Below are 70,402 nucleotides of genomic sequence, written 5' to 3' on the forward strand. Positions count from 1 at the left end.
CGGCCGCGCCGCCTGTGTCCTCCGCGGGCCCCGGCAGGAGCTGGGGCCGGGGCCGGGCTCGGGGCTGGAGCCTGCCTCGGGGCCGGGGCCGGGCTCGGGCCAGGCGGAGGCAAAGGGCGGCGATGCCGCCCCCGCACACGGCACTGATGCCCGCCCAGCAGCGCCACCGCCAGTAGGGCCAGAGCCGGGCGGAGGCGAGACCGCGGCGGGACGGGCGGGGCCGGGCACGGGGCAGCCCCGCCCGGGGCCGGGGGCGGGCCGGGGGCATGGCCCGGCCCGGCAGGGGGAGAGGGAGGCGGGGACACGAGAGGGAGGCGGGGAGAGGAGAGGGACGCCGGGCAAGGGACCCCGGGAGAAGGGTGCCCGACGGCGGGAAAGGGAGACTCAGAGACAGAAAGAGAGAAAGACCAAGAAAGAGAGACAGAAAAAGAAAGATAGAAAGAGAAAGATCGTTATAGATTATCTGGTTTTCTGCTTTTGCCGCTGTTGCCGCCGCTGCTGCTGCCGCCGCTGCCGCCGCTGCAACTGAAGCACCGGGGCCGTTCGTCCCCGTGTCCGTTCCCCGCTCGCCCCACGAGCCCCACGTTCGAGCCCCGCGCGCCCCGGGCACAGCCCCTGAGTCCGTCCAAACACGGGAACTTTGCAGCCTTGAGCCCAGGTGCAGAGCCCTGACTCCTGCACACTGGCACAGCAATCCCCTCGCTTGCTGCTCTGCATTGGCCTGGCTGAGGGGCAAACACTGGCGGGACACCTTCCCTTGGGCTAGGATTCCTACCTGAGCCCAACACTGCACTTACATCTCCAGTGTTGCCTTCCAGTAAAAACAGGGGAAGGAAAACTCAGTGTGCCTCATGGTATTTTAGAGTGTCTAAAAATCACTAAGCCACTGATCTTAGAGGTGCAGTGCATCTGGAATTACTGGGATGGAGAAGTAGTGCAACATGGAAAAGGGGAGTATAGAAATAAATAAAGGAAAACATCTTGGATTCTTTCTTTCATTTACATTTCCCTTCTGGAAAGCTGTTTCAGTTTTCCAGGAATCTTCTCCTGTTTGCTCTTCCCAAGAATCTCTCCTGGAGAACAAGGTCAAGCTTCTGTCCCAAGATTTGCCACCAGCTGCAGCTTCTCTTGGCTTTCCACACTGCACAGTGTCTGCAGCAGGACTTTTGCAGCAAAGCAGGACAACTGTTTGGAGCACTTTACATGTCCTTTCTTTTCCTGGTGGGCTGGGGTGTTGTGCCACTGGTGAAGTTTCCATTGTGACTGTTTGTGCTGGTTTAGGGCAAATTTACGGAGGAAGCCTCCAAAAGGGGTCCGTCTAGAAATCAAGTTCCAGTGGCCTCTCCCCCTACTAGTTCAGAAAAAGACTTCCCTTGGGAAAAGTAATAAAACCCCAGTTTATTTATCAAGTAAAATATTCCCAAGCATGAAAAATGAATAATATTAAATAAAACCTCTGACAGTGCTGAAGGGATGGCAAATTCAGAAAATCCTTTTTGTGGTTGTATTTGGCTCACTCGGTCTCTTCTAAATCCCTCTGGTGCTGGAATGCAGCGTCCCAGACCTTGGTGGGCCACAGGTGTGAGCTGCAGGTGTTTTTCTGGGTTTTCAGTCCAGAGCAGGTTTAAACAGTTCCAAGAAAAAGGAAAGTCCCAGTCCCAGGAACTTCTCTGCCTAAGCTAGCTAAAACCAAATTGCTGGACCTGGGCTGTGAAGGCACTGGGAAATTTCCAAATCTGGGCACTGTCAGTCCCAGCAAACACCAGATCTGGATGGTGCTGGAGCCAGAACCTGGAAATTTCCAACTTTTGGCTTTCTGTGTTAGCAAATCACTGCACTTGGGCTGTGCTGGCACCAGGAAGTTTTCAGATCTGGGTGCTGGCGCTGCCAGCAAACACCAGATCTGGGTGGTGTCGTTGGCAGTGACAGAAATCTGCCAGATTTGGGCTCTGCTGGCACCGGGAAATTTCCAAATCTGGGTACTGGCGCAGCAAACACAAGATGTGGGCAGTGCCAGAGCCAGTAGCAGAAAGTGGCCGGGTTTTGGAATTCTGTGCCAGCAAATTGCTGCTCCTGGGCTGTGTCAGAATAGGGAAATTTCCAGCTCTGGGCACTGGCGGTGCCAGCAAACACCAGTGAAACCTTCTGGTCCTCGTCCGGACCATTGGCCAGTGGTTTCCCTGAGAACCAGCTCTGGCCACTTTACAGACAGAGACTGCTTTCATCTGCTTGTCTGGAAACAGAACTTTAATGCAGGCAAACACAACAAACAGGACGGTGTGCACAGTACGCAGAGCAAAGCAGAAAAAAGCCTGGGCCCAGGGTCCAGCAGGGATATTTATCCATTTATATATGGGGAGGGGTTAAGGTGGGATCTGAGGGAAGGATCCAAGAGGAAGGAAGGATTATGAATATTACAATTTTTGCAGTAAAATGTAACCAATGGTAGCAAAGAGAACTCAGAACTTTCTAGTAACAATCTGCATAACTGAACAAGAGGATTATGGGCAGGAGCTCCTGCTGACCCCAACTAAAGAGGGTTTTCCCACAGCCTTAAGCCAAGGTCTCCCTCTTCTTTTAAACCAACCCCAACACACCAGATCTGGGAGGTGCCGGGTTTTGGCTTTCTTTGCCAGACAATTGCTGCATTTGGGCTGTGCTGGCACAGGGAAATTGCCAGATCTGGGCACTGGCAGTGCCAGCTCACTGCAGATCTGGGTGGTGCCAGTGCTGACACCAGAAAATTGCCGGGTTTTGTCTTTCTGTGCCAGCAAACTGCTGGACTTGGGCTGTGCTGCCACTGGGAAACTGCTGGATCTGAGCACTGGCAGTGCCAGCAAACACCAGATCTGGGTGGGGCCTGCACCAGGTGTTTGCAAGGTTTTGGCTTTCTTTACCAGAAAATTCCTCGACTCGGGCTGTGCCGGCACCGGGAAATTCCCGCATCTGGGCACTGGTGGTGCCAGCAAACACCGGATCTTGGCATTGCCAATGACGGTAGCAGGGAATTGCCAGATTTTGGCTTTCTTTGCCAGAAAATTGCTGGACTTGGCTCTGCCAGAACGGGGAAATATCCAGATGTGAGCACTGGCAGTGGCAGCAAACACCAGGTCTGGGCGCCTGTATTGGCATCAGGAAATTGCTGGATTTTGGTTTTCGGTGCCAGCAAATTGCTGGACTTGGGCTGTGCCAGCACTGGGAAATTTCCGGATCTGGGCACTTGTGCAGCAGGCACCAGATCTGGGTGGTGTGTTGTAGTGTGTTTTCATACATTGTAATACTTTGTGATAGTTTAGGTTTTGAATCCCCATATTTTTCCCAAATGGTTCATCCCAGATGGTACCCCCCTCCCTTTCCCTGTGTAATCCTTTGCCCTTGCTGAGATCATCCCCAAATCCCCACCCTGGCTCTCTGTCAATCACTCAGCATCCCATCCCCTCCCTCTAGAAGCTTCGGTCCAGGATGTCGAGTGATCAGCCAGAGGCCAGGGCTCAGCCCCCCAAGCCTTGCCCCATACGCTGTCCTAAATGTCCATCCCCCAGTACCCATCCCTTAGGGTCACTTCTTGGTTAGTCAAATGTTCTCTACTTTGGCTTTCCACCTCCCTTTAAATGTAACCTTGGCACATCTCCCGGGCTCTCGGCAGGAGGCCCCTGAGGTGTAGGGGCTCCTTTGGGACACCTGGAATGAAACCTTGGATTAACCCCTGCTAAGAGTCGGCCCTTTCTCTTCTACCGCTGTCTCTGGTGTCTCTTGTGCTGCAAAGGCGGCCAGCCCAGGTGCCCTCAGTACCCTCGGGGCACAGAGAGTGTCTCCCCGCTGTCGGCCGTGTCGGGGCTGCCCCCGGTGTCTGCCGACTCGGGACTGGCCCAGGGTTCCTGAGAGGCTCCCAGAGAGACAGAGACAGTGGTGCTGGTGGCAGCACCAGGAAGCTGCTGGGTTTTGGCTTTCTTTGCCAGAAAATGGCTGCATTTGGGTTGTGCCAGCACTGGGAAATTGCCAGATGTGACCTTTCTGTGCCAGCAAACTGCTGGAATTATGCTGTGCAGGCATCTGAAAAATTCCGGATCTGGGCACTGGCGGTGTCAGCACACACGAGATCGGAGTAGTGTAGGCACCAGGTATTTGCCTGGTTTTGGTTTTCTTTGCCAGCCAATTGCTGGACTTGGGATGTGGTGGCACAGGGAAATGTTCAGATCTGGGCATGGGTGGTGCCATCAAACACCAGGTCTGGGTGGTGACAGTCTTGGCACCAGGAAATTGCTGCGTTTTGTCTTCTTTTTCCAAAAAACTGCTGCACTTGGGCTGTGTTGGAACCGAGTATGTCCAGACTGGGGTACGGGCGGTGGCAGCAAACACCAGATCTTGGCATTGCCAGTGTCAGCAGTGGGAAATTGCCAGATTTTGGCTTTCTTTACCAGAAAATTGCTGGACTTGGCTCTGCCAGAACAAGGGAATTTCCAGATCTGGGCACTGGAGGTGGCAGCAAACACCAGATCTGGGCAGTGCCAGACCCAGTAATGTTGGAAATGAATTTGTAGAGAATTTTTAAGGTTTGATAGAAGGTTTCTATAGTATGTATGCAAGTGTCACAATCCATCCTTACGAAAGGGTTTTTTGATGGTTTGTGGGTTGATCTCAGAGTGCAAAAAACACCGGCACGGTACAGGGGGCTGCAGTGATAATCAAAAGAAATGTACCTTTATTGAATAACCACAAGAAAATGCATTGGGGAGGAATTGGGGAAAAGGGAAAAAGAGGGAGGAAGAGAAAGGAAGGTATAGAGCTACCAAACGTAGAAAAGGCACAGTCCTTTGATGTCCAGCCAATGGAGTTCACCAGGTCACGTCTGGGGAGATCTCAGGGTTGCAGTTCATCCAAACTCTGATTATACTCTTTTTGTTGATGGGGGAAGGGGTAAAACATGAAACTGAATCAAAGGTAATCTATTGTATTTTTGGGGGAAAAAATGGTATTTAGAGAAGGGTACACACAGTCCATGTTCTCTGCAGTGGGTGAGAGCCATTGTCTTCTTGGTCCACTGCTCGCACCTGCAACATCCATCTTGCTTTGGTTAGCTTGCCTCCCCCACACACCTCCCCCAGGTTAGGGGTCTCAGTGCCAGTCCTTGGAAAGAGTGTGGGGGGGCCTTTTCACATAGGGATTTCATGTCTCGGTCTTTGATGGAGAGGCCTTGTACATCTCAGTCTGTCTGTCACGGCCGTTGTAAGACAAGTGAGGGGTCTTCTGTGGGGGACCACCCAAAACTCAGGAGAAGTCCAGCCAGGCCGAGAGGTGGGACAACTTCCAAGGCTATTGTTGCAAAAAGGCAAGGGGCCCCCTTCTTCCTTTCATTGGGTTCAGTGTAGCATACAGCAAACACACCTGTGAACAATAGCTTAGCAATGCCAGCAGCTGTGCTCAGGTCTCGGGGCCCATGGCATGTAACTTTCTCCACCAGGGCCAGTAACTTCAGACAAGGGGCTTTTCTTCAGTGGTCCCCAATGACGATCGTGAGGCAGATGAGAGAAACTTTGGACAGAGTCTCACACATACATTACATGGATGACGTACTAATCTGTGCTTCCACCAAGTCTTACTCAGACGCAGAACTTTCCAAAACTGTCGCAGCTGTCAAAAGTGCGGGGTTTCAGATAGCTCAGGAAAAAATCCAGCTATGGAGCCCATGGAAGTACCTCGGGTTTTTAATCACAGGAAGGACCATCGTGCCTCAAACTCTGTCCATCAACGAGCACCCCCAGACATTAAGAGACACGCAACAGCTGTGCGGAGTCATCACGTGGATCCGACCTCTCCTGGGCCTCACCACAGAAGAACTGGCACCGCTCTTCGACCTTCTACGAGGAGACGGCGACCTGGCTTCCCCACGCTCGCTAACGCCAGAAGCCTGGGAGGCTTTGGAGAGAGTCGCCAGCGCCATCAAACACCGCCAGGCGCATCGGACAGAGCGGTCCCTTCCCCTCAGCCTCGGTATTTTTGGTAAGTGCCCAAACTTCCATGTGCTGCTCTTTCAGTGGGATGATACTTCAAAAACCCCACTCATCATCATCATCGAGTGGCTTTTTCTGCTGCACCAACCACATCAAACATTTACCACCCCACCAGAACTTGTAGCCAAACTTATTATTAAAGGCCGGCATTGCCTCAGGACTCTCGCAGCTTGTGATCCGGTGTGCATTTACCTCCCTTATACTTTGGAACCATTGGATTCTCTACTACAAACAAATGAACATCTGCAAATTTCATTCAACAGCTATCCCAGAAAAATTTCAAGTCATTATCCTGAACACAGACTTTTTAAAGATTCACTGCATTTGGCCCCAAAATCAGATAAAAGTAAAACTCCACTCAAAAACTCTATCACGGTGTTCACTGACGGTTCAGGCAAATCTCACCAGTCAGTGTTCACCTGGAGGGACCCGGACACCCAGAAGTGGGAGTCTGATATCCAGGTTGTTGAAGGTTCCCCCCAGACTGCAGAACTTGCTGCAGCTGTGAGGGCGTTTCGAACATTCCAACAACCCTTCAATTCAGTCACAGATTCTGCATATGTCACCGGGATAGCAGAGCGGGCAGAGCGTGCCCTGATCAAGGAAGTCCAAAATAAAAAATTCTACAGCTTGCTCTCTGAATTAATTTGGTTCATCTCCCACAGAGAGCAACCTTATCACGTTCTGCACGTCCGGTTGCACACAGAGCTGCCAAGATACATCACTGAGGGCAAGCGGAGAGCAGACTTGTTAGTAATGGCAGCAAGTGCCACCCACGTTTCCCCCGCTGCACCACATGTCTTTCAACAGGCTCGTCTAAGCCATGCATTCTTCCCTCAGAATGCTCCAGCTTTAGTAGGTCAATTTAAGATTTCCAGAGACCAAGCCAAGGCAATTATCTCCACCTGCCCCAATTGCCAATCCCTCGCCCTCGCTACCATAGGGACAAAACGAAGAAAATTACAGTGACAACTAACTTGACAACTAACTAACTTGACTAAAAACGAAGAAAATTACAGTGACAACTAACTTGACAACTAACTAACTTCATGTTTCCATCAGTGCTCAAACAGTCGATACCTGACTCACTGGAGGACCAGATGGCCACTCCCAGGACACCCCGAAATACCTTAACAGCTGCTGCCACCGTCACTGTGCTCCTGTGCATCCAAACAGCGGTTGGATGGGTCATGCCACAACCAACAGAAAACCTATGGGTCACACTGGGGAAATCTCTCAAGCAGGATAACTTTTGCATGGCCATGGCAGGTGCAAAAGACCCGCTGTCTACATGTCTGGTGGGAATCCCCCTGTCACCAAATGAATGTGCCTGTGCAGGTAAGAAGCCCACCCTGGTAGACACCTGGGACGAGTGGATGAAGATCTTACCCCATGCACCACAGGACCTCCAAGAACTAGACCTACCGGGCTCCTCAAAGCGACTTCTTGTGTCAACTTTTTCTAGGAGCCACCCCAACAAAATTGGCATGAGAAATCTGAACCACAGATGATAGTGAGAAAAGATATATCACCAAATGATAAGAGATACAATGATGTTGACTGGTGCAATTATACTGCCAAAACATTATCTAAGTCCTCTCCGTTTCCCAGAGTGCTTCCCAAGGGAGTGTTTCTCATCTGTGGTGACAGGGTGTGGGCAGGGATCCCCTCAAAGATCAAAGGGGGCCCCTGCAGCCTTGGCCAGCTTACTACCCTCACCCCAAACACTACCCAAATTAAAAATTGGAAACAAGAAACTCAATTGGCGCCCCAGAAAAGATCGTACTCCCAATTCAATCAAAATTGCGATGGCCAAATTTATAATTCGGGCAAGATGAAGAGGGTTGCTGTTTCCATCTTTCTACCCTGGGTTGCAGCTGGGCCCTTGGATTTTCCCTTAATAAACCCGGCTGGATCTGCTCTGCGAGGAGTCCTCTCATCCCTCTGGTGAGGCTTTGATTGCACCATCCGGGCTCAGGCGTCTGCTGGGCTGGGGCAGTTGTCAAGGCAGCTCCAAGTGGAGACGCTTTCGGTGCTGCAGGCGCCTGACAGCGCCTGCCTGGGGAAGCTGCTCTGGCCACCCGCAGCAACCAATTCCTTTTCCCAGGCAGCAGCTCCCAGCGTCCTCCTGTGAAGCCCAGAGAGAGAGGGAGCAGCTGCCCTCAGCCCTGTCCTTTACCGCATCCCAATTCTCATGTAATGTCCCCCCTGGGAGAGAAACTGCCAGAGAAGAGAAGTGCGACCAGATCCCCCCCTCCCCTGAGCTTGAACACTTCTTTTGTTTCTTAAGGACCCAGTCTTATCAGAGCAGTGGTTTTGCACTGACAGCTGGGACACCAGCAGGAGATCACCCCACAGTGCCCAGTGTGCACCAGGCTCAACAAGGTCTCCTTCCCCCCTGATTCCACCAGGCCGCTTCCCTTCGCTGTGGTTTTGCTGGATAGTGGGTCAGGACAGTGAGGATCTCCTTCATCCATTCATTCACTGTTTAGGGTCTTGCAGACACTTCCTCAATTTCTCTCCAAGGTGACCTCAGAAAACCAATGACATCACAGCTCTTGTCCATCTGGTGAAGAATCTCCCACAGGGACACTCAGGTGTCTCCTCCAAGGCCCAAAGCATCAAAACCCCCAAGGGAAATCATCCCCCTTGGGCACTGCGCCTCCTTGGGTGAGTTCCAGAGCAAACAATCAAGGCAGTGGCGTGAAATGTTTTCCCAGCTGGGCCATAACACTTCTCTGATGGATGCACATTGTCCCTGGGGAAAGAGATGTGCAGAACCCTTCACTTATGCCCTGGAATGTCAAACAGGAATCACAGCCTTGGACAGCTCTCAGGAACCACTTCAGTGTGGATTTTCCTTCCTGGAAGCCCAAGATGTCTGAATGTGCTCCTGGTGCCTCAGGGCCTGGGTAAACAGGGCTTGTCAGAGAGGCTGGCAGGGCACCAACACCCCTCCTCCTCCTCACAGGGCACCTCTGTTACCCCAATTAGCTCCGAGTGGCTGCCTGGGGACAGGTGCCCACTTCCCCCTGTGCCTGGGATGGGCACATCCTGCTCAGGGCCAGTGCTGGCCTGGGCCCAGAGCCAGGGCCATGACCCAGGTGCTCTGGGAGGGCTCGGTGGCTGCAGGTGTGACAGGATGAGGGGCAGGGCAGGGCATATTCCCCTTGGACAGGGCTGTGGGCATGGAGCTTGGTGGGGTTTGGCATCTGCAGGGAAAGGGCTATCGGGTTGGGTGGATGTGGGAATTGTCACTCCTGAGGCATTCCCCAGGCCTCAGCCTTGTCTGCAGGTGCTCAGCATTGCCCAGTGCTCCCCAGTGTCTGCAGTGACTGAGATGCCAATCAGCCACCTGATCCCATGTCCCTTGTTCCCCTTGTTCTCCCACATGTTGGGTTTGGGGCTGGGCTCAGCTCTGGGGTGTCCCCCAGGGAAAGCTCTGGGAGGGGAGGGGCAGCAGGAGATGGGGGATCTGGCACTGGGGGCTGTTGGAGGATGGATTGTGTTGGACTGGGGGCTCTCCCCACAGGGTCCCCAGGTGCCTTTGGCTCCCTGCCTGCCCCCCTTGGCCCCCCAGGTGCCTGGGCCCTTCCAGGGGCAGCTGCCCCGTGCAGGAAGCTGGAGGGATGCCGGGCAAGGGGGCTGGATCCGTGCCACAGGTGGGGTGGGGTGGACTCTGTGCCAGGGCTGGGCTTGTGGCCAGGGCTGGGGGCTGTGCCAAGCCGGGCTTTGGCCTGGGGGCTGGCAGGGAGGGTGCAGGGAGGAGTCCCGGCAGGGATAAAGGTGCTCCTCACCTGCTGCAGCCTCAGGCAGCGCTGCCCAGAGCCAGAGGAAGATGAAGGTGGCTGTGCTCAGCGTGGCCCTGCTCTTCTCCATCCTGCTGTGCCCCCCGGCACAGGCCAAGGTGAGGCACCAGCCAAACGCTGTCCCCACATCCTGCCCTTTCTGGCCTCCCTTCCCACCCTTTTGGTCCCTCCTCTGTGTCCCATTCAGGGTCCCCAAACGCCCTCCCACTGACCATTCCTGAGGCCTTTCCTTCCATGACCCCCTCAATCCTTTGCCTTTCTTCCTGGCCATTGTAGCAGGGTCCTCCTATAGAATTCCCTGACTCACTCCCCATACTCCAATAATCTCCCAGTCCCGTTGGGTTTTGTCCCCACCTGTCCTCATTCTCCTATCCCCACCAAGCCCCTCCCCTGCACTCCCATGTCCCTACACCTCGATTCTTTCTCCTCCCCTGTACCTCACACCCTGCTCCTTCCACACCCCCAGCCCTGTCCCCTGGGCCCTCAAGTGACCCCAGATCAGTGTCTTTGGGTCTCCCCCCACCTCAAACAGATCTCCTTGGAGGCCCTGAATTCCCATCCCTCTGCCTGCGCCCTGCTCCCTGCACCCGTGTCCCCCCCAGCCCCACAAGGTCCAGTCCAGACCCAGCCTTTGTTCTCCTTTCCAGGCACTCCTGGAGGGAACCCAAGATGATCTGCGGGAGGTGAGTGGGCTGCTGGCATGGGAGGGCATCCCCTCAGGGCATTGGGGGGCAGTGGTGTCCCCCCATCCCTTGCTGGCACCGGGGGCATCCCAGTGACCAGCGAGGTCTCCTGGTCTCTCTGCAGTTGATTTTAGAGAATTTCGATCTCCTGGAGACGCCTCTGGTGGGTACCACGAGTTCTGCCACTGTCAGAGCCTCCCCTTGCCTGGCCAGCACAGCCCAGGCCATCCCAGTCTGTCCCAGCAGAGCCCAGTGCACCCCTCCTGACAGCCCAGACAATGCCCTGCCCCAGGGCTGCTCCCCAGGGAAGCCTTTGCCCAGGGCCCTGCTGCATTCCCATCCCTGTCAGCCCAGGAGCCCCTGGATGAGCCAGGACGCAGCCCCTGCCCCAGCTGTGCCTCTTGGCCAGGAGCCCAGTGCTTCTGGGCAGCAGCACAGCAGCTCCTGCACCCCATTGCTCCCACAGCCCCTTCCCCAAGGCGCCCCTGCTCTCCCCTGCCTCCCAGTGCAGCCCAGTGCCCCCAGTGTGTCTCTAACGCTGCCTTTGTCCCCAGCCCCCTGTGGCTGAAGAGCTGCGGGCTCTCCTGCGGCAGAAGCGCCTGGCTGCCTCTCTGGATGCCTAGGTGAGCCGTGCCTGCAGGGACAGGGCTGGGGACAAAGCCCAGCCATGGCCCAGTGGGCTCCAGGGGTCACCTTCTGGGCTTTGTCTTTTAGGCTGGCAAGGACCAGTGTCCTTTTTCCTCTCCAGTGGCATGAGGAGATGATCATCCCTGCAGGAACCCCCTGAACCCTTTGAGCCCTGGGCCATTTCCCCTGAAGAATAATCAATCAATAGTCAATAAACCCTTTGAGCAAAGCTTTGCTCTGTGTCTGTGTGTGTGTCCGTGGGTCTGGATTTCCTCCTTTCCAGTGACCCGGGGAAGTCAGGCCAGGTCTGGGCTCTGCTGCCTTGACACAGTCTGTGCTTCCCCCAGACAAATGGTGTGTTGGGAGTTGTGCAGAGTCCAGGGGGAGAGGGTTGAGTGGGGGGTGGCTGTGCAGGTGGTGAGAAAAGCTGTGGTTCACTATGAGAGAAGTCGGAATGGCCTGGGTTTAAAAGAAAAAAAATAATTAAAAAAAACCCCTTTCTTTTAAAACTTTTTCTCCCTGTGAGAAATGACCACTCACTGCTCAAGAGTTTGAAATGTTTATTAAAACCTTAACAAAACTTACAACAAAAGGACTAAATAAGGACAAAGTGACAGTGCTGGGAGCCTCCCCCACTTTGTGGCTGGTAACCACGTGGCTGGCTCATCCACACAATGGCTGCTCTCCCTTTTATATCCTTGCTGTTGCAACAGGCAGCCCTAGCTCCTCCCAAAGGCTGTCTCTTGACTCTTGGTCGCTGTCCATTGGCGTAGACTGCTTTCCTGGAACTGGATTGGAGCTCAGCTGTTGCTAAGCCGTGCCTCTTAGGAACAATCTGCCCCTCCCCAAATGCCCGCACTACCAAGATCATCCTGGGATAACAATGCTGGGCGGGGGGGACACATTGCAGTAACATTACTCTACATCTGTACAACTTCTTTTAACATACTGATCATGTTCACCCTTTAATTGGGAGAGCCAACCATCTCATTACTCATCTCTAACACTGGGGCATTCACATTCTCTGAAAAAATCCCTCCGCCCAGGATTTTTCTCCTGGAAAGCTGAGAAGCCTCAGAGAAAAAGGAAAACAATGCTTATCTCATTTGCTTCTCCTGTCTTGTGCTCATGTGCAGAATGTTTTTGGAGATTGTTTACCCACAGGTGATTGATTGGTCACTCAATCCCCTGGTGTGTAAGTGCAGGAAAAGTTGTTTGTGAGAGATAGTTTTCATTTTTCTATCTAAGAGTGAAAAAACAGTTTATGCGGGTGGCTAGTGTTTATCACAGTCTTAGAGCTCTTTTTCAGGGAAAGTCGGTTGTTTTGCACAGTCCGAGAGCTCTTTCTCAGGAAAAACAAGTTGTTTTTCACTGCTCCACAACTCTGTTCTCACAAAGAGTTGTCAGCTTTCTCATGGCTTCTGTCGGCTCAGGTCAGGATTCAGTTTGCAGCCTTTGGCTGCTGTTTCACCACCACAGAAAACACCATTCCTGTCCCAAAAAATAAAAGCAGCTGAGACGCAGATTACTGCCTTCTAGAAGGTGAAAAGGGATGCAGGTGCCCGGAGGCCCAGGAGAGAAATGGCAGTATTGAAAATGTGAGAAGCAAAGTTTTATCCATAGAGGCAGTGCTTGACCTCAAGGAAGACCTTTCCTACCAATCAAGACTTCCTTAGGGAACACCCTGCTTCAATATCAATTAAAAAGTAATGTTATATTGCTTCTTATGAAAAGAAAACTAATGAGAGAAAATCTTGAAAATGGGAAAAAAATCATTTGAGGTTCATTGAAATCTTTTTCATTAATTCCACTCCTGACAAAATTAATTCTTGAAGCTAATTCTGGTCGAGGTGCAGCTCCTTTGGGCATTGTGCACTCTGAGGAGCCCCATGAGAGATTTGGTGCCAACTCCATGAGCCTCAGTTCCTCAAAGGAGATGTCACAAATGTCCAAGGATAGGAAGTGCAAAGCAAAGGCAGAACACACCTTCCAAGGCCCAAGATAATGTTCTCCTCTCCACTGGATTTTTGCCCTGGTCAGATGGGACTGTGCGAGGGTGAGGGAGACTTCCTGAGCAATCCTTTGCTCTCCAGGCACTGATCAGCTTGATGCCTGGAGAGGCTCCCTGGAACAGAGGCTGGGCAGAGTTAAAGGAATAAAGTAGGGATTTATTAAAAGGCCTTCAAAGGATTCCCCTTGAGCAGGACAAGAGCCCAGCCAAGGCTACACTCAAAACGGATGACTGGTCAGGGGTTTTCCCACTTTTATAAGGTTTGGTCCATTTAAATATTGGGGTTAAATGTCCAATTACAGCCTCAGGTGATGCAGTCCCATCCTCCCAGTTTGCTCTCCTCAATTTGCTGTTGTTTGCCCTTTTGGGGCCTGAAGCTGCAACAGCATCTGGTTCTGGGGCTGGAAAAGGATTGTTTTGTCTGACTACACTGTGAAGAGAACTTGCTAACACTCTGTATGAAGTCCAGAGTTACAGACTAATGCAGTACAGAATCTGGAGATATGACAGCTAAAACTGAAGGCATCAGCCTGTTCCATGTTCCCTTGGTTCCATGGGGATCCACAGCGTCACAATGGCCACTTGTTCCCATGAGGTTCCCCAGTGTCACCGTGGTGTCCTTGGACCCACCTGGTCACAACCGACCCATGGTTCCATGAGGTTCCGCGGTGTCACCATGGTCACTGTCAGAGGCTGGATGAGATCAATGTCCTGAGACACGGTGGGATGAGCTGTCAATCAGTCACACAGTGGGGACAGTGCTAACCCAGCCCCGATTGCCTGAGCGATCAGAAATCCCACCTGGGGGCAGACCCACAAAGGCCCAGGGGCTTAAAAACACGGAGCACAAGGTCAGCCCCTGGTATGGACTCTGCCTTCTCCTGGGGTTTGTGTCTCACCCACACTGGAACCCTAGGAACTGATAGTCATATGAGTGTCTTTCTATAGAGCTTCTGTCTTTCTGTCTCTCTCTCTTTCTTCTCCTTCTAATGCTCTTTATATTTTTAGGTACCTCAGCAGCTTACGTGTTCAATGATTTCTAGGTTAAATGAGCTAAGTTAATGAAGTTACTGCTCTGATAAGTGTTTTCTGTGTAATTGGATGTTGCATGAAATCCTTTTCCAAAGTTTCTTGTGTTTTTGTACTTTGCCAGTAAAATTTTGTGTCCTTTTGACCTCTTGAGAATATCTGGCTGGTGTTCCTGCTGTGCACCAAACTCGAGTAAAGGAGCCTTTGGTTACCTGCAGCATTTCAGTGTTCTGGGCTGTTACACCCCACAGGCTCACAATGGCCTCTTGTTTGCACACTGGCCCCTTGGTTCCATGGGCCCCAACAGTGCCACAATGATCCCCTTGGTTCCACAACTTCCCAGAGTGTTGTAGAGAATACATTGTTAAAGGAGTTAATAGAAAGTTCCAATGATAGGTATAGATTGTTTGTTTAATGTTTTATAGGTATGTAAAGTGCCGGTGTTAGTTTTAATTGTTTGTTAAAGGTTTTATAATTATGTAAATCCCCATACTGTTGGGTATTCCCCCCACTGCTCCCACTCTCATCTAAAATGGCAAACCACCCGAGACCATAAAGAGGATGATTACGTCACCTAATCAGCAAATATGAAACTCCCATAACACTTAGCAGAAAAGGATTACATAAGAAAAAACCCCTCGAACAACGAACCACCATGAAAATAAAGAATCAAAATACCACCTCTAAACAAAGAGAACATAAGACAATATCAAAGACCCTGGTCAGAACTTTTCACCTTCATCACCCTAACCAGAGTGGGCCAAGAGCAGTATAAAGATTATGAACCTGAAACCAACAGGCGTCTACTCAGAGACTGTCGTGAGGAAAGAAGACCCAGCTCTGCTGGAGGACGGAGCTGACCTCCTCCTCCTCCACGCCGTCTCAGGAGGAGCGGTGGTGTGCGCACACCCCATGGGTCCCCTGCCTAGACTGTTTCCAGTAAAGCTGAAATCATTAAGAGCTGCTCACGGGCCATTCATAACAGTCTGGGCGACTGGTCCGGGACAGGCCACACCCGAAGAGGACTGAGGGCCTGCGGGATATCTGGCCCTATCTGGAGCGGTCAGCAGCAGCCTAGGAGCAAAGAGTGCGGAGGAGCATGGGTAAGTAAAGGCGGTGTCAGGAGTAGGAGGCAAGCGAAAGAAGTGTGTGTGAGACGGGGCCCGGCAGCTCGGAGCCCTGAAGCAGCTGTGGGCCTCTGAGTACCGCGGTTCCGGACTCCTGCGAGGGGACCGGCCAGAAACGGAGGGAAGCAGGAGAAGCCTGAGTGAGTGAGACGCCTCCCAGGGGGATAAGGTGGGCCCCCCTCCGGGCGTGGGAGGAATAGAAATGTGAGTGGCACGCAAGGGGTCGGCCTTCCCCCTTCAGGCTTGGTAGGCGCCCTCAGGGCGTGCTGAGGGTGCCAGACGAATTGGTGAGTTGGCACGCAAACCCCGAACGGAGCTCCGGCTGCGGGGAGGATCGGGGCAGTGTGAGTCGCACACAATCCCTGGAGTGGGGGGACACGGGTCCCTACCGGGGTTTGGGGTGCCCCGAGTACAGCAGCAGCACTGAGTAGAGCCAAGAGGGCCCCAGTGCCCAGGCTCGGACGGCCGTGCTGGGGGTTCAGTGTGCTGCGGTTCAGGTAGAAACCGTAAACCCACTGGAGGCCCCTGGGGGCATTGGGGTCACAGGGCAGGGCAGGGCTGGGCTTACAGGGCAAGGCCCGACCTGCCCCTTCCTCCCCCACACACAAAATGTTTGGAGCCAACAATCTCCTCCAGTCTGTCACAACAGGCAATATTGGAGGTGAAATCCCAATTGTGGCCATGGGCATCTAGCTGAGAAGGACAGTTCTTTTCCATAGCAAGGAAAGCACAGAATTCCAAGGTTTGGAAGGCAGGTGAGAGCCTCAGAAGGCCAAGGCCAGCCAGACTTGTCAATAATAGCAGATTTTGGATTTAGGGAATTTTGGAGGTGGAAACCCAATCTCGGCCATGGGCACCTGGAGAAGCAGGACAGTGTGTTCCCATGGGAAGGAGAGCATGGAGCCTCCCTCAGTGTTTTGGGGATAGATGAGAGGTGACCCTTGTGAAACCACTGCCAGCCAGACTTGTCCTGGCAATATTCCTATGGGAAGAATCCCTGGGCTGAAGGAAATTTGGAGGTGAAATCCCAATTCTGGCCATGGCTGCCTGGAGTAGAAGGACAGTTCTTTTCCATTGGGAAGGAAAGGACAGACCCCCAGTGTTTCAGCAGCAGATGAGAAGTGACCCTCTACATGCAAAGGTCCCTTGGACCAGTCAGGCAGCCCATGGGAGGCCAAACCAGCCAGAGCTGTTCTGTGTTCCCTTGGTTTTATGGGGCTCCAGAGTGTCACAATGGTGCCTTGGATCCACAGGGCCCCGCAGTGTCATAATGGTGACTTGATTCCATGGGTTCCAGCAGTGTCACCGTGGCCCCTTGATTACAAGAAGACCTGCAGTGTCACAATGGCCCCCAGGTTCGATGGGGTCCCACAATGTCACAGTGGCCTCCAGGTGTCATAAGGCCCCGCAGTGTCACAATGGTCCCAAGGATTCCATGAGGCCTTGCAGTGTCACAATGGTCTCTGTGGTTCCCCAGGCCCCACAATGTCGCGTGACTCCTCTGTTCCATGAGCCCTGCAATGTCACAATGGACCTTTGTACCCTGGGGCTTTGCTGTGTCACAATGGTCTCCTCTGGCTCCACAGTGTCACAATGGACCATTGATGACAGGAGGCCACTCTGTGTCGCCCTGGAGCTTTGGTTCCATGCAGCCCTGCAGTGTCACAATGGTCTTCTTTGGTTGCCCAGTGTCACAATGAACCACTGATGTCATGAGGCCCTGCAGTGTCACAATGGACCTTTGGTTGCATGCAGCCCTGCAGTGTCACAAAGGCCTCTTGGTTTCACGAGGCCCCACAATATCACAATGGTCCTCTTGGTTCTGTGGGGACCCCCAGGGGCACAATGGTCTCACTGGTTCCCGGGAACCCTCCTTGGATCCATGAGGCTGTAAAATGTCTTAATTGTCTTTGCATGGTTCTATGAGGCCCAGCAATGTCACAATGAACCTTTGCTTCCATGGAGTCTTGCAGTGTCACAATGGCCCCTTGGTTCCATGACACCCCAAAGTGTCATAATGGTCTCCATGGTGCCATGAGGCCCCCTGGTGTCACAGTGGACCCTTGGTTTGATGAGGCCTCTGTATGTCACAATGATCCCTACATTCCATGGAGCCACACAGCGTCAGTACGGTCCCCTTGGTTCCATGAGGCCCAGCAATGTCACAATGGTCCCTTGGTGTCAGGAGGCCCTCACAGTGTCACAGTGGTCCATTGGTCTCACAGGGCCCCACAGTGTCACAATGGTCCCTTGGTGTCACAGGGCTCCACAGTGTCACAATAGTCCCTTGGTTCCATGGCCCTGTGCTGGTGCATTCCCCCCTGCCCTTCTCAGGCCGCCCTGCCAGCTGAGAAATGCTCCTTGGGCCTTGGCCTTGGCCAACAGCCCCTGGGCTCAGCTCCTCTGCAGCTCATCACAAACACTGTCTGCTCCAGGCACTGCTGCTGCCCAAGCAGCTCCTGGTTCCTTTAGCAGCAGCCCTGGGAACTGGTTTTGTTCCCTCAGTGGCACAAGATCCCTGTTCTCACCCTGCCAAAGAAAGCTGTTGGTGCCCAGTGCAGCCAGGATGAGCCATTGCTGGGACTGAAGCCCCTCTCTTGGGGCCCTGCAAACAGCGCTCCAAAAGGAGCCCTTGGAGCTCTCCTGGGCCAGCGACTCCCTCTGAGCGGGGCCTCTCCCAGCTGGGAACTCTCCCGTTTGCTGCACTCGGGGATCCTGAACAAGCACAGAGCCTGGGCCGATCCCCCCACTCCTCCAGGCTCAACCCTTTGCCCGCTGGGGAGATGCCAAAGCATCAGCAGTGAGCATTCCCTGCCCTCAGGGGAATTGCTCCCAGGTGCCTTGCACTGACTCTTTGTGTCTGTGTGCACACAGGAGTGCCTGTGCTGGGGAAGTGTGGCAGAAATGCTGGATTCTGTTTGGTTTTGTTGTTGCTTTGTTTCCCTGGTGTGCCTGAAGTGTCCAGTCAGAAGCAGAGTGACTCTTGCCAAGGAATTCTGTGCTGCTGTCCCTTAAGATTAAATCTGGTTTTTGCTGCTCCTCTGCTGGGGATTTTTTCAGGGCTCTCAAGGCCTCGTTGGTACCAGGGTGAAGGAGCCCTGGCCCAGGCTCTGGCCCTGGGGGACACGGGGACGCTGCCGGGGGGGTCCCTGTCCCCCTGTGCCACCCCCAGGGCCCCGGCCCCCCGTCCCCGTGTCAGGCTCTGGGGTCGATCTCGTGGAACATCCTCTGGGGGAGGCTGCGGGGCCGGGGGCGGGGGGACCCGGGGGGACAGGGGACCCCACTGTGCACGAGCAGGGTTGGACTGCTCTGGGGGGAACTGTGAGGGGGCCAGGGCAGAGTGACCTCCCCAGGGACCTCACACAGCCCCTGTGATGTCACACTGCCCCTGTGATGTCACACTGCGCCTGTGATGTCACAGAGCCGACTCTTTGTCACCTTGTGATGTCATACAGCAGTGCTGTGACATCACAGAAGACTGATGTCACAAAGTCACCCTGTGATGTCACAGTCTGTTCTGTGATGTCACAGCCTGCTGTATGATGTCACACAGCCACCAGGTGATGTCACAGCCCACTCTCTGATGCCATTGAGCCACCCTCTGTGATGGCAGACTCTGCTCTATGGCCTCATATTGTGCTCTGTGATGTCACAGCCAGCTCTGTGATGTCACGGCCCGTTCTGTGATGTCCCCCCCCCTCAGTGATGTCACAGAACTCTCAAGAACTCAATTCTATTGAAACACTGAAGTTCCTTGTACTTTGAAGAATGGTTGGAAAGATTAAGGAAGAGTTTTCAGTAATACTCAGGGGTGGACCCAGAGACGCCAATGGGGCAAGCGCTCCTTAAAACACAGTTTGTAGCCAAATCATGGAAGGATGTTTGAAAGAAATTAGAAAAGTTGGAGGATTGGCAGGACAGAGGACTTGATGAATTGCTCAGGGAGGCTCAGAAGGTATATGTTAGACGGGAGGATGAGGCACACAAAAGACAAGTTGGGATGATGGTGGCGGCAGTCAGGGAGGGACAGCGAAACAACCCTCCACCACGAGAAAGAAGTGGCATGAGGAGAGTCCCTGGGATTTAGGAGGACCTGCAACTGGAGGGAGAGAAGGAGTAGTGTGCTACTGTTGTGGTGGAAAAGGACACATGAAGAGGGAATGCCGAAAGAGGCTTAGGGATGAGAAAATGTTCAAAGAGGATTAGGGGGGTCAAGGGCTCTATCTATTGGGGACCCAAATGTCCTTGGAGCCCTTGGTAAAACTTAAGGTGGGTCCCCAGCAAACCCCCATAACCTTCCTTGTAGATACAGGGGCCGAGAGATCAACAGTTCAATCTTTGTCCCCAGGATGTAAGATTTCACCTTCCACAGTACAGGTTATTGGGGCAAAAGGAGAACCCTTCAAGGTTCCTGTAATTAAAGATGTCTTAATAGAATCAGAGAAGAAAATAGGGGTAGGATCACTGCTACTGGTTCCCGAAGCTGATTACAATTTATTAGGAAGAGATTTAATGGTGGAATTCGGGATAAATATAAATATTGAAGAAAAACAGCTGAAAGTCAGGTTGTGCCCCTTACGGGTCACTGACAAAGAGAAAATCAACCCAGAAGTCTGGTATACCCCTGATACAGCAGGAAGATTGAATATAGAGCCCTTCACAGTCAACATTCAAAACCCAGAAATCCCAGGAAGGATAGAACAATATCCCATGTCAGATGAGGGGCGAAGGGGACTAAAACCAGAGGGAGAACGGTTAATACAACAAGGGCTCTTGGAACCTTGCATGTCTCCCTTCAACACCCCCATCTTACCTGTAAAGAAACCAGACGGAAAATACTGATTAGTACATGATCTAAGGGAAATAAATAAGAGAACCATTGCCTGGTTCCCTGTAGTAGCAAACCTTCATACATTGCTCAGTCAATTGAAACCAGATGGTCACTGGTATAGTGTTATAGATTTGAAAGACACCTTTTGGGCGTGCCCCTTGAAAGAAGAATGTAGAGATTATTTTGCATTTGAATGGGAAGATCCCGATACCACCGAAAGCAACAACTAAGGTGGGCAGTGCTCCCACAGGGATTCACAGAATCCCCGAATTTGTTTGGGCAGGCATAGAGCAAATAATGAAATCCTATACCCCGAACCAAGGAATAACCATTGTTCAATATGTAGATGACCTTTTAATTGCTTGAAAAAGCATGGAATCAGTTAGAGAAGAAAGCATTAAGCTTCTGAACTATTTAAGCATCCAGGGGCTGAAAGTGTCCAAAAGTAAATTGCAATTTGTAGAAGAAGAAGTGAAGTACCTAGGACACCGACTTAGTAAAGGAACTAAAACACTAGACCCAGGGAGGGTTAAGGGAATCCTCTCCTTTCCTCCCCCAAGGAATAAGAGACAAATCAGGCAGCTATTGGGTCTTGTAGGATACTGCAGACAATGGATTGAAAACTTTAGTGGTAAAGTAAAATTTTTGTATGAAAAACTAAGTGCTGAAGGTTTGATGAAACGGACTGAGAAGGATGATGAATCAACAGAACAATTAAAAGAGGAATTGGCTAATGCCCCGGTGCTAAGCCTCCCGGATGTTAGGAGACCCTTTTATTTGTTCCTTAACACTGAGGCAGGAGTAGCATTTGGGGTACTGGCTCAGGACTGGGCCGGCAGTCGAAAACCAGTAGCATTTATTTCTAAAATCCTAGACCCCGTAAGTAGAGGATGGCCAACATGTTTGCAGATTATAGTGGCAACAGCCCTCTTAGTGGAAGAAGCTCTCAAAAGTACCTATGGAGGAGAACTGAAAGTCTTTACCCCCCCATAACATACAGGACAGTTCTGCTTATGTTGCAGTATTGCAACAAAAGGCAGAAAAATGGATAACAGACTCAAGACTTTTGAAATACGAGGACATTTTACTGTCATCCCCTTGGTTGATACTTGAAACCACCTCTCTGCAAAACCCCGCTGAATTCTTGTTTGGAGATCCACAGGAGAATTGAACTCATGACTGCTTACATAGCATAGAAAAACAAACAAAAATTCGGCCGGACCTCGGAGAGGAAGAACTGGAAGGGGGAGAAAGGTTATTTGTGGATGGGTCCTCTAGAGTTGTTGAGGGAAAGCGAATCTCTGGATATGCGATTGTGGGAGGTGAAAATTTGGAAATAATAGAATCTGGACCTTTGAGTCCCAGTTGGTCAGCCCAGGCCTGTGAACTGTATGCAATATTGCGGGCTCTAAAATTCTTGGAAGCTAAGGTTGGGACCATCTACACGGACTCCAAATATGCCTTTGGAGTGGTACATACTTTTGGGAAAATTTGGGAAGAAAGAGGGTTAATAAACTCCCGAGGAAGAGAATTAATACATCAGGAACTAATTACTCAGGTACTACAAGCTTTAAGAGGCCCAAAGAAAATAGCAATAGTACATGTTAAAGGACATCAAAAGGGTCTCTCCCATTTGATCAGAGGAATCAACACAGCAGACAGAGAAGCAAAGGAAGCTGCTCTCAGAAAATTCCAGGATCAGGGGATAAGGAGAACGTGAGATGATGAGAAAGTTTGAGTCCTGAGCTTCAGAGCCCAGGAAAAGAAGAAATTAGACAAAATGGGAATAAAAGAGAATGGGGGTATTCGAAAATTGCCAGATGATAGGGGAGGTACTGCCAAAATCTATGGCCCAAGAATAGTGCAGAAGCTGCATGACCAGACTCATTGGGGAACCCAAGCCTTAGTAGATCAGTTTACTATTAAGTATATGTGTATAGGAATTTACGATATAGCAAAACAAGTAGTTAGGGGATGTATAACATGCCAAAGAGTTAACAGACATCAAGCTCGAGAAAGGATTTCAGGAGGAAGGGAATTAGCACACTGACCTTTTTCCCATGTACAAATAGATTTCACCCAGCTACCGAAAGTAGGGAGATACAAGCACTTCTTGGTACTGGTAGATCATCTAACCCACTTTGTAGAAGCATATCCTACATCGCAGGCTACTGCAAATGTGGTGATTAAAACCCTGCTGGAAGAAATAATCCCTAGGTATGGACTAGTAGAAATATTAGACTCTGATAGAGGTGCCCATTTTGCAAACAAAGTACTGAGAGAGGTAACCATGGCCTTAGGCACTAAATGGCAACATCACACCCCTTGGCACCCTCAAAGCTCAGGGAGGGTGGAAAGGGCAAATGGAGAAATCAAGAAGCAACTCACCAAGCTCATGGTAGAAACTAAAATGCCTTGGGTCAGATGTTTACCCATGGCATTGCTAAACATTAGAACCCAACCTAGGACGGATGTGGGAATCTCTCCCTTTGAAATGCTTTATGGAATGCCTTACGACTTAGAACTCCCGGGGAACCATCCTTGCATCCAAGATAGTCAAATTCAGGGTTAAATACAACAGTTAATGAAAGGGAGGGAGGAATTAAAACGAAAAGGGCTATTGGTACAAAGACCCCCTTTGGATATAATAATGCATAAGCTTAAACCCGGAGATAGGGTCCTAATTAAGACTTGGAAAGAGACATCCCTAACACCCCACTGGGAAGGTCCCTATGTTGTCCTGTTTACCACAGAAACAGCCATCCCAACTGCTGAAAAAGGCTGGACACATGCCAGTCGAGCGAAAGGACCCATCCCTGCAGACACCCCTTGGGAGGTGACCAGTCGCCCTGGAGATCTACGGCCAACCCTTCGGAAGGCACAGGAACCTGCGCCAGCTGGGAACGGGAATGACTGAATTAGGGGACAGAGAACTACACCGATTGAGACTCTTGGTAAGAAAACCCCTACAGGAACTGGAACAGGAGTTCAAGTGCCCTCTGCTGTGGAAAACCTGGAATGAACTGACACTTGCTCTTTCAGTAGTGGCTGAAGTGAGGCGAGAATTACTCAATTAGACCGAGTGTCTTAAATGTCGGGAATCTTCTTGTCAGGCGTGGGTAAAAATCTTTTGCGGGGGCTGTAAAGACAAATGGTGGATTCTCCAGTCACATTTGGTGGGGAGAGCATGGTGTCTTACTCGTGATTGGGATTGGAGAAGAGCAAATCCATTAAGAGCCTTAAGAGAATTTAGAAGGATCCCTGGAGAGTGGGAGATCCCTGACAGAGAAGCAGCGTCACTAGTTGAAAATCTAGAACAGAGAAGAGATTGGGCCCTGGCATGGGAATTCCAACACCAATTGCATAGGATCACACGCCAAAACCAGACAGTCATATTAACTACCTTGTGTAAGAAGGGAATCCACGTTCCTCTGGGGTGGCAAGTGAGGCCTGGCGAGTGGAATAGCACGATTCGCCACTATTCCCAAGTCTATAAACAACAAAAACATAGAGAACGTAGGGAAGAATGACGTAATTCTAGGAAGACAGGAGAAAGGGAATAAAAGCCAGAGGGTGGACCCTAAGTAGATGTGGGACTCAGGCTCTGTAAAGCTCACTTGGGACGGCAGAGAGTCCATCATAAAATCAAAGAAATCCTTTGCCAGAGACCCTTTGCCTGGAGGCCTGACAGCCTGCCCTTAGGAGTGGGGGCAGGAGTTAAGGAGATAGCCCAAATAATGCACCCCCCGAAGACTACCCCTGCTGCTGAGAAGATAATGATCCCTGCAGAGCGACGCACCCGGGCTGGCAGGCGAGGCAGAGAGGTGAGGAGTAGTGGGGGAGAGCAACGGAGCACAGGAACAGGAACGGAGCACAGGAAAGCCCCAGGTAAGAGAGATATGATTACAAAAGGAGAAAGAAATTTGTTGCTAGGACCCTGCCCTGCTTGGCAAGCTACCTTAATTATTATAACCCTGAGCCTCCCGGCTGCCTGGGGAAACCCTCATCAGCCTTACAAAGAGAACAGGATCCCCCTAAATAAATGGACCCTGATCCCTGACTGGTCTCAGGCCTTTTTGCAAACTACCGGATCCATGGGGAATGCCACAGGTTTAAGTTTACTAACATTAGTACTGCATGACAGTCTGCCGTACGCTAGACACGAATGGAAGAAGCGGAAAACCTGGCAGCTTCAAGGAGTAGTGGGAGAACAAATTAATATTGGATGTCGAATGGTTAATGGGTCTGACTATACTAACGCAATTGCAATCAGTGTTTCCATGGGTCAGGAGGATAAACAAATAGCAGATTGTGCATACCCAATCACACGAGACTGCTGGCAAAACTTCACATTAACTCACACTGCAGAGGTAGTCTGTCTCTGGTCGAAAGATACACAGGGCCTTTCTTTTAAATTTATAATAGATACTAAAACACACTCTACCACTGCTGAACCTCACAATATCACCACTCCACCCGCACCACCAGTCATACTCACCCCAAAAATTTTCAAAATTGGACCTTATATAATCAGGAAAACTGGTCAACAACAAATATTCAATCCAGCATGGTCTCTCAAACAGGTCGAACTGCTGATGCAGACCAATGTTTCAGACATCCAGCCAGCTTGTTCTCCGTTCTTGCAAACATCCTTTGAAGGCTGGACCATTTGGCTCCGGAAACGCAGCTCTTTTAAAACAAGGAAACCTAGAGATGTGACCGGTGTTCTAGGTACAGGATTGGGAATTCTGAATAGCATTGATTCGCAAGTACTAATGAACAAATTGGCTGCTACGACTAGAGATCTGTCCAAATTACAGCAAGCACTGAAGTCATCTCTGTTAGCCTTGGGGACACACCAGTGGATGCTGTCAAACATTTTGCCAAATTGGGAAAGAGTAAATGTGAACGATCACAAATTGGTGATTGATGCTCTTAGTGCTGCACAAAATAATGTTTCCTTAGCCCTCAGCTGTATCCAGACACAATTGTGGATGCAGTCAGTTTCTGCCTCGATTATAAGAGAGGGCGAGGAAGGCACTTTCCCCACAGAAATTCGGAAAATAATCTGGGACAATGCCACTGATTTTGAAAGAGAATTCCAATCCTGGTGGAAACTGGTGAATTTTACCTATAATGCTATTTCAAATACAGCTACTGCTTTTGTCTTGACCATACACAATGCCTCTGTACATCTAGTTTTTCCTGTTATTGCATTAGGAATAAACCATGACGGAGCTGTTCTCTATCCTATAGAACATAGGGGATGGCCCCATCAGTTTGATGACAAATGGCAAACTGTTGATTTGGAATCTTGTATTATCCGAGAACAACTGGGGTTCATCTGTGAAGGCAATGTAATTATAGCTCAAGATATCTGTTTAGACACGGAGCAAAACATCTGTCATTTTGAGATTCGTCCTAACGAGACTTCTAAAACAGTTCTTATATACATAGGCAATGGATGTGCGTGTCTTAGAACTATTTGTGATTCTGTGCTTGTAGATAATATTGTGGTGGATACAAAGAATCACTCAAACTTCTGTGCTTGTAACTTCACTAAGATTACAGGGTGTGATATTACTCATGAAAGCTAAAGTCACCTCTCACCACCTATTCCAATCCAACTACACACTGCTTCACAAGCTAATGCCCACCCCGATTGGGATGAACTTCACTCTAGTGAGACAACTGATGGTCCATCAAGACCTGATCCAAATCCTCAAGAAAATCAAGGAAAGTGGACAGAAAACCCTAGTGCCTGTTCATCATGATGCAGGAAAAATACACCGGGTTATAGAGAGGGTAAAGCAAGATGGCGAGCACAGGTGGTGGGATACCCTGTTCAGGTGGTCTCCTACTACCACAGGTGTCCTAAACAGTATATGACATCCCATTGTTGTTCTTTTGATTCTGACTGTGCTTGGTTTTATTTTGTCAGCAGTTCTATTCGTTATGAATTGGAATATGATGAACAAGTTAAGGAAATTAGCATCTATAATTAGTGCACATAGCTTAACTGATGAGGCAACTCATTTAACGCTTGCTAGGAAGGAACTAAAAAGATTTAATGAACAAAATTGGTAAAAAAAAAATCCGGGGGATTGTAATAAGTAGCAATACGTTTGTTCATTAATTAAATCAATAACTAAATAATTATACAATAAAAGCAATAACTAAATAGCTAAGGGTGTCAGAGTGTTACAGGAGAAGGTTCTGTGGGAAAAGGCTTTGATTTTACTGGAGGAAGTTTCTCCTAACCTGTCACTGCCTTTCTCCATGAACAGCTCCCAATGGCCAGAGGCAGCAAATGTCCAACAGCAGCTCCATCAGCCTCTTCCTCCTGCTGGCATTGGCAGAGCCGGGGCAGCTGCAGCTCCAGCACTTCTGCCTCTTGCTGGGCATCTCCCTGGCTGCCCTCCTGGGCAACGGCCTCATCATCAGCGCCGTAGCCTGCGGCCACCACCTGCACACGCCCATGTTCTTCTTCCTGCTCAGCCTGGCCCTCACTGACCTGGGCTCCATCTGCACCACTGTGCCCAGAGCCATGCACAATTCCCTCTGGGACACCAGCACCATCTCCTACACTGGATGTGCTGCACAGGTCTTTTTCTTTTTGTTCTTTATCACAGCAGAGCTTTCATTCCTGACCCTCACGTGCTCCAACTGCTACGTGTCCATCTGCAAAGCCCTGCACCATGGGACCCTGCTGGGCAGCAGAGCTTGTGCCCACATGGCAGCAGCTGCCTGGGCCAGGGGCTTTCTCACTGCTCTGCTGCACATGGCCAATACATTTTCCCTGCCCCTGTGCCATGGCAATGCCCTGGGCCAGTTCTTCTGTGAAATCCCCCAGATCCTCAAGCTCTCCTGCTCACACTCTTACCTCAGGGAGCTTGGGCTTCTTGCTGTAAGTGTCTGTGTAGTCTCTAGCTGCTTTGTGTTCATGGTTTTCTCCTATGTGCAGATCTTCAGGGCTGTGCTGAGGATCCCCTCTGAGCAGGGACAGCACAAAGCCTTTGCCACCTGCCTCCCTCACCTGGCCGTGCTCTGCCTGTTTGTCAGCACTGCCACATTTGCCTACCTGAAGCCCCGCTCCATCTCTTCCTCATCCCTGGATCTGGCCCTGTCAGTTCTGTACTCAGTGGTGCCTCCAGACCTGAACGCCCTCATCTACAGCCTGAGGAACCAGGAGCTCAAGGCTTCCATGTGGGCACTGATGACTGGATGCTTTCAGAAACATTAAACTGCTGGCCGGTTTCTGCCAATCACTTGTAATAAAAGTAATCTTCAATACTTCTTGTTAGTTTCATTTTGGAGGTTCTTTATCTTTGTTTTAATTTTTAAATATTGTCTACAAAGTGATGTCATTGTTTGTGCCATTTCTCATTTTGTTTCCCTTCGCCTTTACTGTGACCCACAGCCTGTGTCTATGAGAAGCTGTGCTCTCAGTGGCTTTAAATGAACTAAAGGATCTTCCAGCAGAGTTTTCCCTGGATATCCCCCTTTTGTTGCCTTCTCTGGAGCTGCAGCAGCAATGTCTGTGTGCAGAGCTGGGGCAGATCAGTGCTGGCCCAGCAGCTGTGCCCAGCAGCAGCAGCAGCAGCACTTGGTGTTGCCAGTGCTGCTGCCATGGCCCTGCCCCGCTGCCCTGGTGGCCCTGGTGTTGCTGCAGGGCCTGAGTGCTCTCGGGGCCGGGCACAGCCCTGGGGGTGGCAGTGCCGGGGCTGCAGCAGGGACAGGCCATGGGCACTGCTGGGGCAGCGCTGACGCCTCAGGCCAGGCCCTGGGGGCTCCAGGCTCCTTGCCCAGGCTCTCTCAAGAACACGGCCAGGCCAATGCTCAGCACAGAAACCCCCGTGAGCAGCCCCAGGCTGGCCGTGGCCAGGCTGGGGGCAAACAGCATGGCTGGTGCTCTGCAAGGGCCCTGGGGCAGATGGGAAGGAGCAGCAGAGCAGGGGCTGATCCATCCCCAGTGCGCTGCACAGCCCAGGGCAGCGTCCCAGAGCGTCCTCATGCAGCTGCCAACAACATCCCCCCTCTGCAGCCCTGGCCTCTCCCCCAGCTCACACAGCTGCCCCATCCTTGCAGGCACAGACACGGCAGCACTGCCTCAGCAGCCCCTGCTTGCATTGCACACAGCAGGGCCAGCACCCCCATGCTGTTGCTGTGGGGACATGAACCTGAGGGAGCACAAATGCCATCAGCCCCTGGGGCCAGCAAGGGCTGAGGAATGGCAGGGAAACCACCCAGGTTTGTCCTGGCCTCTGCAGGCAGCCAGAAGGTTTGTTCCCATCAGCTGGGAGTTTCCTGTGCCACTGCAGACGCTGTTGCTCAGAGCCAGGGCTGCCTGGCAGCCACCCCCAAACTGCCCTGAGCATTTCCTTGACTTCACCTTTGCTTTCTTTCGTCTTCCTGATACAAATTTCTTCCTCTTGCCCACCCCTGCTCCCTCCCCTGCAAACAGCCCATCCCTGGTTGCCTTTCCTTCTCTGGCCCCACTCCCCATTGCAGTTCCTGGCTTGGCACCATGGGAACATCCCTTGGGCAGCAGGATCATCCTACAAGTGCTGCAGGAATTGTCTGCAGGCTCCTGCAGTGCCTGCTGCTGCTCCCTTGCCAGAGGCACCCCAGGCCAGGGGGGCACATCTGGGCTGCTGTGTCTGCCTCTGGGGCTCCCTGTTCTGGGCAATGAGGAGGAGCTGCAGAGGCTCTGCAGGACTGACAGGATGGGCTTTGGGGCTGGCAGGAGAAGCTGAGGGACCTGGGCTGCTGGAGCTCCTCAAGAGGAGGCCCAGGGCTCATCCTGCAACTGCTCCAAGGGTGCTTTCAGAGAATCACAGAATCAGCAAGGGTGCAACAGGCCATGGAGATCATCAAGTCCAACCTGTGCCCTGACACCACCTTGTCTCCCCTGGGCCTCCTCTTCTCCAGGATAAACAACCCCAGCTCCCTCAGCTGCTCCTCACAGCTCTTGTGCTCCAGACCCCTCCCCAGCCTTGTTGCCCTTCTCTGGACACACTCCAGCCCCTCCATGGCCTTCCTAAACTGGGGGCCAGGAACTGGACACAGCACTCGAGGTGCTGCCCAAGCAGTGCTGAGCACAGGGGAAGAATCCCTGCCCTGCTCCTGCTGGCCACACCATTCCTGATCCAGGCCAGGAGCCATTGGCCTTCTTGGCCACCTGGGCACACTGCTGGCTCATGTCCAGCCTGCTGTCCACCAGTCCCTGCAGGTCCCTTTCTGCCTGGCTGCTGTCCAGCCCCTCTGGCACCTTGTTGAGGGAGAAAAGGGAAGGGAGGGGAACGGGTCCAGATCCAATCCTTCCGGAAATGTGGTGTTTGCTGGCATTGCCAGTTCCCAGATCTTGATATTTCCCTATTCTAGCACAGCCCAAGTCCAGCAATTTGCTGGCACAGAAAGCCAAAACCAGGCAAATACCTGGTACCTACAGCAACCCAATCTCGTGTTTGCTGACACTGCCAGTGCCCATATCCAGAATTTTTCAGATGCCTGCACAGCACAATTCCAGCAATATACTGGCACAGAAAGATCACATTTGGCAATTTCCTGGTGCCTGCACATTCCCCACCCAGATCTGGTGTGTGCTGGCACCGCCAGTGCCCACATCTGGCAATGTCCTGGTGCCAGCACAACCCAAATGCAGCAATTGTCTGGCAAAGAAAGCCAAAACCAGGCTCCACCCAGATTGGTGTGTTGGGGTTGGTTAAAAGAAGAAGGAGACCTTGGCTTAAGGCCATGGGAAAACCCTCTTTAGTTGGGGTCAGCAGGAGCTCCCGCCCATAATCCTCTTGTTCAGTTATGCAGATTGTTACTAGAAAGTTCTGAGTTCTCTTTGCTACCGTTGGTTACATTTTACTGCAAAAATTGTAATATTCATAATCCTTCCTTCCTCTTGGATCCTTCCCTCAGATCCCACCTTAACCCCTCCCCATATATAAATGTATAAATATCCCTGCTGGACCCTGGACCCAGGCTTTTTTCTGCTTTGCTCTGTGTACTGTGCACACCATCCTGTTTCTTGTGTTTGCCTTCATTAAAGTTCTGTTTCCAGACAAGCAGATGAAAGCAGTCTCTGTCTGTAAAGTGGCCAGAGCTGGTTCTCAGGGAAACCACTGGCCAATGGTCCGGACGAGGACCAGAAGGTTTCACTGGTGTTTGCTGGCACCGCCAGTGCCCAGAGCTGGAAATTTCCCTATTCTGACACAGCCCAAGGGCAGCAATTTGCTGGCACAGAAATCCAAAACCCGGCCACTTTCTGCTACAGGCTCTGGCACTGCCCACATCTTGTGCTTGCAGTGCCCGTACCCAGATTTGGAAATTTCCCGGTGCCAGCAGAGCCCAAATCCGGCAGATTTCTGTCGCTGCCAATGACACCACCCAGATCTGGTGTTTGCTGGCAGCGCCAGCGCCCAGATCTGAAAACTTCCTGGTGCCGGCACAGCCCAAGTCCAGTGATTTGCTGGCACAGAAAGCCAAAAGTGTGAAATTTCCAGGTTCTGGCTCCAGCACCATCCAGATCTGGTGTTTGCTGGGACCACCAGTGCCCAGATTTGGAAATTTCCCGGTGCCTTCACAGCCCAGGTCCAGCAATTTGGTTTTAGCTAGCTTAGGCAGAGAAGTTCCTGGGACTGGGACTTTCCTTTTTCTTGGAACTGTTGAAACCTGCTCTGGACTGAAAACCCAGAAAAACACCTGCAGCTCACACCTGTGGCCCACCGAGGTCTGGGACGCTGCATTCCAGCACCAGAGGGACTTAGAAGAGACCGAGTGAGCCAACTACAACCCACAAAAAGGACTTTCTGAATTTGCCATCTCTTCAGCACTGTCAGAGGTTTCATTTAATATTATTCATTTTTCATGCTTGTGAATACTTTACTTGATAAATAAACAGGGTTTCTTTTCACTTTTCTCCAGAGAAGACTTTTTCTGAACTAGTAGGGGGAGAGGCCACTGGAACTTGATTTCTAGACGTACCCCTTTTGGAGGCTTCCTCCCAAAATTTGCCCTAAAGCAGCACAAACAGTCACAATGGAAACTTCACCAGTGGCACAACACCCCAGCCCACCAGGAAAAGAAAGGACATGTAAAGTTCTCCAAACATTTGTCCTGCGTCGCTGCAAAAGTCCTGCTGCAGACACTGTGCAGTGTGGAAAGCCAAGAGAAGCTGCAGCTGGTGGCAAATCTTGGGACAGAAGCTTGACCTTGTTCTCCAGGAGAGATTCTTGGGAAGAGCAGACAGGAGAAGATTCCTGGAAAACTGAAACACCTTTCCAGAAGAGAAATGAAAATGAAAGAAACAATCCAAGATGTTTTCCTCTATTTATTTCTATGCTCCCCTTTTCCATGTTGCACTACTTCTCCATCCCAGTAATTCCAGATGCACTGTACTGCTAAGATCAGTGGCTTAGTGATTTTTAGACACTCTAAAATACCATGAGCCACACGCAGTTTTCCTTCCCCTGTTTTTACTGGAAGGCAACACTGGAGATGTAAGTGCAGTGCTGGGCTCAGGTAGGAATCCTAGCCCAAGGGAAGGTGTCCCGCCAGTGTTTGCCCCTCAGCCAGGCCAATGCAGAGCAGGAAGCGAGGGGATTGCTGTGCCAGTGTGCAGGAGTCAGGGCTCTGCACCTGGGCTCAAGGCTGCAAAGTTGCCGTGTTTGGACAGACTCAGGGGCTGTGCCCGGGGCGCGCGGGGCTCGAACGTGGGGCTCGTGGGGCGAGCGGGGAACGGACACGGGGACGAACGGCCCCGGTGCTTCAGTTGCAGCGGCGGCAGCGGCGGCAGCAGCAGCGGCGGACACAGCGGCAGAAGCAGCAAAGAAAATAATCTATAAGGATCTTTCTCTTTCTCTCTTTCTTTCTCTGTCTCTCTTTCTTGGTCTTTCTCTCTTTCTGTCTCTGAGTCTCCCGCCGTCGGGCACCCTTCTCCCGGGGTCCCTTGCCCGGCGTCCCTCTCCTCTCCCCGCCTCCCTCTCGTGTCCCCGCCTCCCTCTCCCCCTGCCGGGCCGGGCCATGCCCCCGGCCCGCCCCCGGCCCCGGGCGGGGCTGCCCCGTGCCCGGCCCCGCCCGTCCCGCCGCGGTCTCGCCTCCGCCCGGCTCTGGCCCTACTGGCGGTGGCGCTGCTGGGCGGGCATCAGTGCCGTGTGCGGGGGCGGCATCGCCGCCCTTCGCCTCCGCCTGGCCCGAGCCCGGCCCCGGCCCCGAGGCAGGCTCCAGCCCCGAGCCCGGCCCCGGCCCCGGCCCCTCCCGGGGCCCGCGGAGGACACAGGCGGCGCGGCCGCTGCCGCCGCCTCCGCTGCGGCTTTCCCGGCCCGAGCTCCGCCGCTCGGCAGCGCGGCCGCCGGCCCCGAGCCTCCCGTGCCGCGTTGCGAGGAGCGAAGGCCTGGGCATGGCCGGCCCGGGGCGGCTGAGGGGCGCTCGGGGGCCGTTGCTGGCCCCGGGCCGAGCGCTGACAGCCGCGTCCCGCCCGCAGGGACGGCGCACGAGGCCCTGCAGGAGCGCTACCGCCTGGGTTCGCTGCTGGGGCGCGGAGGATTCGGCAGCGTCTTCGCGGCCACGCGGCTCTCGGACGGCGCCCCGGTGAGCGGCGGGGCCGGCGGCGGGCGCAGGAGGAGGGGGCGGAGGAGGAGGAGGAGGAGGATGGGGCTGGGCAGGGCGGGCGGCGAGCTGAGGCCACTGCTGTCCTTGGCTTGCAGGTGGCCATCAAGAGGGTGCCACGGAACCGCGTCCGGCACTGGGGCGAGCTGGTGAGTGAGCGGGGCCAGCGGCAGCAGCCGGGGCTGCCGGGCGGGGATGAGCCGAGGCTCGGCACGGTGGAAGCCGCCAGGACGCCTCGAGGGGGAGCGGGCGTGGGCGCAGCGCAGGGCGCAGAGCATCCCGGGCTGGCTCAGGGCTTCCCCAGGCCTGGCACGGCATCGGCCCCACTGAGGGCATCGTGCTCCTCCCGCAGCCCGACGGCAGCAGGGCCCCGCTGGAGATCGTGCTGCTTGCCAAGGTGTCCACTGGCTTCCCCGGCGTGGTGCAGCTCCTGGAGTGGTTCGAGCTGCCCAAGCACATTGTGATGGTGATGGAGCGGCCAGAGCGGTGTCAGGACCTGCATCGTGTCATTCGGGCACGGCGGTTCGTGCCCGAGGAGGTGGCGCGGGAGCTGTTCCGCCAGGTGCTGGAGGCCGTGTGGCACTGCACCAGCTGCGGGGTCCTGCACAGGGACATAAAGCCAGAGAACATCGTGCTTGACCTGGCCACCGGGCAGGCCAAACTGATTGACTTTGGCTGTGGCACCTACCTGCAAGAGACAGCCTACACCCACTTTGCAGGTGAGCCCACGTAAGGGTGTACTCCTGGTGCCGGGATCTCATGGCCCAACATCTCCCAGCCCAAGCTAGCTGTGGCAGCGGGGATTCTCCCTTTTGCTGCCAGTCAGGGGACTGAGTCTTCAGCTGAGTTGCTTTAGAGCGGGACTGGGTGTGGAGCCATCTTCCAGCCCTGCTGGCAGCCTTTGCCAGCCACTCTGCCCAGGACTGGGGCTGGGCTGGGGCAGCCAGCCCGACCAAAATCCTCGTGGGTGGGGGTAGCAGAGAGGGGGATGGAATCTGTTCCCCAGCCAGTTTGGTGTGCAGGCGAGAGGAAGGGCTTGCACTGCTCCACTCGCCCTGTTTGCCTTGGCTTCCTAATATTTTTGGGGCAATGCAGACAGGGAGGATAAGAGCATGTTTTCCCCAGCCCAGAGAGGGTTTTTCCTTTGCATGTCATGGTCAGGCTTAGCCGGGGCTTCCCCTGCCCTCTTCTGACACCAGTGGCTTCTTTTCCAAGCCTTAGTTTGTGCACAAGTCCCAGGTGCTGGCGAGAGGGCAGTGGTCACCCTGTGTGCCACTGATGCAGCCCCCGCAGGCCCAGGGATGCTGGGGCCAGGCTCTGGGAGCAGCAGCATCCCCCTGCTGAACTCCATCTGTATTCCATAGGAACACCATCCTACAGCCCCCCGGAATGGAACGACTTTGGCTGGTACCATGGCGAGGCAGCAACGATCTGGTCCCTGGGCATCCTGCTGCACCAGATGGTCTGCGGGGAGCACCCTTTCAGGAGGGGCCGGAACCTCAGCTGGGGCCAGCTCCCGCTGCCACAAGGGCTCTCTCAAGGTGGATCCTCTTCTCTGGGCACGGGGGGAATCCCAGTGCTGGGAGCCAGCAGCGGGCTCGTGAGCATCCCGCTCTGGCAGCTGCTGAGGAGGTGGCACATGTCCTGCTCTCCTCCAAAACAGGGAATTGATGGGAAAGTTTAGGCCCAGCCCTGAGCGCATCCAGCAAGGCCTGGGCATGGCAATAGTGGGTCAAAACAGACAGGAGCCTTCTCTGGCTGACCGGCAGGTTCTGCTTTCTCTGCCCAGAGTGCAAAGATCTGATCAGGTGGTGTTTATCCGTGAACTCCTTGGAAAGACCCACATTAGAAGACCTGTTCTGTGATCCTTGGGTGCAGGATATTCCTCGGCCCTAGAAGAAGGGAGAGAGCCACAGGCACACTTTGATCCAGGGCCCTGGTAAGTTGCAGCTCCACACATGCCTTGGCAATCAGAAGCAAAGGAACCCAGACCTTTTTGTGCTGCCTGTGTCACTGCATGGGGATCATGGGATGGGCACACGCAGCCCTTGTGCTGCAGCTGAGCTGCTCTGCCCAGCACTGGTGGCTGCCATCCAAGCTGGTTTTGCTTGTGCTGGTTTCCTGACAGCTGGGGCCCTGGGCAGAGCCCTGAGAGCCTGGTCTCCCCCCAGGGAAGGAGCAGGAGCCCCTGGAGAAGCTGTACCGGGTGGGGATGCTGCTGCTGCTGCTGCTGCTGCTGCTGCTGCTGCTGCTGCTGCTGGAAACAGCCAGGATGACATCAAGGATGAGAAGCTCTTCCTCAGCCTGGCCACTGGAGGCTGAAGGTGATGGACTTTGATTCTGGCACTTTCTTCAAAGCCAAACTCCACAGGGAATTTGCAGATGAGTCCCCACCCGGGGAAATGCTGCCAGATTTGGGCATGGCCCAGCCTGGTTGGGAAGCAAAGGTTCCCCCTCTGCTGGGGCAGATGCAACTCATCCTTCAGTCGCTGCCCAGCTGCTTTTGGCAGGGCTGGGGCATGGGCTGGGCTGGGTACAAATGGGAGTGGGCTCCTGGCCCTGCCAACAGCCCCCAGCAGCCACCGTGGCCTGGGCTGGGGCTGGGGCTGGGGCAGCCAGCCCGACACAAGCAAAGCCCCATGCTGGGAGCAGAGGTGGGACTCCAGAAGCTGTGCAGGGGCTGCTTTGCTCTGCAGGCAAGGAAGGGCTGGGCTGCTGCACTGCCCTTGTTTGCTTTGGGATCACCGTGATTTTGGGGGGCAGTGCTGGGTGGAAGTGAGAAAGTGTGGGCTTCCCTCAGCCATGGCTGGGTTTTTCCCTACCATGTAGGAGTTGGGCCTTCCTCAAGGCCCTGACAGAGATAAGATTTTTTCCCGTTTTTCTTGTTTTCCCTTTTTGTCTGTAATCTCTTTTCAAGAATGTGTTGTTTGTTTTTCCAGAGGAAGCGTTCCAGGTGGTCCAGTGCAGATGGGGAAGTGCTTGGGAGCAGCTGTGGCGTGGATGGGCGGTGGCCTTGGAGAAGGCTGAGGACGTGGTTTGGGAGCAGCTTTTCTTGCAGCCGTGGCTGGCGTGAGGTGGGTCCCTGTGTGCTTGGCAGGGTGGGATCAGAGCTTTTGGGAGATGGCAGCGAGCACAGGAGCATCCTGCTTTGGGCAGCTGCTGAGGGCTGGATGTGCCTTGGCTGGCTGCAGGCTGGGCACATGTCCTGCCCTCCTGCTCTGCTGCCAAAGGCAGCAGGGATGGGCAGCTCTGGGCACAGCTCTGGGCACAGCCAGCATGGCCTGGGCACCGCAGGCCTTGGCACAAGGGCACAGGAGCCCTCAGCTGAGGGGCACTTTCTGCTTTCTCTCCTTGCAGCCGGGCTCTGCGGCTGCTGAGGCTGCTCTGGGCTCTGCCAGGGCTCTGCTGGGCTCAGCCCTGGGCCCAGCTGGGCTGGCTCTGCCCTCACATTGCTCTGACAGCTTTGCATCAGACGAGCCCATTGCGAGCACAGCGCCTGAGCTTTCTGCTTTGGTAGCTGAGTGAGACTCTGCTGCAGGCCCAGAGATTGCAGCTGGGGACACACATCCAATTGGCAAGAACCCAAACTCTCCACAGTCCCAGCTGAACGCCTGGATCTGCACAGGGTGTTTGTCTGTCCCATTCTTCCTTCTTGATTGGCTGGAATTGTGCAATTGCACTTTCTTCCTCCTCTAGAAGTGCCTGAGTGGGCCAAAGCTGGCGAGTGGGCCGTGTTCCTGAGGCAGTGCAGTCTGGAGCTGATGGATGGAGAATTGCCCTTCTGCACTGCCAAACCAGAGCAAAAAGCCCTAAGTGGCACTTTGTGTCTCTAAGAAATCCCTGAGAGTTTCAAAGGGAATGTGCAGCTCATTCCCAGGCTGAGAAGGAAGGGCATCTTCTAAAGGATTTGGGCTTTGACAGAGTTTCCATTCCCAGTCCTGCTTGGAGCGGGAAGGGCACAAAGCAATTTCCTCTTGCTTTGAGCACAATTTCAAATGGCAGTGTTGGAAACAAAGCCCAAAATCTTTTCAAAGGCTGCTGAGGTCAGTAAGATCCACGCCATCAGCACATTTACAATGTAAATAACTGAGTTCCCCTTTAAAAAAGATCATTTACCTCTTATTGCAAAGTTTCAGAAGTTTTTCACTAACACTTGGGTTTTGTTTTCATCTTTCACATTTTATATAGTTTTTTTTCTTTTTCCTTTTTTTCCTTTAAATAGAAAACATGTCCTACAAAAGGAGTGTCCTTTGCTCCTGGTTCCTGTGTGGAGCAGCTCCCTTGCTGCTGGCTGAGCTGCTCAGGCAGAGCCCGGCAGCTCCTGGCCCTGCAGGGCTGAGGCTTTTCCCCGTTGCTGGGCACAGACTGATGGAGCAGCACTGCTGAACACGGGCACACACAGAGGGCCCAGCAGCAGCTGCCTTTGGCCACCTGAGGCTCCAAGGCCCAACCTCTGAGCAGCCAGGGCTGGAAGAGACTGGCAGCATCTGATCCCTGACTCTGGGCCAGGGCTGCACAAATGACCCCACAGCAGCAGCAGCAGCAGCAGCAGCAGCAGCAGATGGAGCTGACTTTCAGCACAGCCCCTGCCCCTGTTCCCTCCCGTGTGCAGCGGTGTCACAGCAGCCTGAGGCACCTGGGAGCCCCCAGTGCCAGCAGGGACTTGAGATGGCAGCCCTGGGCTCCTGGAGGCTGTGCAAGGAACGGAGCTGGGCACTCCCTGTCCATGGGGAGCTTGCAGATGGAAAAGGCTGCTGTGCCCAGGCAGCTCCAGGGGCACAGAAAGGAGGCTCTGGAGCACTGGATCTGTGCCAGTGCCACAGTCCTGGGCAGCAGCCAGCCAGCCCTGGGGGAACAGAGGGCACAGCAAGAGGGACAGAAGCAGGCAAGGGCAGAGACTGGGAAGAGCCAGGCCCGCGAGCAGGAACAGCTGCTCCATTGCACTCCTGGAGAAAGCTCTTGGCTGCTTCAAAGCGCTGAAAGGCGTGAAGGGCAGAGAGGAGGCCACAGCAAACAATGCTCCTGTTTGCACAGCCTCCCCTCTGCGTGTCCCAGAAGGAATTGGATGGACTGGATTCGTCTCTCCGAGTGGTCTTGTTCAGCATGAGCAGCTCAGCACCAGGAGCTGAAGGAGCTGAAGCCTCAGGCCACAGGAGCTGGGCAAGAGGGAACTTCTGGAGCAAAGTAATGCTGCTGAAATAGCCCCAGCTGAATGCAGCGGATATCATCATGGAATCACAGAATCCTTTCTGTTGGAAAAGCCCTCTGAGCTCACCCAGTGCAGCCGCTCAGCCAGCAGTGCCAAGCCCAGCACTAAAGCACGTCCCTGAAGTGCCAAGGCCTGGACAGCAGCCCTGAGTGAGGCCTGGACAGCAGGCCCTGAGCCCAAGGTGGCCTCTGGAGGAACCTTCCAAGCAAAGGTTATCTTTGTATCTGCTCCCTGCTGAGATATGCATGGTCATTAGCACTGTGATAGATGTAGCCATTCCTTAGTGAAACATGGATGGACCTTTGTGTATTTAGAAGCCAGAGAAGGCCATGAAATCTGACATCTGGCCTTGTGTGGGGCTGAAGGATCAAAGTCAGCTGCCTTGGCTCCTCCTTGAGGCCTGGCCAGGCTTTGGGAGGGAGCCAAGGGGAGGATGAAAGCAGATGTTGGCACACTAGCAGTGCTGTCAGTTTGTTCATGCAGCACTGTCAGTGCTGGGCCCTCTCCCAGCGGGCCTGGAGCCTCAGCTGGGGCTGGAGGCACCTGCAGGAATTGCCAGTGCCCAGGAGTGGCTCTGCAGCCCTTGGCTGTGACAGCTTCCCCAGCTGCTGTGTGCATCTGGGGGATGGCAAAGGCTGAGGGGAAATGCTGCTGCATCTTTCCTAATCACTGCAGGCAATCTTTGGTGGGGATGATTGGGTGCATTGCTGAGCTGCTCCTTTTGTGATTCTTTGCTGCTCTGAACTGCAGGAAATGACACTGATTCCTTCAGCTGGAGTCTGTGTCTTTGGTGCTGACTTTGGCCACTGGTCAAACCAAACTGGCCCAGTCTGGCCAGATCCCAACCAAATGTCACTTGTTCAATGTCAATGTGAGGCATCAGTGCCATCAGAAATTCCCAGATGGGAAGCCCTTCCCTGGAGTTCCCTGGCTCTGGAGGGGGCTGAGGTGGGAGCCCCGTGGGAGCAGTGGGGCAGTCGGGGAAAAGAAGCTGCAGCCCTGGATGTCTTCAAATGCATCCAAAAACTGCACATGGAAAAGGAAAAGGACTTGTGGGTTTGGGCAGACAAAGATGAATTTGTTAAGAGTCCAATGGAAACAGCACCTTCAGAAGGAACAATTATTGTTGGAATGCTCCCACATGGAGCAAGAGAAGAAGGTTTTAATCTTGAGCTCAGCTGCATTTGTGCCAGTGAAATATCAATATACTAAATAACTATATGTATTTATTGTATAATAAGACCTCAATATATATATATTTGTACATTTATATATATATACATTGTATATATATGTCTGTATCTATCTGTCTATATGTATATTAATATGTATATCTACGTATGAAATAATAATAATGTGAAATAGTGCTGACAATACTAATTTGGTAGCTTTGGCTGCTCAAGAATGTAACTCTAAATACCCTACAGAACAGGATTGGCCAGGACCCTCATGTCAGTGGTCAACTTTGTGAGATTGTAGACAATGTAAAAAGGAGGAAGGGAGGAAATTGGCTATTTCCCCAGGGTTTGGTGATACTGTGATGCAGAGGGCTTTGTCTGTTGCTGTGAAAAATACAGGGATGAAGCCTGCAGGGTTTTTCATGTCCCAGACTATGCACAAGCTGCAGGATTGGTTGAACGGGTGAAGGGGTTGTTAAAAGAGCAGTTGAAAAAATGAGGAGATGGGAACCTTTGCCCATGGAGAACCCATCTCCCAGATGTGCTCCATGCCCTGAACAATGGCCCACGGGGGAAATGGAAACCCCCTGGCTGTGCACGGCTGCCCCCAATTTGCAAATCCAACCATGGGCAGTGAGACTTGGACTGCCTGGGAAATTGTTCTGGCTGTGATGGCCCCTGGCAGGGCCAGCCCAGAGGCTGCAGGGCTGGGCCTTCATGCATTGGAATTCATGAGGAGAAATTCAAAGCAAATGAGAGCCATCAGTACTGAAACAGGAATTCAGATTCCTCCAGGACACTTTGCTTTGGTAACTGCTCCCTTGGAGCTTGGCCTTGCAAAGTGTTCATGTCATGGCAAGAGGAATTGATGCAGAATACCCAGGAGAAATTATAGTAGTTCTGTGAAACAATAGTGACCAGGATTGGATTATTCAACACCATGACAGGGTAGCACAATTATTGATATTGCAATTTTAGGAACGATTGTGAAAAAAGGAGCTCCAGCTCCAATCACCACCGTTTGTGGAGATAAAGGGTTTGGATGCAGCAGTCCTAATAATGGAGCCAGAGTGTGGGTCCGGAGGCCAAATGGCCCTCCCGCGGCAGCTGAAGGAGCAGCTCCTGGGAAAGACAACTCTGAGTCCTGAAAGCTGGGCAGGAACAATGGGAATGTGTCCCTGCAGCCAAGGATTGTGTGTGAGAACAAGTAGATGTGACAGGATATTGTTTTACACATGCTGCCAGACCAAATCTCCCTGTTTGCCCCAAGGGCCCCTTTGGCAAATGCTCTGATCCACGGGGCTCCATGGGAAGGCTGCTGTGACACTGAGGGACTTGCACAGGAATTGCATCCAGGAGCCTGGGAGCCCCTCAGGGACTGGGACCCGGCCCCTTCCAGCCAGAGGGGAAAGGGCCCCCCAAGCCTTGTTAGCCCCAGACAACATGGTAAAGCTGAACAGCAAAGGGCCTGGGGCATTATTCTGGAATTAAAAAGGCGCCAGCTCCATGGACAACAGAATTCTTGTTCCTAACTCCAAGGAGATTGAGAAAAAAGAAGGAAGAACAGTGTCACTGAAGTACTACTGATGTCTGTAAGGTGTACCTTGATAGTCAGCCAGAATCTTTGTCTGCCACAAACACCTCTAGTGTTTGACCAAGGGGTTAGTCATCAAAATGTAATGATGAGTTCTGATGGATTGCTGAGCTTATCCTTTTGTAATTCTTTGCTAATGATGATGTGCTTTGCTGAGCTTATCCTTTTGTAATTCTTTGCAGCTGTGCATGATATAAATGCCACAATTCCTTCAGTTGGTGTCTGTGTCTTTGGTAGTGACCCTGCCCACTGGTGAAACAGGGCCCCCTCTTGCCTAAGTGTTCCCTGGGAAGGCAAAAAGCCTCCCTCCAAAATTGCCCCCTTGCTCCTTGTTCCCCCCCTTCATAGCCTGAGCATGATGTGCTCTGGTCTGGGCTGTGCCCGGGGTCAGCTGGGGTCACCTGTCCTGGCTGTGTCCCCTGCCAAGCTCCCCCGCAGCCCCAGCCCCTCCCCAGCGTGGCTGGACGAGGGGCAGGACAGGCCTTGGCTGTGCTGCAGCTCAGCAAGAACAAAACCATCTCTGCGTGCTCAGCGCTGTGCTCAGCACCCGGCCCAGCAGTGTCTCAGTGCCAGGGGCTGTGCCCTCAGTGCCTGCCAGGGCTTTCCATGGCAACTGCCAGGCCAGGTGCCCCAGGTGTCCCCCCCAGTGCCGGTTGCCATGGAAACAGTGCCCAGCCCTGCCCCTTTCTGTCTGGCTGACCTGGCCTTTGGCCCTGGCAGTGCCCTTGGCTGCTGGTTCCTGGTGCCTGAGCGGCCAGCGCGGCACAGGGCAGGTGGCCATGGCACAGCCCCCAGCAAGGGATCCCCTCTGGCTCTGGGCACTGACACCAGCCCTGAGCAAGGGGCCCAGGGCAGCTTTCCATGCCCACCAACCATCACAACGGCTCCGGGCATTGCTTGTCATGGCACCAAACCAAGGAACGGGTCCCCGTGGCCGTTGCCATGGCACCTGCTGGCACCAACCAGTGTCACTGCAATTGTACCTGGAACAGCCCTGGCACCGCTTTGTCGTCAGGGTTGCCATGGCAGCCCAGGGCAGCAGCAGCTCTGCAGGCAAGGGGCCATGGAACCTGGCTGCAGAAATGGCTCCTGGGGCTGCTTTCCAAGGAAACCTGAACTGATGGCGGTTGCCATGGCACCCAAACCCAGCACTGGGGTCCCTGCAGTGTCCATTGCAACAGCCCCTTGCAATGGCCCGCTGCCTGTTGGGATGATGATCCACCCTCACAGCTGGCCCAGGGCAGGGCTGGAGTGCTCTTGGTGCCACCTTGGGCTTGGCACACACTTGAGGAGGATGTCTGTTTGCAATGGGGAAACTCAGGAGTTTTAGATGGCTTCAAAACTCAAAGAAGGAAAATCCCTCTTTGCCTGAGTGCAGCCACTTCTCCAGGCAAAGCAGCTCCCAGGTGAGTGAGGAGAGACACCATGGGCTTGGGGAATGTGGAGCAAGGTTGTCCACACTGGCTCAGAGCTCAAGGCACAGCTTCTCTGAGCAGGCCAGACCTCCTTAGGACAGTCCCTGCATCAATATCAGTCACTGAATGCTGCAGTCACCTCTTGTGTAATAAGAAAAGCAATAAAAGACACCCTTTAAAATAGGAATACATATTTCCTAGAAGCTCTTTGAGCTATTTCTCCATAACTGTCAAAGGAAACCCTCCTAATGAACTGCACAGGAGCAGAGGGAAATCAAGGCAGAGCCATGGTTTGTCAGGACTTGCTTGATCCTCATGAGCCTCACTGTGCATTTGGAGCTGAGCCCTTGAACCTCAGGGCCTGGGAGGAGATTGCACAAACCTTGCCTGGAGTCAGAGTCAGAGGAAACACCCAAAGTGTCTCCAGGCATTCATGGCTCCCACTGAGGTCCCTGTCCAACACAGGCTCCTCATGGACTCCTTGGAGGAGAGAATTGGTGGCCAGGATGGCACAAAAACCTCTCAGACACTCAGTGTGGAAAGGAAAATCCAAAGTACCTTCAACACCTTGAGTGTCTCAGAGCATGAATGAGCCCCACTGAGTGTCAGTACAAAGCTCTCCAGGGACTCATTAACGCAGATAATTGGGGCCATGATTGCACAAAGCTCTCCCAGGGTCTGGATCCAAAGGGAAACACCAAGTACCTTAAAAGAACTGAAGTACCTTGAAGCATTCATGAGCCCCACTGAGTGGTGTTACTGACAGAGCCTCTGCAGGGACTAATTACAGCAGGTAATTGGAGGCCATGATTGCACAAAGCTCTCAGAGACTGCAAGGCCAAAGCCAAACCCCAAGTCCTTTGAAAAAGCTGCAGCCCCTGCAGGGAGCATTCAGGAGCCGCCAGGGCCATTGCTGAGCAAGGCTCCCCAGGGACTCCTTGCAGCAGATCCTTGAGGCCCCTGGGATGTGGGCTAGGGGGGGGATGCAGAGGGCAGGACAAGGGGCTGGCAGTGCCCAGCCTGGCTGGGGCTGGGCCAGGAGGCCCCAGGGCCTCAGCACAAGGTGTCTCCTCCCAGCCCTTGCTGGCACAGACCCTGCTGTGCCCCAGGGCACCAAGCCTTGGCTTCTCTTTGTCCCCAGCTGCCATCAGTGCCTCCAGTTCTCTGCTCTGCCTGGGGCCTGGGGACACTTTCTCTGTCGTGTCCCTCAGTGGGAGCCACTACAAGTCCCAGAAACTTTGGAGTTGGATTCTGCCTTGGAGTTCTGCAGAGGCTTCTTCAGCTCCCTCTCAGGGCCTGATGTTCAGGGCCTGAGCACAAAGGCCCAGAGGCTCCTAAAGTCCTTGTGCTGTGTCTGTGCTGCTGAGCTGGGCCGGGCTCCTGGCCCAGAGGCAGCTCCTGGCAAGGGCAGCAGAGCTGCAGAGAGACAGCTCTGGGCAGGAGCAGCTCCTGTGCACAGCCCAGCAGGGCTGGGGCACTGCCTGCAGCCAGCCCGGGCACAGCACAGAGGCACAGAGAGCTTCAAGCAGGCAGGGCTGGGAAGGGGCTGGGAAGTGCCTGGGGCACAATCACTGCCAGCCCTTGGCACAGCAACCTCTGGCTGCAGGACAATGCAGCTGCAGCTCCTGCACTGATCTCCTAAAGCTGCAACATCCCAATGCCTGCAGACTCTGGCAGTGCATCTCTGAGCATTTCTGCTGCAGGGGAGCTGAAATGCTCATGAAGCTCTCACATGCTGAGCAGTCTCAGAATATTTCCAAGACAAGGATTTTGATTGAAATTAGGCAATTTCCTAAGCCTTTGTCTTCAGATTCCTACTACTGGAGAGTGGCAGGGAGGGGGGATAATTATTAAAGGACGATTATGAATTATTAGTTATGAATTTTGGCAAGTGGTGCCTGAGATCACCAAACTGTTCCTTCTAGTGACCAGCAGGTTCACAGGAGATCCCTAATGTGCCTTCAGCCACTGTGCCCATGGACAGCAGCAGCAGCAGCTTTGCTGGAGCCATCAGGCTCAGTCTGAGCTGTCCTTTCTGCAAGCTGCAAAGAGAAGCTGCCCCCAGGCAGTGCCCTGCAAACAGGCAGGGTTCTGTCAGGCCAAGGAGAGTGCACAGAGCTTTGGGCTCTGTGAGTGCTGGCACAGAGAGATCAGGCACAGGGAAACCCCTGCAGGAGGAAAATCTCCAGGAAGCAGAGAGAGGATCAGGGAAGGAGAGAAAACAGAACCCAGCAATGCTGTGGCAGGGAGAGTTGAGAGATGTGCACAGGATCCCCTGCAGTGCAGCCCCTGCCTCTGAACAAGCCCCCTCCCTCCTGTGCCCCAGCCAAGCCTCTGCCCTCAGGCCCGGGGCTCCAAGGTGTGCAGCCCCTCCTGTGCAGGCAGAGCTGCAGCAGAGCCGTGGGGCAGCTCTGCAGCCCCGGGCCCAGTTCCCTCTGCAGAGCACAGGGCTGGGAGCAGCTGCCCGGCCCTGGGGGCTCTGGAGGGGCACAGCTGGCTCAGGGTGACGCTGTCCCCAGGGCCCGGCTCTGGGCAATGCTGTCAGGGCAGCCAGGGAAGGAGCTGCATCTCCCTTCAGCCAATGCCAGCAGAAGGACACTTGCACGTCCCTCTGACATTTCAGTCCAGCCTGGGAGCTTCACCCCAGCGTGCAAACCTGTCCTGGAGCATCTCTGAGTGATAAGATCCATGGGCAAAGGCAGAGGTGTTGTGACACTGAAAATGCTGCTGGGTTGGTGGAATGAGCAACGTGAGTCCTTGGCTACACAGGTGGAGCTGGGCTCTGCTGGATCCATCTGCTCTCACAGTACCTGGGCGTTTGTAAGAGAAACATGGGAGTGTGAACATCCTCCAGCTGAGAAAAGTGAAAGCCCAGAGGAACTGCAAACAGAATGAAGTGACAGATCATCTGCCCCCAGCCTCCACTCATTATCTTGCCTCTGGGAAATCACTCTGTTCTACCAGAGGGCAGCAGAAATGCTCAGGGTTTCTGATATCCAAGAGTACCAGGAAGTCCATGGAAGGAGCTTAAAAAGAAAACATCAGAACTCTGAAACACAAGAGCATGTCCGTGTGTGTTGCAAAGGAGGGTGTGTGGGAAGTGGCTTTGATTTTGGTTACAGGTATCTCCTCTAACCCTTCACTGTCCTTTTCTCCATTAACAGGTGCCCATGTGCAGCCACAGCAAATGTCCAACAGCAGCTGCATCAGCCACTTCCTCCTGCTGGCATTGGCAGACACACAGCAGCTGCAGCTCCTGCACTTCTGCCTCTTGCTGGGCATCTCCCTGGCTGCCCTCCTGGGCAACGGCCTCATCATCAGCGCCGTAGCCTGCGGCCACCACCTGCACACGCCCATGTTCTTCTTCCTGCTCAGCCTGGCCCTCCCTGACCTGGGCTCCATCTGCACCACTGTGCCCAGAGCCATGCACAATTCCCTCTGGGACACCAGCACCATCTCCTACACTGGATGTGCTGCACAGGTCTTTTTCTTTTTGTTCTTTATCACAGCAGAGCTTTCATTCCTGACCCTCACGTGCTCCAACTGCTACGTGTCCATCTGCAAAGCCCTGCACCACGGGACCCTGCTGGGCAGCAGAGCTTGTGCCCACATGGCAGCAGCTGCCTGGGCCTGGGGCTTTCTCACTGCTCTGCTGCACATGGCCAATACATTTTCCCTGCCCCTGTGCCATGGCAATGCCCTGGGCCAGTTCTTCTGTGAAATCCCCCAGATCCTCAAATTTCCAACCCCAGGGAACTTGGGCTTCTTGCTGTTGGTGCCTGTTTATCATTTGGCTGTTCTGTGTTCATTGTTGTTTTCTCCTATGTGCAGACCTTCAGGCCGTGCTGAGCATCCCCTCAGAGCAGGGACAGCACAAAGCCTTTTCCACCTGCCTCCCTCCCCTGGCTGTACCTCTGTTTATCAGTACTGCAGTGTTTGCCTGTTGTTGCAGGCTCCCAGCCAGGTCATAATTAGCATTGTCTCCATGATTGCAGAAGGCTGATCCATGGCTTTATTCTACTATATTATATCATATCCTACTGTACTTATTAAGGAACTCCTCCCCTTACAGACAGTGCGATACAGCTTTGCCCTAATTGCTCAATCCCTGCAAACACCGTGCAGTGGCCAGGCAGAGCTGTCAGCAAAGGAAGGGCCCAGCCAGGTGGGGCAGCCGGGGGATGCCGACAGCCTGCAGGGACAGAGGCGCAGGGCAGGGACACCGTGGGACAGCCTGGGCTGCACAGGGCACAGGGATGGGCAGCAGCTGCAAGACAGCCCTGCCAGAGCCAGCTTGGGCAGCACTTTGGCCATGGCTGCTGGGCCTGGGGCCAGGAGGGGACAAGTGACCCTTGCAGGCCTGGGGCCTCATTGCCTCCTTGTCCCTGCTCAGCAGCCTGGCAGGGGCCGCCCCACGCTCCTGGCCCTGGCATTGCACATCCCCACATGCCAGTGCCCATCCCGGGAAGAGCCCTGAGCAAGGAGGGAGGGACAGGATCTGCCTGGCCAGGCCCTGGGGCTCAGGCCTTGGCCCTTTTCATTCCTGAAACACATCCAGGTGTGCTCAGCACATGAGACACCTTTGCCTTGCTTGTGCCCACCTGGCATCACTGCCTGCAGTGTTCTGCTCTAGCTGGAACCTGGGGACACTTCTCAGTTGTGTCGCTGGCAGGGATCTCTTCAAAGTACAAGAAACTTCAGTGTTTCAATAGAACTGAGTTCTTGAGGGTTTTGTGACATCACTGAGGGGATGGTGACATCACAGAACGGGCTGTGACATCACAGAGCTGGCTGTGACACCACAGAGCAGCATATGAGACCATAGAGCAGAGTCTGCCATCACAGAGGGTGGCTCATGGGCATCCGAGAGTGGGCTGTGACATCACCTGTTGGCTGGATATCATCATAAAGCAGGCTGTGACATCACAGGGTGACTTTGTGACATCAGTCTTCTGTGACGTCACAGCACTGCTGTATGACATCACAAGGTGACATAGAGTTGGCTCTGTGACATCACGGGGGCAGTGTGACATCACAGGTTGCTGTGTGACATCACAGGGGCTGTGTGACGTCACAGGGGCTGTGTGAGGTCCCTGGGGAGGTCACTCTGCCCCGGCCCCCTCACAGTTCCCCCCAGAGCAGTCCAACCCTGCTCGTGCACAGTGGGGTCCCCTGTCCCCCCGGGTCCCCCTGCCCCCAGCCCCACAGCCTCCCCCGGAGGATGTTCCACGAGATCGACCCCAGAGCCTGACACGGGGATGGGGGGCCGGGGCCCTGGGGGTGGCACAGGGGGACAGGGACCCCCTGGCAGCGTCCCCGTGTCCCCCAGGGCCAGAGCCTGGGCCAGGGCTCCTTCACCTTGCTACCAACGAGGCCTTGAGAGCGCTGAAAAAATCCCCAGCAAGGGAGCAGCGAAAACCAGATTTAATCTTAAGGGACAGCAGCACAAAGTTCCTTGGCAAGAGTCACTCTGCTCCTGACTGGGCACTTCAGGCACACCAGGGAAACAAAGCAACAACAAAACCAAACAGAATCCAGGCAATCAAACCAGAAATTAACCGAGAACTGTCCTTCTGTGTGTGTGTGTGAGAAAAGGACAGAGAGGACAGGGATAAAAGGAATACAGCCTAAAAGTTTAACAGAGCTCAAACTTAACCTATACTGATACTTTCAACTTCACAAATTTGCAAAAGAGCAGAGTGTAACAGCATTTAACATAACTTAAACCTATGACTTTGCAAATTTAACAGAGGAATAACACCTTACAATATTTAACTTAGCTGATAACTTATATTGAAGGTAACAACTTAGCAACTAAGAACAACTCTTAGCAGCAGTTAATTTCACTTAGACCTTGTGATTTAAACTTCCCTACAGGACTGACTGACTCAGCTATCCAAGGCACTCCAACCCCTAAGGGAGCAGCATTTCTGCCACATTTCCCCAGCACAGGCACTCCTGTGTGCACACAGACACAAAGAGTCAGTGCAAGGCACCTGGGAGCAATTCCCCTGAGGGCAGGGAATGCTCACTGCTGATGCTTTGGCATCTCCCCAGCGGGCAAAGGGTTGAGCCTGGAGGAGTGGGGGGATCGGCCCAGGCTCTGTGCTTCTTCAGGATCCCCGAGTGCAGCAAACGGGAGAGTTCCCGGCTGGGAGAGACCCCGCTCAGAGGGAGTCGCTGGCCCAGGAGAGCTCCAAGGGCTCCTTTTGGAGCGCTGTTTGCAGGGCCCCAAGAGAGGGGCTTCAGTCCCAGCAATGGCTCATCCTCGCCGCACTGGGCACCAACAGTTTTCTTTGGCAGGGTGAGAACAGGGATCTTGTGCCAAGAGGGAACAAAACCAGTTCCCAGGGCTGCTGCTAAAGGAACCAGGAGCTGGTTGGGCAGCAGCAGTGCCTGGAGCAGACAGTGTTTGGGATGAGCTGCAGAGGAGCTGAGCCCAGGGGCTGTTGGCCAAGGCCGAGGCCCAAGGAGCATTTTTCAGCTGGCAGGGCGGCCTGAGAAGGGCAGGGGGGAATGCACCAGCACAGGGCCATGGAACCAAGGGACCATTGTGTCACTGTGGGGCCCAGTGACACCAAGGCACCATTGTGACATTGCTGGGCCTCATGGAACCAAGGGGACCGTACTGACATTGTGTGGCTCCATGGAATTTAGGGATCATTGTGACACAGAGAGGCCTCATGGAACCAAGGGTCCATTGTGACACCAGGGGGCCTCATGGCACCATGGAGACCATTATGACACTTTGGGGTGTCATGGAACCAAGGGGCCATTGTGACACTGCAAGACTCCATGGAACCAAAGGTTCATTGTGACATTGCAAGGCCTCATGGAACCATGCAAAGTCAATTAAGACTCTTTACAGCCTCATGGAACCAAGGAGCCATTTTGACACTGAGAGGCACCATGGAATCACGGAGACCATTGTGACACTGAGAGGCACCATGGAATCATGGAGACCATTGTGACACTGGGGGTCCCCACAGAACCAAGAGGACCATTGTGATATTGTGGGGCCTCGTGAAACCAAGAGGCCTTTGTGACACTGCAGGGCTGCATGCAACCAAAGGTCCATTGTGACACTGCAGGGCCTCATTTCATCAGTGCTCCATTGTGACACTGGGCAACCAAAGGAGACCATTGTGACACTGCAGGGCTGCATGGAACCAAAGCTCCAGGGTGTCACAGAGTGGCCTCCTGTCATCAATGGTCCATTGTGACACTGTGGAGCCAGAGGAGACCATTGTGACACAGCAAAGCCCCAGGGTCCAAAGGTCCATTGTGACATTGCAGGGCTCATGGAACAGAGGAGTCACGCGACATTGTGGGGCCTGGGGAACCACGGAGACCATTGTGACACTGCAAGGCCTCATGGAATCCTTGGGACCATTGTGACACTGCGGGGCCTTATGACACCTGGGGGCCACTGTGACATTGTGGGACCCCATCGAACCTGGGGGCCAGTGTGACACTGCAGGTCTTCTTGTAATCAAGGGGCCACTGTGACACTGCTGGAACCCATGGAATCAAGTCACCATTATGACACTGCAGGGCCCCATGGATCCAAGGCACCATTGTGACACTGTGGAGCCCCATAAAACCAAGGGAACAAAGAACAGCTCTGGCTGGTTTGGCCTCCCATGGGCTGCCTGACTGGTCCAAGGGACCTTTGCATGTAGAGGGTTACTTCTCATCTGCTGCTGAAACACTGGGGCTCTGTGCTTTCCTTCCCAATGGAAAAGAACTGTCCTTCTGCTTCAGGCACCCATGGCCAGTATTGGGATTTCACCTCCAAATTTCCTTCAGTCCAGGGATTGTTCCCATAGGAATATTGCCAGGACAAATCTGGCTGGCAGTGGTTTCACAATGGTCACCTCGCATCTGTCTCCAAAACACTTGGGGAGGCTCCATGCTTCACTTCCATGGGAAAGAACTGTCCTGCTTCTCCAGGTGCCCATGGCCGAGATTGGGTTTCCACCTCCAAAAATCCCTAAATCCAAAATCTGCTATTACTGACAAGTCTGTCTGGCCTTGGCCTACTGACACTCTCACCTGCCTTCCAAACCTTGGAATTCTGTGCTTTCCTTCTTATGGAAAAGAACTGTCCTTCTCAGCCAGATGCCCATGGCCACAATTGGGATTTCACCTCCAACACTGCCTGTTGTGACAGACTGGAGGAGATTGTTGGCTCCAAACATTTTGTCTGTGGGGCAGGAAGGGGCAGGTCGGGCCTTGCCCTGCCCTGTAAGCCCAGCCCTGCCCTGCCCTGTGACCCCAATGCCCCCAGGGGCCTCCAGTGGGTTTACGGTTTCTACCTGAACCGCGGCACACTGAACCCCCAGCACCGCCGTCCGAGCCTGGGCACTGGGGCCCTCTTGGCTCTACTCAGTGCTGCTGCTGTACTTGGGGCACCCCAAACCCCAGTAGGGACCCGTGTCCCCCCACTCCAGGGATTGTGCGCGACTCACACTGCCCCGATCCTCCCCGCACCCAGAGCTCCGTTCGGGGTTTGCGTGCCAACTCACCAATTCCTCTGCCACCCTCAGCACACCCTGAGGGCGCCTACCGAGCCTGAAGGGGGAAGGCCGACCCCTTGCGTGCCACTCACATTTCTATTCCTCCCACGCCCGGAGGGGGGCCTACCTTATCCCCCTGGGAGGCGTCTCACTCACTCAGGCTTCTCCTGCTTCCCTCCGTTTCTGGCCGGTCCCCTCGCAGGAGTCCGGAACCGCGGTACTCGGAGGCCCACAGCTGCTTCAGGGCTCCGAGCTGCCGGGCCCCATCTCACACACACTTCTTTCGCTTGCCTCCTACTCCTGACACCGCCTTTACTTACCCATGCTCCTCCACACTCTTTGCTCCTAGGCTGCTGCCGACCGATCCAGATAGGGCCAGATATCCCGCAGGCCCTCAGTCCTCTTTGGGTGTGGCCTGTCCTGGACCAGTCCCCCAGACTGTTATGAATGGCCCGTGAGCAGCTCTTTAGTGATTTCAGCTTTACTGGAAACAGTCTAGGCAGGGGACCCATGGGGTGTGCGCACACCACCGCTCCTCCCCAGACGGCGTGGAGGAGGAGGAGGTCAGCTCCGTCCTCCAGCAGAGCTGGGTCTTCTTTCCTCACGACAGTCTCTGAGTAGACGCCTGTTGGTTTCAGGTTCATAATCTTTATACTGCTCTTGGCCCACTCTGGTTAGGTTGATGAAGGCTAAAAGTTCTGACCAGGATCTTTGATATTGTCTTAAGTTCTCTTTGTTTAGAGGTGGTATTTTGATTCTTTATTTGCATGGTGGTTGGTTGTTCTAGGGGTTTTTGTTATGTAATCCTTTTCTGCTTAGTCTTATGGGAGTTTCATATTTGCTGATTAGGTGATGTAATCATCTTCTTTATGGTCTTGGGTGATTTGACATTTTAGATGAGAGTGGGAGCAGCGGGGGGAATACCCAACAGTAAGGGGATTTACATAATTTTAGGACCTTTAAAAAAACAATTAAAACTAACACCGGCACTTTACATAACTATAAAACATTAAACAAACAATCTGTACCTATCATTGGAATTTTCTATTAACTCCTTTAACAATGTATTCTCTACAACACTCTGGGAGGTTGTGGAACCAAGGGGATCATTGTGGCACTGTTGGGGCCCATGGAACCAAGGGGCCAGTGTGGAAACAAGAGGCCATTGTGAGCCTGTGGGGTGTAACAGCCCAGAACACTGAAATGCTGCAGGTAACCAAAGGCTCCTTTACTTGAGTTTGGTGCACAGCAGGAACACCAGCCAGATATTCTCAAGAGGTCAACATGACACAAAATTTTACTTGCAAAGTACAAAAACACAAGAAACTTTGGAAGAGGATTTAATGCAACATCCAATTACACAGAAAACACTTATCATAGCAGTAACTTCATTAACTTAGCTCATTTAACCTAGAAATCATTGAACACGTAAGCTGCTGAGGTGCCCAAAAAATGTTGCATATAAAGAGCATTAGAAGGAGAAGAAAGAGAGAGAGACAGAAAGACAGAAGCTCTATAGAAAGACACGCATATGACTATCACTTCCTAGGGTTCCAGTGTGGGTGAGACACAAACCCCAGGAGAAGGCAGAGTCCATACCAGGGGCTGACCTTGTGCTCCGTGTTTTTAAGCCCCCGGGCCTTTGTGGGCCTGCCCCCAGGTGGGATTTCTGATGGCTCAGGCAATCAGGGCTGGGTTAGCACTGTCCCCACTGTGTGACTGATTGACAGCTCATCCCACGGTGTCTCAGGACATTGATCTCACCCAGCCTCTGACAGTGACCATGGTGACACCGCGGAACCTCATGGAACCATGGGTCGGTTGTGACCAGGTGGGTCCAAGGACACCACGGTGACACTGGGGAACCTCATGGGAACAAGTGGCCATTGTGACGCTGTGGATCCCCATGGAACCAAGGGAACATGGAACAGGCTGATGCCTTCAGTTTTAGCTGTCATATCTCCAGATTCTGTACTGCATTAGTCTGTAACTCTGGACTTCATACAGAGTGTTAGCAAGTTCTCTTCACAGTGTAGTCAGACAAAACAATCCTTTTCCAGCCCCAGAACCAGATGCTGTTGCAGCTTCAGGCCCCAAAAGGGCAAACAACAGCAAATTGAGGACAGCAAACTGGGAGGATGGGACTGCATCACCTGAGGCTGGAATTGGACATTTAACCCCAATATTTAAATGGACCAAACCTTATAAAAGTGTGAAAACTCCTGACCAGTCATCCATTTTGAGTCTAGCCTTGGCTGGGCTCTTGTCCTGCTCAAGGGGAATCCTTTGAAGGCCTTGTAATAAATCCCTACTTTATTCCTTTAACTCTGCCCAGCCTCTGTTCCAGGGAGCCTCTCCAGGCATCAAGCTGATCAGTGCCTGGAGAGCAAAGGATTGCTCAGGAAGTCTCCCTCACCCTTGGACAGTCCCATCTGACCAGGGCAAAAATCCAGTGGGGAGGAGAACATTATCTTGGGCCCTGGAAGGTGTGTTCTGCCTTTGCTTTGCATTTCCTTTCCTACGACATTTGTGACGTCCACTTTTAGGAACTGAGGCTCATGGAGTTGCCACCAAATCTCTCATGGGGCTCCTCAGAGTGCACAAAGCCCAAAGGACCTGCACCTCAACCAGAATTATCTTCAAGAATTAATTTTGTCAGGAGTGGGATTAATGAAAAAGATTTCAATGAGCAATTACCTAAAATGATTTTTTCCCCTATTTTCAAGATTTTCTCTCCTTAATTTTCTTTTCATAAGAAGCAATATAACATTATTTTCTAATTGATATTGAAGCAGGGTGTTCCCTAAGGAAGTCTTGATTGGTAGGAAAGGTCTTCCTTGAGGTCAGGCACTGCCTCTATGGATAAAACTTTGCTTCTCACATTTCCAATACTGCCATTTCTCTGCTGGGCCTCCGGGCACCTGCATCCCTTTTCACCTTCTAGAATACAATGATCTGCGTCTCAGCTGCTTTTATTTTTTAGGACCGGAATGATGTTTTCTGTGGTGGTGAAACAGCAGCCAAAGGCCGACAAACTGAATCCGGACCTGAGATGACAGAAGCCATGAGAAAGCTGACAACTCTTTGTGAGAACAGAGTTGTGCAGCAGTGAAAAACAACTTGTTTTTCCTGAGAAAGAGCTCTAGGACTGTGATAAACACTAGCCACCCACATAAACTGTTTTTTCACTCTTTGATAGAAAAATGAAAACTATCTCTCACAAACAACTTTTCCTGCACTTACACACCAGGGGTTTGAGTGACCAATCAATCACCTGTGAGTAAACCATCTCCAAACACATTCTGCACATCAGCCCAACACAGGAGAAGCAAATGAGATAAGCATTGTTTTCCTTTTCCTCTGAGGCTTCTTAGCTTCCCAGGAGAAAAATCCTGGGCGGAGGGATTTTTTCAGAGAATGTGAATGCCCCAGTGTTAGAGATGAGTAATGAGATGGTTGGCTCTCCCAGTTAAAGGGTGAACATGATCAGTATGTTAAGAGAAGTTGTACAGATGTAGAGTTCTGTTACTGCAATGTGTCCCCCCCACCCAGCATTGTTATCCCGGGATGATCTTGGTAGTGCGGGCATTTGGGGAGGGGCAGATTGTTCCTAAGAGGCACGGCTTAGCAACAGCTGAGCTCCAATCCAGTTCCAGGAAAGCAGTCTGCACCAATGGACAGCGACCAAGAGTCAAGAGACAGCCTTTGGGAGGAGCTAGGGCTGCCTGTTGCAACAGCAAGGATATAAAAGGGAGAGCAGCCATTGTGTGGATGAGCCAGCCCCGTGGTTACCAGCCACAAAGTGGGGGAGGCTCCCAGCACTGTCACTTTTTCCTTATTTAGTCCTTTTGTTGGAAGTTTGGTTAAGCTTTTAATAGACCTTTCAAAATTTTGAGACATGAACAGTCATTTCTCACAGGGAGAAAAAGTTTTAAAAGAAAGCTTTTTTTTTAATTTATCATTTTCTTTAAAACCCAGGCCATGCCGACTTCTCTCACAGTGAACCACAGCCTTTCTCCACCTGCACAGCCCCCCCTCCACTCAACCCACTCCCCCTGGACTCTGCACAACTCCCAACACACCATTTGTCTGGGGGAAAGCACAGACTGTGTCAAGGCAGCAGAGCCCAGACCTGGCCTGACTTCCCCAGACCACTGGAAAGGAGGAAATCCAGACCCACGGACACACACACAGACACAGAGCAAAGCTTTGCTCAAAGGGTTTATTGACTATTGATTGATTATTCTTCAGGGGAAATGGCCCAGGGCTCAAAGGGTTCAGGGGGTTCCTGCAGGGATGATCATCTCCTCATGCCACTGGAGAGGAAAAAGGACACTGGTCCTTGCCAGCCTAAAAGACAAAGCCCAGAAGGTGACCTCTGGAGCCCACTGGGCCATGGCTGGGCTTTGTCCCCAGCCCTGTCCCTGCAGGCACGGCTCACCTAGGCATCCAGAGAGGCAGCCAGGCGCTTCTGCCGCAGGAGAGCCCGCAGCTCTTCAGCCACAGGGGGCTGGGGACAAAGGCAGCGTTAGAGACACACTGGGGGCACTGGGGTGCACTGGGAGGCAGGGGAGAGCAGGGGGGCCTTGGGGAAGGGGCTGTGGGAGCAATGGGGTGCAGGAGCTGCTGTGCTGCTGCCCAGAAGCACTGGGCTCCTGGCCAAGAGGCACAGCTGGGGCAGGGGCTGCATGGGACATGGGGAAGTGGGCACCTGTTCCCAGGCAGCCACTCAGAGCTAATTGGGGTAACAGAGGTGCCCTGAGAGGAGGAGGGGTGTTGGTGCCCTGCCAGCCTCTCTGACAAGCCCTGTTTACCCAGGCCCTGAGGCACCAGGAGCACATTCAGACATCTTGGGCTTCCAGGAAGGAAAATCCACAGTGAAGTGGTTCCTGAGAGCTGTCCATGGCTGTGATTCCTGTTGGACATTCCAGGGCATTAGTGAAGGGTTCTGCACATCTTTTTCCCCAGGGACATTGTGCATCCATCAGTGAAGTGTTATGGCCCAGCTGGGAAAACATTTCAGGCCACTGCCTTGATTGTTTGCTCTGGAACTCACCCAAGGAGGTGCAGGGCCCCGGAAGATTTTTCTGTGGAGTGCCCCAGGGCTGAGAGACCAGAGGGTCCCTGTGGGGGATCCTTGACCAGATGGACAAGAGCTGCGATGTCATTGGGTTGCTAAGGACACCTTGGAATGGAATTGAGGACGTGTCCGCAGGGTTCTAATTGCAGAATAATGGCCAAGGAGAGATCCAGACCTCCTTGGAGATCAGTGCCAGTCAGGGGGGTGGTGCTGGACAGCCACTGACCACGTGCCAACAGCCCGGGCAGAAGGAGCTGGACGTGCCCAGAGGCTCCCAGTGTGGGCAGATTGGCCCTGCAGCCTCAGGGACCCCATGGGAATGTCCCTGCCGCCCTCGGGGCTGTGCATGAGCTGTGCAGAATCTCTCCCTCCAGCTCTCAGCAGCATTTCAGCAATGAGCTATTTCCCCTCTTTGACTGACCGGTGCTTTTGCACAAACAATTTACATCAGGGTCCTCGGCACAGGAAAGGCTCAGACTTCATGGAGCAGCTCCAGAGGAGGCTGAGATGCTCCAAAGTGTTGGAGCACCTCTGTGACAGAGACAGGCTGGGGGAGTTGGGGTGGTTCAGCCTAGAGCAGAAAAGGCTGTGGGGAGACCCCATTGTGACCTTGCAGCACTTCAAGGAACCTCACAGGAAATGTGGGGAGAAATGTTTTAGTAGGCCTGTCTCAATTGGAGAAGGGGAAAGGGTTTTAAAGCAGAAGAGAATAAGTTCAGACTGGAGATAAGGAGGAAATATTTGATGCTGTGGCGGTGAAACCCTGGCATAGGTTTCCTGGACACCTGGTGGATGCTCCATCTTTGGAAATATTCCTGGTTGGATGGGCTCTGAGCAGCAGGATGGAGGAAAAGATGTCTCTGCTCCCACCCCACAGGAGGCCCTGTGGTGTCAGCTACCAGAGGGGTCAGTGTCTCTTGCAGGATTCAATTCCCCCAGAGAGCAGAGGAAACACACAGCAGCACAGATGGCAGGAACGTCCTCCCGTGGAGATGGGAATATTCTGGATCAACAGGCTCAGGCTGCCCAGTTTTGTGTCTTTGTAGATGGACACCAGTGTCAGAAGAGACTGAGAACCAGGAGCCCCCCCCAGTGTCTCTGAGTGCCCTTGGTTCCAGGAGGCCCCACAGAATCCCAGGGTGTGGCAGTAAGTTCCTTTGTTCTGAAACTGTGGTGTTATAAGCAAAAGTAGTTTGTTCCAGTTGTCTCCCATGCATGTTGGTTTGCCCTGGGGATGTACCTTCCCATCCCCCTGTCCATCTACCTCAAGACCTCCTGCTAATTCCAGATCCTTCCCTGCCACTCAGGGAAACCCTGCCCGCCTCCCTTGTCCATTACAGAAACCCCACCTTTCTCTCTAGAAACTTCTGGGTCCATCTTGTATCCCTCGAATACCCATTGGTGTGCTCAGTCCACTCTCCTCCCCTGTTGTTGCCCACTGGTTGCCATAATGTGTGCCCTGCCCTGTGCTCCTCCCCAGGTTTCTGCCATTGGTCCTTGTTTGTATCCTCCCCATGTTCCCTGTCCCGTACTGAAGCTGTTGTAACCCTGCATTTGCTGTCACTTGTCCCTGCACCCTCTTGGAGAGTAAAACCTGTTGGGAGCATGCAGAAGTGATCCCTCTCTTTGCTTGGCTCTGGATTCCTCATCTCGGGACAACATCAGTAGCTGCACAGAGCAGCTTGCTGCTTCTGGGAGACAAGCAGCCCTGCTTGTACCACCAGCCAAACCAGCCCCAAGGGCGGGCAGGGAGTGGCCACTCCTGGCACGGGCCAGGAGACAGGGCTGGCTGCAGACATCTGCGAGTGGCCACCGTGTCACCAGGGCCCCTTTGGCTCCAAGAGGCCCCAGAGAATCCCAGGGCCCCTTTGGCTCCATGAGGCCCCAGAGAATCCCAGGGCCCCTTTGGCTCCAAGAGGCCCCAGAGAATCCCAGGGCCCCTTTGGCTCCATGAGGCCCCACAGAATCCCAGGGCCCCTTTGGCTCCAAGAGGCCCCACAATGTCACAAGGACCCCTGGACACCACAAGGCCCTGAGGTATCCCAATGGATCCTTGGTTCCAACCGGCCGCGCTGTGTCACAAGGGCCTCTGGATTCCCTGAGACCCCCCAGTGTCACAGTGTCCCCTTGTTTCCACAAGCCACAGGGTCACAATGGTCCCTGAGCATCTTTAGGCACCAGAGTGTCACAGCATCCCCTCAGTTCCATGAACTCCACAATGTCACAATGTCCCCTTGGCTCCATTTAGTCCTGCAGTGTCACAATGGTTCCTGGGATCCATGAGGCCCTGAGGGATCACAGTGGATGGTTCCATGAAGCCCCACAGGTTGGCAGTCTCCTCTTGGTTCCATTCTACAAGAACCCAGAGTGTCACAGAGCCCCTGTGATCCCATGAGTCCCTGCAGTGTCACCATGTCCCCATGAGTCCCTGCAGTGTCACAGTGTCCCCAGGAGGCCCTTGCAGTGTCACAGAGGAGCAGCACTGGAGTGGGCACAGCACCAGGGGAGGTTTGGCAGTGTTCCCCTCTCTGTGACACCACAGCAGTGGCAGCTACAATGTTCCCCTCTCTGTGACACTACAGGTGTGGCAGTACCATGTCCCCTTCTCTGTGACACCACAAGGGTGGCAGCCCCAAAATTCCACTCTTTATGACCCCACAGCAATGGCTGCTCCAACGTTCCCTTCTCTGTCACACCAGAGCAATAGCAGCACCAACATTTCCCTCTGTGTGATACCACAGTGGTGGCAATCCTGATCTTCCCCTCTGTGTGACACCACAGTGGTGGCAATCCTGACCTTCCCCTCTGTGTGTCACTGCAGCTATGGCAGCCCTAAGTCCCTTTTCTGTGACACCACAGCAGTGACAGCCCCAACGTTGCCCTCTCTGTGACACCACAGCTGTGACACCGTAATCTCCCTCTCTGTGACACCAGAGGTGGCAGCCCCAGCGTTCCCCTCTGTCTGACACCAACACAGTGGCAAACCTAAGATTCCCTTCTCTATGAGGAAACAGTGGTGGCAGCCCCAGCGTTCCAATCTCTGTGACACTGCAGCAGTGCAGCCCCAACGTTCCCCTCTCTGTGACACCACAGCAATGGCAGCCCCAGTGTCCCACTGTCTGTGACACCACAGCATCACAACCTCAACTTTCCCTCCTTGTGACACTGCAGCTGTGGCAGCCCAGAAGTTCTCTCAGTGACACCATTGCTATGGCAGCCCCAGTGTCCCCCCCTCTGTGGCACCGCAGCAGTGGAAGCCCCAAAGTTCCCCTCTCTCTGTCACTCCAGGGGTGGCTGTCTAAAGTTCTACTCTCTATGACAGCAGCACAGTGGCAGTTGCAACATTCCCCTCTCTGTGACACCTCAACATTTGCAGCCCCAGTGTTCCCCTGTCAGTGACACCACAGTGGTTGCAACCGCAGTGTTCCCCTCTCTGTGACATGACAGCGGTGGCAAAACCAATGTTCCCTTGTCTATGACACCAAAGCGATTGCAAGCCCTGTGTTCCCCTGTCTGTGACACCACAGAGGTGGCACCCCCAGTGTTCTCCTGTCTATGACAGCATTGCAGGGCCAGCCCCAACATTCCCCTCTCTGTGACCCCTCAGCCCTGGCAGCCGCTGTGACAGCACAGCTGTGGCAGTCCCATTGTCCTGGTCTCTGTGACGGCACAGCTGTGGCAGCCGCTGTGTTCCCCTCTCTGTGACAGCACAGCTGTGGCAGTCCCATTGTCCTGGTCTCTGTGACGGCACAGCTGTGGCAGCCGCTGTGTTCCCCTCTCTGTGACACCACCGTCCTGGCATCCCCAGCGTTCCCCTCTCTGTGACAGCACAGCTGTGGCAGTCCCAGTGTTCATCTCTCTGTGACAGCACAGCTGTGGCAGTCCCAGTGTTCATCTCTCTGTGACAGCACAGCTGTGGCAGTCCCGTTGTCCTGGTCTCTGTGACACCACAGTGGTTGCTGCCCGAACGTTCCCCTCTCTGTGACAGCACAGCCCTGGCAGCAGCACTTGAACAGAAGCAGCAGCTGTGGAACAACAGGGGAGCAGGGGAGGAGCAGAGACGGAACTCTGGAAGAGCAGGAGATGAGCAGTGCTGGAGCAGTGTTGGAGCGATGTTGGACAAGCAGAGGAACTGTGCGGGAGCATCCCCAGAGCAGCAGTGGAGCAGCTTTTGAGCAGCAGTGGAGTAACCATGGAAAAGGTGGAACAGTGGTGGCACAGGAACCACAGCCATGAACAGTGGTGGCACATTGGTGGCACATTGGAGGCATTTTGGTGGCATGTTGGTGGCACGTTGGTGGCACATTGGTGGCATATTGGTGGCACGTTGGTGGCATGTTGGTGGCACATTGGAGGCACGTTGGTGGGACCGTGGTAGCACATAGGTGGCACATTGGTGGCACGTTGGTGGCATGTTGGTGGCACGTTGGTGGAACGTTAGTGGCACATTGGTGGCACATTGGTGGCACATTGGAGGCACTTTGGTAGCACGTTGCTGGCACATTGGTGGCACATTGGAGGCACGTTGGTGGCATGTTGATGCCACGTTGGTGGCACAGTGGTAGCACATAGGTGGCATATTGGTGGCATGTTGGTGGCACATTGCTGGCACATTGGTGGCACATTGGTGGCACATTGGAGGCACATTGGAGGCACGTTGGTGGCACATTGGTGGCACAGGCTCCACAGCCGTGGAGCAGCGCCGGAGATGCCGAAGCTGCGGGACACAGAGCGGCTCCGAGCGCTGTGTCCTGCAGGAGCCGGCCCCGCACACCAGAGCGATCCCGTCAGGCTGACCCAGAGCAGGGGCAGCAGAAGGAATTGCTGCTGGGCTCTGGAAGGCGCGGATGGAGAACATTTAATGGTGACCTGGGGGTTTGATCCTGCTCATTGTGGTCGCTTCTGGCGTGCCGGGACAGTCCCAGTCCATCTGAAGTCATGAACTCAGGAGATACTGAGGGCAACAGCAATCAAATTGCCTTCTTTACTGCAGGGAAACACAGCTTGGGAGAAGTTTCATGATTTCTGATTTAGGAACCAAACTGGGTCAGTTACTGGCCTGTGCTTTGTTCTAGTCCAAGGAGAAATTTCCAAAGTGCTGCGGTTTGGAGTTACAAACGAGCAACGTGCCTCATCACCTGGATATTGCACTTGGAGTACAGAGCTATTTGTGGTCGTTATGATCAAGAAAACCACTGGAATTCTTTTCCCGATTTCACTCTTTATTCCTCTCTCTGGGATGAAGCCTCCAGGACTCCCTGCAGGTCTGCTTTCCAGAATTTGCTCCTCTGGAGTTGGGATTGGACAAATGAGCAGTGGGAAGAGGGAGGAAAATGGACTGTTCAAACTGCAAACTCTGTTTTTGTAGCCTCTGGATTTCCAGTGTTTAGAAATTGTCATGTTTTCAACTATCTGCCCAAATCCCACATTTCTCACTTTTGCCCTGGCAGAAAACCTTCCTTTGGCCCCATTTAGGAACTGACCCTCAGAAACACCTCAGTGCAGATGCTTTTTGGTTGGTTTTGCTAACAGATGACAAGAAAATCAGTGCAAGGGGAGGCATGAGGGAGAGGGCAGAAACAATTCCTTTCTTTTGTCTTCCTGGTAGAAAATCTCCTGCAGAGGTTGTGCTGCAGCAGGAGACTTGGTGGGCCAAGGGCTGAGGGAAGCGATTCAGCTGAGGCAGCTGAGACATCTCCTCCCTGGTTTGCAGCCCTGGGGCTGGCAGGGGACACAGCTGCCCCCCGTGCACCCCACAGCCCCTGGAATGGGGGATTCTTCCCGCCTCTGCCAGATGCTCCTTCTCCATCCCTGGCCTGGGTGCTCCTGCTCTGAGCTCCCTGCCGTGGTCATTGCTGGCGGTGGGGAGCAGGAGGGAGGAGTTCAGCGCCAACCTGGGAGGTGCCAGTGGGGCAGAGATGTGTGGAGGTGACAGTGACAGAGCGACAGGATGTGCAGATGGACACAGGGACAAGACAACACCTCTGGGGGAAACCTCTTTGAGATTCAGAGACATTTCCTTTGGAACACACACACGGACACAGACACACAGACACAGAGTGTAGCTTTGCTGAAAGGGTTTATTTCTCATTTGAGGAAAAAGGCCCAGGGCTCACAGGGGATCAGGTGATTTCTCCAGAGGTGATCATCTCCTCATGCCACTGGAGGGGGACAGGACATGATTTTCACCAAGCGTTCCAGTGCTAAAAGACAGAGCCCAAAATGTGATGCCCTGTGTCCCCTGGACAGGAGAGGGGCCTCGTGCCCACCTCTCTTTCTAGAGGGTGAAAAGAATTGAGGTTCTGGATAAACCCAGGACAGGATTTGGCCCCTCAGATCCACAGCGTCCCCAAACCCCCTAAGCCCTGGGATGCTCCAAAACTGGCCTGAGAACCTCCCTGCCCCCAGGGGAACTGTGGGGTTCCCAGAGCTCCCCAAGTGCAAGGAAAGACTTGGGGCTGCTCTATGCAGCCACCTTGGGAAACAGATCAGTGAAAGCTCCTTTCTGTCCCTCTGCTGGCCCCAAACTCTGCCCACCCAGAACACCCCAGGGTCCCCCATGAACCTCCCAACATCACGTGGGGGTCAGGGGAGCACCAAGTGCTGCTCACCTATCCATGGAGAGCGGCAGCCAGGCGCTTCTGCCGCAGAACAGCCACCAGCTTTTCAGCCACAGGGGGCTGGGGACAAAGGCAGCATTAGAGACACACTGGGGGCACTGGGCTGCACTGGGAGGCAGGGGAGAGCAGGGGCGCCTTGGGGAAGGGGCTGTGGGAGCAATGGGGTGCAGGAGCTGCTGTGCTGCTGCCCAGAAGCACTGGGCTCCTGGCCAAGAGGCACAGCTGGGGCAGGGGCTGCGTCCTGGCTCATCCAGGGGCTCCTGGGCTGACAGGGATGGGAATGCAGCAGGGCCCTGGGCAAAGGCTTCCCTGGGGAGCAGCCCTGGGCCAGGGCATTGTCTGGGCTGTCAGGAGGGGTGCACTGGGCTCTGCTGGGACAGACTGGGATGGCCTGGGCTGTGGTGGCCAGGCAAGGGGAGGCTCTGACAGCAGCAGAACTCGTGGTACCCACCAGAGGCGTCTCCAGGACCGCGACATTGTCTAAATCCAACTGCAGAGAGACCAGGAGACCTCGCTGGTCACTGGGATGTCCCCGGTGCCAGCAAGGGATGGGGGGACACCCCTGCCCCCCAATGCCCTGAGGGGATGCCCTCCCATGCCAGCAGCCCACTCACCTCCCGCAGATCATCTTGGGTTCCTTCCAGGAGTGCCTGGAAAGGAGAACAAAGGCTGGGTCTGGACTGGACCTTGTGGGGCTGGGGGGGACACGGGTGCAGGGAGCAGGGCGCAGGCAGAGGGATGGGAATTCAGGGCCTCCAAGGAGATCTGTTTGAAGTGAGGGGAGGCCTAAAGACACTGATCTGGGGTCACTTGAGGGCCCAGGGGACAGGGCTGGGGGTGTGGAAGGAGCAGGGTGTGAGGTACAGGGGAGGAAAAAGGAATTGAGGTGTAGGGACATGGGAGGGCAAGGGAGGGACTTGGCAGGGACAGAAGAACGAGGACAGGTGGGGACAAAACCAACGGGACTGGGAGATCATTGGAGTATGGGGAGCGAGTCAGGGAATTCTATAGGAGGACCCTGCTGCAGTGGCCAGGAAGAAAGGCAAAGGATTGAGGGGGGACATGGAAGGAAAGGCCTCAGGACTGGTCAGTGGGAGGGAGTTTGGGGACCCTGAATGGGACACAGAGGAGAGACCAAAAGAGTGGGATGGGAGGCCAGAAAGGGCAGGATGTGGGGACAGCGTTTGGCTGGTGCCTCACCTTGGCCTGTGCCGGGGGCACAGCAGGATGGAGAAGAGCAGGGCCACGCTGAGCACAGCCACCTTCATCTTCCTCTGGCTCTGGGCAGCGCTGCCTGAGGCTGCAGCAGGTGAGGAGCACCTTTATCCCTGCCGGGACTCCTCCCTGCACCCTCCCTGCCAGCCCCCAGGCCAAAGCCCGGCTTGGCACAGCCCCCAGCCCTGGCCACAAGCCCAGCCCTGGCACAGAGTCCACCCCACCCCACCTGGGGCACGGATCCAGCCCCCTTGCCCGGCATCCCTCCAGCTTCCTGCACGGGGCAGCTGCCCCTGGAAGGGCCCAGGCACCTGGGGGGCCAAGGGGGGCAGGCAGGGAGCCAAAGGCACCTGGGGACCCTGTGGGGACAGCCCCCAGTCCAACACAATCCATCCTCCAACAGCCCCCAGTGCCAGATCCCCCATCTCCTGCTGCCCCTCCCCTCCCAGAGCTTTCCCTGGGGGACACCCCAGAGCTGAGCCCGGCCTCAAACCCAACATGTGGGAGAACAAGGGGAACAAGGCACATGGGATCAGGTGGCTGATTGGCATCTCAGTCACTGCAGACACTGGGCAGCACTGGGCAATGCTGAACACCTGCAGACAAGGCTGAGGCCTGGGGAATGCCTCAGGAGTGACAATTCCCACATCCACACAACCCGATAGCCCTTTCCCTGCAGATGCCAAACCCCACCAAGCTCCATGCCCACAGCACTGTCCCGAGGGGAATATGCCCTGCCCTGCCCCTCATCCTGTCACACCTGCAGCCACCGAGCCCTCCCAGAGCACCTGGGTCATGGCCCCGGCTCTGGGCCCAGGCCAGCACTGGCCTGAGCAGGATGTGCCCATCCCAGGCACATGGGGAAGTGGGCACCTGTCCCCAGGCAGCCACTCGGAGCTAATTGGGGTAACAGAGGTGCCCTGTGAGGAGGAGGAGGGGTGTTGGTGCCCTGCCAGCCTCTCTGACAAGCCCTGTTTACCCAGGCCCTGAGGCACCAGGAGCACATTCAGACATCTTGGGCTTCCAGGAAGGAAAATCCACAGTGAAGTGGTTCCTGAGAGCTGTCCATGGCTGTGATTCCTGTTTGACATTCCAGGGCATTAGTGAAGGGTTCTGCACATCTCTTTCCCCAGGGACAATGTGCATCCATCAGAGAAGCGTTATGGCCCAGCTGGGAAAACATTTCAGGCCACTGCCTTGATTGTTTGCTCTGGAACTCACCCAAGGAGGCGCAGGGCCCATGGGGGAAAATTTTCCTCAGGGGTTTTGCTGCTTTGTGCCCTTGGAGGAGAGACCAGAGTGTCCTCGTGGGGGATTCTTGACCAGATGGACAAGAGCTGTGATGTCATTGGTTTTCTGAGGTCACCTTGGAGACAAATGGTGGAAGTGTCTGCAGGACCCTCAACAGTGAATGAATGGATGAAGGAGATTCTCACTGTCCTGACCCACTATCCAGCAAAACCACAGCCAAGGGAAGAGGCCTGGTGGAATCAGGGGGGAAGGAGACCTTGTTGAGCCTGGTGCACACTGGGCACTGTGGGGTGATCCCCTGCTGGTGTCCCAGCTGTCAGTGCAATACCACTGATCTGATAAGACTGGGTCCTTAAGAAACAAAAGAAGTGTTCAAACTCAGGGGAGGAGGGGATCTGGTTGCACTTCTCTTCTCTGCCAGTTTCTCTCCCAGGGGGGACATTACATGAGAATTGGGATGCGGTAAAGGACAGGGCTGAGGGCAGCTGCTCCCTCTCTCTCTGGGCTTCGCAGGAGGACGCTGGGAGCTGCTGCCTGGGAAAAGGAATTGGTTGCTGCGGGTGGCCAGAGCAGCTTCCCCAGGCAGGCGCTGTCAGGCGCCTGCAGCACCGAAAGCGGCTCCACTTGGGGCTGCCTTGACAACTGCCCCAGCCCAGCAGACGCCTGAGCCCGGATGGTGCAATCAAAGCCTCACCAGAGGGACGAGAGGACTCCTCGCAGAGCAGATCCAGCCGGGTTTAGTAAGGGAAAATCCAAGGGCCCAGCTGCAGTGAGGGGGAAGAGGGAAACAGGAGCAAGCAGGAACACAACCTCTGCTGAAGGGAACCAGAGGCAAAGAGCCAGGAGCAGGGCTGGGGCCAGGGTATATAACTGGAGGAAGGCAGGAGGGCTCAGGGTACAAATTATCCAATGGGGAAGGGAGTCAGGGCTGGAGTTAAGGTGGGGTGACATGGGACGCACCAATGGGGGAGCAGAGTGGGAGGGGTCTCTCAGGGAAAGCCAATGGAGGAACGGGGAGTACAGAACTTTCTGGAACTGGGGGATGAGCAGCAGTCGATTGACAACAGCACATTCACATAAACAAGCAAAGAACCATGGGGAATTGCACCAGTCTCTCACCTTAACTTAAACAGTGGTGTTCTCCAATGACATCCCAGGTTCGTCTTCTCCATGCCAATGTCTCACATCTCCCCCTTTTTTATTTATTAAATAAACATTTCCCAGTCTTTTGTGAATTCTTTTCTTAAAACACATCAGTGCTGCTCAAACGATAACAACTATGAGAAGGACGCACAATAAACTTTTAAGAATGGGGGCACCCACACAGGGAGGCTCCACTGCATGAGCGTTTTGTCCATCATGTCCAGAACTTTATTTTCAGTAAGAAGAGTCTTCATTTGCTCTGGCATTTGTTTGATGGTGGCCTGGATTGATGTGCTTTTCCATGACAGGTTAAAACAACAAAGTCCTTTGAAATCTTCACAACCATGGCCATGGGAGAGCAGCAGGAAGTCGATGGCCGCTCTGTTCTGAAGGGTGGCATGTCTGGTGGTTTCCTCGTCCGCTAGAAGGTCTGATAAGGCAGCGGATGTAGCCTTGGTCTGCTTACTAAGCCAGCACTCCAGGTGAGAAAGCTCACCGAGGGCCTTCGAGCTGCAACCCATGCTACAAAGATGGAAACAGTGACCCTCTTCATCTTGCCCGAATTATAAAGTTGGCCATCACAATTTTGATTGAATTGGGAGTACGATCTTTTCTGGGGCGCCAATTGAGTTTCTTGTTTCCAATTTTTAATTTGGGTAGTGTTTGGGCTGAGGGTAGTAAGCTGGCCAAGACTGCAGGGGCCCCCTTTGATCTTCGAGGGGATCCCTGCCCACTCCCTGTCACCACAGATGAGAAACACTCCCTCGGGAAGCACTCTGGGAAACGGAGAGGACTTAGATAATGTTTTGGCAGTATAATTGCACCAGTCAACATCATTGTATCTCTTATCATTTGGTGATATATCTTTTCTCACTATCATCTGTGGTTCAGATTTCTCATGCCAATTTTGTTGGGGTGGCTTGTAGAAAAAGTTGACACAAGAAGTCGCTTTGAGGAGCCCGGTAGGTCTAGTTCTTGGAGGTCCTGTGGTGCATGGGGTAAGATCTTCATCCACTCGTCCCAGGTGTCTACCAGGGTGGGCTTCTTACCTGCACATGGATATTCATTTGGTGACAGGGGGATTCCCACCAGACATGTAGACAGCGGGTCTTTTGCAGCTCCCATGGCCGTGCAAAAGTTATCCTGCTTGAGAGATTTCCCCAGTGTGACCCATAGGTTTTCTGTTGGTTGTGGCACGACCCATCCAACCGCTGTTTGGATGCACAGGAGCACAGTGACGGTGGCAGCAGCTGTTAAGGTATTTCGGGGTGTCCTGGGATTGGCCATCTGGTCCTCCAGTGAGTCAGGTATCGACTGTTTGAGCACTGATAGAAACATGAATGGTCAAGTTAGTTGTCACTGTAACTTTCTTCGTTTTGTCCCTATGGAAGGGAGGGCGAGGGATTGGCAATTGGGGCAGGTGGAGACAATTGCCTTGGCTTGGTCTCTGGAAATCTTAAATTGACCTACTAAAGCAGGAGCATTCTGAGGGAAGAATGCATGGCTTAGACGAGCCTGTTGAAAGACATGTGGTGCAGCGGGGGAAACGTGGGTGGCACTTGCTGCCATTGCTAACAAGTCTGCTCTCCGCTTGCCCTCAGTGATGTATCTTGGCAGCTCTGTGTGCAACCGGACGTGCAGAACGTGATAAGGTTGCTCTCTGTGGGAGATGAACCAAATTAATTCAGAGAGCAAGCTGTAGAATTTTTTATTTTGGACTTCCTTGATCAGGGCATGCTCTGCCCGCTCTGCTATCCCGGTGACATATGCAGAACCTGTGACTGAATTGAAGGGTTGTTGGAATGTTCAAAATGCCCTCACAGCTGCAGCAAGTTCTGCAGTCTGGGGGGAACCTTCAACAACCTGGATATCAGACTCCTACTTCTGAGTGTCCGGGTCCCTCCAGGTGAACACTGACTGGTGAGATTTGCCTGGACCATCAGTGAACTCTGTCATAGCGTTTTTGAGTGGAGTTTTACTTTTATCTGATTTTGGGGCTAAATGCAGTGAATCTTTAAAAAGTCTGTGTTTAGGATAATGAATTGAAGTTTTTCCAGGATAGCTGTCTAATGGAATTTGCAGATGTTCATCTGTTTGTAATAGAGAATCCAGTTGTTCCAAAGTATAAGGGAGGTAAATGCACACCGGATCACAAGCTGTGAGGGTCTGGAGGTGATGTCGGCCTTTAATAATAAGTTTGGCTACAAGTTCTGGTGGGGTGGTAACTGTTTGATGTGGTTGGTGTGGCAGAAAAAGCCACTCGGTGATGATGAGTGGGGTTTTTGAAGTATCATCCCACTGAAAGAGCAGCACATGGAAGTTTGGGCACTTACCAAAAATACCGAGGCTGAGGGGAAGGGACCGGTCTGTCCGATGTGCCTGGCGGTGTTTGATGGCGCTGGCGACTCTCTCCAAAGCCTCACAGGCTTCTGGCCTTAACGAGCGTGGGGAAGCCAGGTCGCCGTCTCCTCGTAGAAGGTCGAAGAGCGGTGCCAGTTCTTCTGTGGTGAGGCCCAGGAGAGGTCGGATCCACGTGATGACGCCGCACAGCTGTTGCGTGTCTCTTAATGTCTGGGGGTGCTCGTTGATGGACAGAGTTTGAGGCACGATGGTCCTTCCTGTGATTAAAAACCCGAGGTACTTCCATGGGCTCCATAGCTGGATTTTTTCCTGAGCTATCTGAAACCCCGCGCTTTCGACAGCTGTGACAGTCTTGGAAAGTTCTGCGTCTGAGTAAGACTTGGTGGAAGCACAGATTAGTACGTCGTCCATGTAATGTAGGTGTGAGACTCTGTCTGAAGTTTCTCTCATCTGCCTCACAATCGTCATTGGGGACCACTGAAGAAAAGCCCCTTGTCTGAAGTTTCTGGCCCTGGTGGAGAAAGTTACATGCCAAGGGCTCCAAGACCTGAGCACAGCTGCTGGCATTGCTAAGCTATTGTTCACAGGTGTGTTTGCTGTATGCTACACTGAACCCAATGAAAGGAAGAAGGGGCCCCTTGCCTTTGTGCAACAATAGCCTTGGAAGTTGTCCCACCTCTCAGCCTGGCTGGACTTCTCCTGAGTTTTGGGTGGTCCCCCACAGAAGACCCCTCACTTGTCTTACAACGGCCGTGACAGACAGACTGAGATGTACAAGGCCTCTCCATCAAAGACCGAGACATGAAATCCCTATGTGAAAAGGCCCCCCCACACTCTTTCCAAGGACTGGCACTGAGACCCCTAACCTGGGGGAGGTGTGTGGGGGAGGCAAGCTAACCAAAGCAAGATGGATGTTGCAGGTGCGAGCAGTGGACCAAGAAGACAATGGCTCTCACCCACTGCAGAGAACATGGACTGTATGTACCCTTCTCTAAATACCATTTTTTCTCCCAAAAATACAATAGACTACCTTTGATTCAGTTTCAAGTTTTACCCCTTCCCCCATCAACAAAAAGAGTATAATAAGAGTTCAGATGAACTGCAACCCTGAGATCTCCCCAGACGTGACCTGGTGAACTCCATTGGCTGGACATCAAAGGACTTTGCCATTTCTACGTTTGGTAGCTCTATACCTTCCTTCCTCTTCCTCCCTCTTTTTCCCTTTTCCCCAATTCCTCCCCAATGCATTCTCTTGTGGTTATTCAATAAAGGTACATTTGTTTTGATTATCACTGCAGCCCCCTGTACCGTGTCGGTGTTTTTTGCACTCTGAGATCAACCCATGAACCATCACGAAACCCGTTCGTAAGGATGGATTGTGACACTTGCATACATACTATAGAAACCTTCTATCAAACCTTAAAAATTCTCTACAAATTCATTTCCAACATTACTGGGTCTGGCACCGCCCAGATCTGGTGTTTGCTGCCACCTCCAGTGCCCAGATCTGGAAATTCCCTTGTTCTGGCAGAGCCAAGTCCCGCAATTTTCTGGTAAAGAAAGCCAAAATCTGGCAATTACCCACTGATGGCACCGGCAATTCCAAGATCTGGTGTTTGCTGCCAGCGCCCGTACCCCAGTCTGGACATACTCGGTTCCAACACAGCCCAAGTGCAGCAGTTTTTTGGAAAAAGAAGACAAAACGCAGCAATTTCCTGGTGCCAAGACTGTCACCACTCAGACCTGGTGTTTGATGGCACTGCCCATGCCCAGATCTGAACATTTCCCTGTGCCACCACAGCCCAAGTCCAGCAATTTGCTGGCAAAGAAAGCCAAAACCAGGCAAATACCTGGTGCCTACACTACTCCGATCTCGTGTGTGCTGACACCGCCAGTGCCCAGATCCGGAATTTTTCAGATGCCTGCACAGCACAATTCCAGCAGTTTGCTGGCACAGAAAGGTCACATTTGGCAATTTTCCAGTGCCAGCACATTCCCCACCAAGATCTGGTGTGCGCTGGCACTGCCAGTGCCCACATCTGGCAATTTCCCAGTGCTGGCACAACCCAAA

General features: G+C 53.5%; 2 protein-coding genes across 2 annotated transcripts in view; one reads left to right on the forward strand and one right to left on the reverse strand.

Annotated features, from left to right (window-relative positions):
- The window catches only part of LOC129125074 (serine/threonine-protein kinase pim-1-like), a 3,999-nt gene extending 1,053 nt beyond the window's left edge, over positions 1–2,946 (reverse strand). Inside the window, exon 1 of the mRNA XM_077192545.1 lies at positions 2,898–2,946. Within this exon, the coding sequence (XP_077048660.1) occupies positions 2,898–2,946 (49 nt within the window). The remainder of the gene's footprint in view (positions 1–2,897) is intronic.
- A 12,323-nt stretch (positions 2,947–15,269) lies between these two features.
- LOC143696415 (serine/threonine-protein kinase pim-1-like) lies at positions 15,270–51,278 on the forward strand. Its single transcript, XM_077192546.1, has 6 exons — positions 15,270–15,273; positions 32,622–32,728; positions 32,845–32,895; positions 33,099–33,465; positions 34,111–34,287; positions 51,205–51,278. The coding sequence occupies exons 1-6, from the start codon at positions 15,270–15,272 to the stop codon at positions 51,276–51,278; spliced, it is 780 nt and encodes a 259-aa protein (XP_077048661.1).
- The last annotated feature ends 19,124 nt before the right edge of the window (positions 51,279–70,402 follow it).

The sequence above is a fragment of the Agelaius phoeniceus genome, chromosome 34 (genome assembly GCF_051311805.1).
Source record: "Agelaius phoeniceus isolate bAgePho1 chromosome 34, bAgePho1.hap1, whole genome shotgun sequence".
In the NCBI taxonomy this organism is placed as follows: domain Eukaryota; kingdom Metazoa; phylum Chordata; class Aves; order Passeriformes; family Icteridae; genus Agelaius; species Agelaius phoeniceus.

Bases quoted from the DNA above. Each gene is read 5' to 3' on its own strand.
- LOC143696415 (XM_077192546.1), top strand. The intron at 33,466-34,110 runs GTGAGCCCACGT...TGTATTCCATAG, and splicing joins AGCCTACACCCACTTTGCAG to GAACACCATCCTACAGCCCC. The intron at 34,288-51,204 runs GTGGATCCTCTT...GCTCCTCCCCAG, and splicing joins GCCACAAGGGCTCTCTCAAG to ACGGCGTGGAGGAGGAGGAG.